Genomic DNA, 72,089 nt, shown 5'->3' with positions numbered 1-72,089 from the left:
AGGTTATTAGAGAAGAGTGGAGATTGGGGCATTTACAATGGGTGTTGTTGATGGTTTGTGTGGCTAGTATGAGGTTAATGCTATCAAAAATTGATGTCGTTTTATGTTTCCACTCATGGTCCTTTGTTGCGTGATGCCACTATGTCATATTGGGGCACCTTGTGGTCGCATTTCCCTTATGTTACTCTGCACATGCTGGCAGTGGGTGCACTGGGGTCGTCTTGTTGCGGTGGCCTTCTGGTAATGCCTTGGTTGGTTGATCTTGTTTGTACATCTGCGTTGTGTGTGCGTGCTTGGGTGTATTTACCTCTATGATGGCGGGTGTGCATATGTGCATGTCCATTCATGAGTGCTAGTGTGTGTGTGTCTCATAGGCTAGCTATGAGCAAATGTGTGTGTTTGTGATGTATGTGGGTGAGTGTGTAAATAACGAGAAAGAGAAATGAAATGAAATGAAATGTTATATTAACATCTTCAAACGGCCAAAGTGACCTATGAGACCAGAAAGTTACAATGTGGTGGATCTGATACAAAGTTGGAGTAACAAAAAATGACAAAATAAAATACTATGGAATCCAAAACCGCTAGGTGTGAGCTAAGCAGCTATGTGGGATGGCTAAATCACAAAAGATTCAGCATTGTTCGCTGGTGGATCTCATCAATCTCCTCCATGGTTAATAGCCTCACTGGGCGTTGTGCATGCCGGGCCAAAGTGATGCAAATCCTCTAATGTGGCCTCCATCGATGTTGTGTAGTCCTCCATAGTCGTGGGTGTCTCGATCTCCCTAGCTCGGTCGCTCGGTTGATCAATGTGCCTCTAGTGCGAGATGCCCCACTACTGACCTGTATAATGCCATGACTCCCCAAATGAGCTATGTGGGTACTCCCATCTCTTGTAATCGCTGCACATCAATCTAGCTCTAGGTACTATGTCAAATGCTTTGCAAAATTCCACAAAGCTACAATAGGTCCGTCTCTAATGTGATTGCCCTCCTCAATGATAGCTTTGAGTGTCAAGATATGGTCAAGAGTAGAAAAACCTCTTCTGAACCTTGCCTGCCCGGTTGCACGTATCCTCTCTCTCTCTCTCTCTCTCTCTCTCTCTCTCTCTCTCTCTCTCTCTCTCTCTCTCTCTCTCTCTCTCTCTCTCTCTCTCTCTCTCTCTCTCTCTCTCTCTCTCTCTCTCTCTCTCTTTGCCCATCTGTTGCTCAAGAATGGATGCATACAACCATGCCAATGTGTGTCCGATCATGATAGTGCAATAATTTCCAAGCTCCATAGGGTCTCCTGACTTGAAGATAGGTACAATAATAGATAGGATCTAAGTATCAGGCAAGCCCTCACACATGGCATGGTTAAACATAATTGCAAGAATCTCTACTAGTAGATCTCTGGCATGCATGAAGTGATCAACCACTAAGCCATCATGATCATATGCTCTCCCAGTCCTGCAGATCCTGTCAATGGCCTTCCTCACCATCTCAACGGTGAAAAAAGCACACATGTGGGGGCATAGATTGGGGGGCTTCGGAAGGGGCAGTTGTCCAGGAACTGTGTATAGAGATGACGCGTACTAGCCCCAGGCCTCTGTAGAGGTAATGGCAGGGGGAGGGGAGTGCTCATGAGAGAGCTGCCATGCCTCCCGTGAGTCTTGACTCAAGAATAGCTGGTATAGGTCCTGCTCTAAGCGAGCCAAAAATGCCCTCTTCTTTCGCCACACTAGGTGCTTAAAGTCAATCTTTGACTGTTTGTGAGTGATGTCCCCCAAAAGCACCTCCCTCTGAAGTCTAGCTCTAGTCTCACGGCACTCCTCATCATACCAGTTGTTCTGGGGTATGCTCCCAAAACGGCATCTTTGCTCGCGTTGGGTGTGTGGGTATGCCTCTTCTGTTGCATCATGTAATGTCTCTATCAGTACTAAGTAGTCAGCTCCTCCAGAGGTCACCCTGGCTGTTTTGTACATAGGTTTTTGTAGATCCCATCTATGTTTACACAGTTTGTCTCCGACGTGAAAGTGTAGAGAGTAGGGGCTGTTGGATGTGGCCTCTGTGCTACACTGAACTGAAAAGAGATGGTCAACGACACAAGATCATGATCCATTGCCACACCAATAGGTCTGGGTCCAACCGTGAGATCCTGAATACTAGAGATGAGACTCAGATGTGCCATGACATAATCCACAGTGCTGGCTCCATGTCTGTGTGGAGAGCATGTAAAACCCCTCTGTAGGCCATTCAAGATGACCAATCCATGTGTAGTCCCAATGTCTATCAAATTTTTTCCATACTCAATATGTTCCCCATCCTGTGATAGTCTGGATAGGCCCGTCTCTGCAACATCCAGCTCTCTCACCAACTCCTTTGAGGTATCATAAAAAATTGTCTGATGATGGGAAGTCCTAGCATTTAAGTCCCCTAAAATGATGATGTCACCATCTCTAGAGAACTCCCAGATATCCTCATCCAAAATAGAATGGGGGGATTTTCCTCTGGGTGGTGCATACATTGACGTACTCGGGGGAAAGTAGCAAATAGCAATGTAGAGATATCTATCTATCTTTGCTCTCAGTCTCACCCACATGTACCTAGCTTGCTCATCCCTGCGAGCTATATGTATCAATGGTTGCAACTCCTCCCTGAATAACACTGCCACTCCTCTTGAGCCCCACCTCTATGCTCTGATCGTGTCTCCTGTCTACAGGCGGTTTTCCATATGTATCCACCACTAATGTGAGGCATAGTCTGCCCAGGGGCCTAATGTGTCTCAAAGTAGAAGATGATGTCTCCCCCCACTAAAACTTTCCTCAAACTCACCCACATCAAGACACATAGATCCATTACAATTTCAGGTAGCAACTTTGTGTGTGGTCCCATACGTCTTACACCGTCATGTGGAGCGTGACTCCAATATCACCACTCTTCCATCTCGATAAAAAGCAACCTTACGGTTTTTCCTTGCCGCTCTAATCTTTGGCATTACCTCCTGCATATGAGCAATCTGTAAGAGGGTAAGATCATCCCCGAGAAAGATGCCTGTTTTCTTCAGAGTTGGTCTCTTCTTCAAAAAGTCCTTCTTCGCTTCCATGAAGGAAAAATGAAGGATGAGTGCCCTTTCTTTAGAGGTTTCCCCCTTGCTCCTATTTTTCTTGTTGCCCACTCTCCATGCTCTTGAGTGCATTGGCTCATGAACCCCCATCAAATCCATGAGTTCTTTTACCTCTTAATCCACATTTTCTTTGTCTTTAGGGCCGCAAATTCTCACATGTAGAGAGCGCACACACCTTCTTTGCTCCTCCTCTAGTGTCAGGTTAATTATGTTGGGTGTGGAATTTTTTTCCTTGATTTTCGCTTTCTTAGCAACCTCTATTTCTCGGTCTCATCGGTCTTCTGTTGAGTCTTTGTAATAACGTCTACCCAAGGGGTCATCATTTCTTTGTGCTGCTCTTCCTCCTCTTTGATGGCTCATACTTGCTCTTTGATCGTGTTGAGCTCTTCTATTAGTGAAGGTTGCAATTCTCCTTCTTCTAATGTATTTCGTGATCGTGCCTCAGTGAGATCCCTTTTGAGTGACGCAATCTCTTTGTCTTGAGCCATCACACGATTTCCTAGTGCAATGATCTTGCTTTCTTGGGCCAGAATGTGATCTGCGTGTAAGGTCTCTGACCCCGATCAAAAAGAGCACCATTGTACCTTGAAATGAACATAATGGAAAAAGTTACTTTTTTTAGCAGTTTTCCAAATCCTGTCATCAGTGCCATGATGTTTAGAATGTTTTAAAGCTTCGAAATGTGAATTAAAATAATTCTTGTAAAAAATTTCCAAAAATAGTAAGTTTTTGGTCACCCGACCCATCCAGTTTTGACCGTCTCGAAAAACTGCACCCGTACCCCGAATTTGGAAAAATGCATTTTCGGACCCTGAGGGGCTACTAAATATGGCAGGTACTCGGTCCAGTACGCCTTAGTTAGAGCTCAGTATAGCAATTTACGGCATTAAAATCCGACTCGTATGACCCGTTTTAGCCTAAAATTAATTTTTCCAAAAATTGAGCGGGGAGGCACCGGAGCCCGAGGCTGTGTGGGAACAGGCTCCAGGACACTCCAGGTCAGTTTTAGCAGCTAGGGGGCGCCTTTTGTCCTTGTGGGAGTCTTGGGAGAGTTTCCAAGTTTGCAACTAAGTGTGAGAGCCAGTTAACCAAGCCAACTGGACACTTGGTGGGTAGGAGACTGGACTTGCCAATGCATGAACTGAGTGCTCCTTCAGATGCAAATAGCAATGCAGATCAATTTTCATCTTGTAGGAGCCTATTTAAAGGTGTGCTCACACACACATATGCTCATACACACACCCAGTACACACACACACACACACCTACACACACCTTGGGGAGGTGCTTCCGGCACACACACAGTTTTTGAAGGAGAAGCAAGGAGGGAGGTGCTGCCGAAATTCTCATCTTGAGGATTAATTGGATCAGAAAAATTAGAGGATTCTCACCCCCTAATCATGATAATTATGGTTTAATTCTGGTTCTTCTTAATTCTCATCATTATTCTCCCAAATTCTTCGTCTACTATGACTACTTTTAGCTATAATTCCCAATAGCTTCTCTCTAAGTTTACATAGCTATACTCCATTACATAATCATCATCCAATTAGTTAAATTATGCAGCCATTCATCATTCTTAATCAAGGATTAATACATGATTAGGAAAGATTCTCTCTCTAGGCAGCATAGTTAATAAATTGTCAGCCAGTAATATTGTAGATTTGATGGAATTCATTCTTTTACCACTCAATAGTATTATAACTAAATTAGATTCAATCTTCTCCCACATTAAAATGTGATTAAGGCTGAAAATTAAAAACCGTCATTAGGCCATTAAGAAGAGAATTTTCTATCACACATGACTGCGGTAATTCTGCATCTTCAAATTACTTTAGGAAAGTGATTGAACTTGCTTACTTCATCTCTTTTGTAAATCAATTAGTAAAATTATGAATTTCTTAATCATCTAAGCCAAGTGATTAACCTTAGAGCCAGTTCCCATAGAGCAAGTAAAGAATTACCCATAAAATTGCTAGGTCTCGAAGGAAAAATCTAATCTCTTGCATAAGGAGGATTCTTTAATGATTCTAATCTGCCAATTGGGTTGTTATGATGCTCTCGGACCTTAGCTTTTTTCTTCAAGTTTATCATTTAAAGTAGTGAGTGTAAAATGGCCCCGGTTAAGAGAACTCGCTTCGGTGGTGCCCACGACCGCGAGGCGGGAACGAGCAATGTGAATGGAAAGGGAAAAGATCCCATGGACGAACATGCACCGGCCATCTCACGAGCCATTGACGAAGAAATGAAAGAGGTAGGTCACAATTTTATTCAGTTGTTTAATTAACATTGCACACATTTAGCTAGGAAAGAACATATCCCCAAACATGTTGGAGAAATCCGACGGAAATCTCGGCATTTGAATTCATTGTCCATTTAAGTCTAAGGTAGGAAAGAAATGATTGATGGATATACTGTTTGCAATAGGAAAGAATGTTTGCTAGGGAAAATTTAGCTCGACATGTTCATTCTATTTCCAATGTTGAATTAGTCCTGACCCCCCTACTGATCTCACAGGGGGCAGAGTTCCTCGTTAAGGGCTCTTGAATCCACGACTTGATTTCTATGTTGTGGATACCCACGACTTGCTTTCTATGCGGTGGGAACCCACGTATTGCTTTCTATGCGGTGGGAGTGTCCATGTCGTGCTTTCTATGCGGTGGACATACCTAGTTGTATGGGCAGCTAGGTGACAACGGGAAGAGTAAACTCTCGCTGGAGGGGGGATGTTGTACCTCTAGAACATTGGAATTTTAATGAATAAGTTTGAGTAGAATTTTTACTAGAATACTGTCTTGGTGCCGTTTGCAATATTGGTTGAAGGGCTGTCTTAAGGAACATTGTGATTCGAAATTTAATCAAGGAATGTTTATGTTGAACAATCATTGTGGTAGTAAATTAGGACACACAAGGAAGTGTGAGTGTGGGGGTGGAAAGTGGGGGCTTGGCTCAGGTTGCCAATGCCTATGAGAAGGGTGGTCCCGATTGGTCGGGAACTCTCTGTCTCCATAGTGTTAAAATCGATACTAGCAATACTCATTACCCCTAGAGCGGCGAAGTCTCAAGTGTACATGCCTCTGAAACATGGGAAAAAGGCTCTCCTCTTGGAAGGTGGGTCTTAGGATCGCTAGATAGTTTAAGTACGCTTCCCCTGTGAGGTGGAGCTAGATCTCACTACTAGTAGGCTCGAACTCGACTCACTTTGTGATGAGAGATCGTCCGCTAGCTAAACCCTAAACCACTTTGTTTGCTTCCGCTATATATCTAGTGGCCACCAGGTTCACCATGAGATCCACCGTTTGATACAGCGGGGTGGGGACCTCACACTGCGAGAAGATTTATTGTACCTCAAAGGTGGCGGTTAATCTTGTTCATGGTCTCGACCATTCCTTCTTTGCACTTTTGGACTGCGTCTTCTAGGGGGTTGAGCTTGTCATTCTGCTTCCTCATGGTTGGTCGTTACTAACAGACGAGACGAGATGAAATGTTGCGGAAATCTACAAGAACTCGGGATTCCACATTATGCATACATGTTCTCGCATTAAGCATGCATGGCATATTCCATTTTTGAAATTTCCTGCAATTTTTGAGTTTTGCTGTATCTGAAATCTGCTATTTACTCCTATTTTCTAAGAAACTACAGCAATTGGAAAATTGGAAATCTGCTCTAATATTTAAAAGAAACTTCCTACTGTACTTTGACACTTTTTTGACTGCTGTATTTGAATGACTGCAGAATTTTAAACTTTGAAAAATCTGCAGCGAGGGGGGTGGGGGGGTGGGGAGTGCGGGAGTGCAGGTTAGCTGACTGGACGAGGGGGGGGGATGGGCTAGCAGGGTGGCCGTTGGCGCGACAGTGTTGTAGCATACCTATAGGGGGTGGGACCAACATGTTGAAAAAGGGGGGGGGGGGGGGGGGGGGGGGGGGGGGGGGGGGGGGCACTCTGAGACTCAGGAATGCCACGCTCTCTTGTAGAAACCTGTAGGGGGCGGGACCAGCACGTTGAAAAGGAGGGCACGCTAGGGATGGGGAGTGATGTGCCCTGGGGCTGAATGCAACTCATGTAGCTTCAGCAGGTGCAACAAGTCAATCCAACATGCTGCAGGCAGGTCACATGAGCAGGTCATGCCAGCAAGCTAGAGCATGTCACACAAGAGAGAGAGAGAGAGAGAGAGAGAGAGAGAGAGAGAGAGAGAGAGAGAGAGAGAGAGAGAGAGAGAGAGAGAGAGAGAGAGAGAGAGAGAGAGAGAGAGAGAGAGAGAGAGAGAGAGAGAGAGAGAGACTTTTGATGATTCTATACAGAGAACGAGAGAGGGAGGTAGAGGGTGAGATGAACGAGAGGGAGAGATGGAGGGTGAGAAATTGAGAGTGTGTGTCCATGTGTATGGGGTGTGTGTGAGAGTGTGTGGGTGTGTGTGTAAATAACGAGAGAGCGAGCGAGAGAGAGAGAGAGAGAGAGAGAGAGAGAGAGAGAGAGAGAGAGAGAGAGAGAGAGAGAGAGAGAGAGAGAGAGAGAGAGAGAGAGAGAGACTTCTGATGTTGCTATACAGAGAATGAGAGAAGGAGGGAGAGGGTGAGATGAATGAGAGGGAGAGAGGGAGGGTGAGAGAGCAAGAATGTGTGTGCATGTGTATGGGGTGTGTGTGAGAGTGTGTGGGGTGTGTGTGAGAGTGTGTGGGTGTGTGTGTAAATAACAAGAGAGAGAGAGAGAGAGAGAGGTTGATCGAGGGAGAGCGTGAGGGGATGGGCTGAGAGAGCGAGTGAGGGAGTGTGTGTGTGTGTGGGTTTGGGAGAGAGAGAGAGAGAGAGAGAGAGAGAGAGAGAGAGAGAGAGAGAGAGAGAGAGAGAGAGAGAGAGAGAGAGAGAGAGAGAGAGAGATTATTGCCATGTTGGGTTGTTGCCGACACAGGAAAGAAGAGAGAGGGAGAGCTTGAGTTGGGTTGGTGGAGCCAAGCGAGAGAGAGAGAGAGAGAGAGAGAGAGAGAGAGAGAGAGAGAGAGAGAGAGAGAGAGAGAGAGAGAGAGAGAGAGAGAGAGAGAGAGAGCTTGTCGTTTGGTGATAATGGAGGAGAGTTGGAGAGGGTGGTGCCAAGGTGGGGGGGCGGCCCACTGTGGGTGCAAGGTCAAAGGGAAGGCAGGGTGGCAGTAGCAACATGCAAGAAAAGAAAGAATTTTTTTTTTGTTTTGTTTATTTTATGCTCCCCAAATGGGCTCGGTTCCCGCGGCCTTGGCTCCGAAGGTCGGCCATGATCATCAGCCCTCCCCCTGAAGGTTAGGACATTTATGCCTCTAACTCATTTGTTTAATCGTTGTCATCGGAGGTAAAGGTTGATGGTGCATCCTCATCTAGAATGTTGATAGGTGGAGCTTGATCAAATAGTAGAAAATAGGGTTTAAGCTGCCATCCATTGACTCTGGTCTTATGAAGCTTACCATCCACTTTCATGAGTTGGTAGCTTCCATTGGCATATTTCTTCCTGATGATGAAAGGAGCTTCCCATCAAAGTAGGGAATTCTTATCCTTGAGTGTGTCAAAGCAATTGTCATAGCAGAGCACTAACATGCCCTTCTTTAAATCTTTGTGCCAAAGTTGTTGATTGAAACTAAGCCGTTTGTGATTTACCTGTGCCGCATAATGATTGATTGCTTCTCCTCTGTCCAGAGATAATTTCTAATGGTGTGCCAAACCTGCAACAGATGTGCTCATAGAAAAACTTGGCTACCTCTACAGTTGTGATCCTAGTTGTGGCTATAGCTTCCACCCATCTAGTCATATAATCGACTCCCATGATGATGTAGAACTTCCCTACGTTGGCCCTAGGCAATGATCCTATGGCATCTATACTGTTAAGTATGGAGCCTGATTTACCCTTGTAATTTTCTCTGGTAAAAGCGCACATTTGTAAGGCCCCCATTATGAGGAGAAGCCATCGTGCGTGAAGGAAAATCACTCACCGGAAACCAAAATTTTCACGGACAAGAATCAGGGGCAACTTGACTTTTTTTTTTCACTGGAATATTCTTTTTCGCCGGAATATTATGGCCGGACGGCGGCCGGAAAGTGGTCGGAAAACAACCGTTCGGTTGGCCGGTGGCCGGTAGTCGGAAGTCAATGGCCGGTGGCCGGTGGCCGAATTCAATGGCCGGTGGCCGAATTCAAAAGCGGACTTGTCTTCTCAAGGGCGGCCACACATGGGTGGATTGGAGGGTCCGATTTGGACTTATTCGCACAAGGGCGGCTACACATGGCTGTCTCTCATAAGAGAGGGCAACCCTTTTGGCCTATAAAAGGAGGACATTTTTACACACATTTCATAGTGTGAAGTTGATGCAACAAGGTGAGTGTGAGGTGGTGAGAGTGAAGCAAGGTGGGAGCTCCATTAAGGGTATAATCCCTTTGTGAACTACTTCTTGTTTTGAAGTACTAAAGCCATTGAGTGGCTGCTTTCCCGTGGACGTAGCCCACATTGGGTGAACCACGTATATCGTGTGTACTCTCTCTCTCTCTCTCTCTCTCTACTCTATAATCTCGTGTATATAAATCTGTCTCTCTCCATTAAGTAATCTACTCAATTATCTATTTAGCTACGTCTTATTTCCTAACAACTGGTATCAGAGCAAGGTTTGCTCGTAGCTAAATTATCTCAAGGAAAGGATTCCTTCAATTGAGTGGGAGTTATGGCGGAGGAAGGGAAGCTCAAGATTGAGAAGTTCAACGGCAAAAACTACCAACATTGGAAGATGCAGATTGAAGACTATCTCTACCAGAAGGACCTCTATTTGCCACTAGGCGGTCTTGCGAAGAAGCCCGCAACAATGGCAGATGAAGCATGGATTGTCCTTGATCGAAAGGCACTGGGAACAATCCGGTTAAGCTTGGCGTCAACGGTGGCCTTCAATGTTTCGGAGATGAAGACCACGGAGGACTTGATGAAGGCACTTGACGACTTCTACGAGAAACCATCGGCATCCAATAAGGTATTTCTTATGAAGCGCTTGTTCAATCTAAAGATGACAGAGAATGGTTCAGTTGCAGAACACCTAAATGACTTTAACACAAACATAAGTCAACTTCGATCAGTGAAAATCAATTTCGATGACGAAGTGCGAGCTCTCCTTATACTATCATCTCTACCGGATAGTTGGGACAGCCTTGTGATGGCTGTAAGTAATTCTATCTCTGGCACAAATACTCTTAAGTTTGATGATGTTGTGGGTGTTCTCCTAAGCGAGGAAATGCGAAGGAGAAGCACAGGAGAATCATCAAGTGTTGCACTATCAGTGGAAACAAGAGGAAGGCTTAAGGAGAGGTTCAAAAACCAAAAGGGTCGTGATCGCTCAAGGCGGAGCAAGTCACGCACAAAGTCAGTTCTTGAATGTTGGAACTGCGGCAAGAAGGGCCACGTCAAGAAGGATTGCTGGTCCAAGAAGAAGAAGGAGACAGAGTCTCAAGACAACAAGCCAACATCGGAGGACAATGTGGCAGGTAAAGTAGAGCAAGATGCTCTAATTCTCTCATTAGACAATGTGTCTAATTCCTGGATAGTAGATTCCGAGGCTTCATTCCATGCGACACCACACAAGCAACATTTCCAAGACTACACCAAAGGTAATTTTGGGTATGTATACTTGGGAGATGATGAAGCTTGTGAGATTGTTGGCAAAGGTACAGTTTCTGTCAAAACTGCTAACGGAAATGAATGGAAGCTTAAAGATGTTAGGCATGTTCCTTCTCTTCGCAAAAATTTGATCTCTACAGGACAATTGGACGATGAAGGTCACAACATTGCATTCGGAAACAAACGGTGGAAGATCTCAAAGGGATCTTTGGTGGTTGCCAAGGGTGAAAAAGTCGGTACACTTTACTTGTGTACATTTAGCACGCAACCTTCAGCTTGTGCAGCAACTACAGAAGTTGACAGTGCGGTGTGGCACTACCGACTTGGGCATATGAGTGCCAAAGGAATGCAAATCCTTCAAACAAAGAAGCTTCTACCAGGTTTGAAAGAAGTGGACTTAGAGTTCTGTGAAGATTGTGTTTATGGTAAACAAAAGAGGGTAAAATTTCAAAAATCAGGAAATGAAAGAAAAAATAAAAAACTTGAGTTGGTTCATTCTGATGTTTGGGGTCATGCAAGTACACCATCACTTGGTGGCTCATTGTACTATGTAACATTCATAGACGATGCGACTAGAAAAACATGGGTTTATGTCCTGAAGAATAAATCCGATGTATTTTCCATATTTCAAAGGTGGAAAGCCTTTGTGGAGAATGAAACAGGTACCAAGGTTAAATGCCTCAGATCCGACAATGGAGGCGAATATTGCAGCCAAGCTTTTGAAAGCTTTTGTGCTAGCAATGGCATTCGGAGGCAAAGGACAACTCCAAGGACACCTCAACAAAATGGGATTTCGGAAAGGATGAACAGGACAATCATGGAACGAGCACGAAGCATGCGGCTACATGCAGGCCTACCGCTTGAACTTTGGGCGGAAGCTGTAAGTACGTCTGTGTACTTAATCAATCGGTCACCCTCAACGGCATTGGATGGGGGAGTTCCAGAAGAGGCATGGACAGGTAAACCGGTGAATTATGCATTTCTCAAAGTGTTTGGGTGTGAGGCTTTCATGCACATAGATAGAAGCCTAAGATCAAAGTTAGATGCAAAGTCCAAAAAGTGTTTCTTCATTGGCTATGGAGAAGGAGACTTTGGGTATCGCCTATGGAATCCTGAAGATGGTAAAATCTTAAGGAGTAGGGATGTAATTTTTAACGAACAAAATATGTACAAAGATTACTTGGAAAGAAAACAAACAAAAGAAACAGGTGATGAGTACATGGAGCTTGAGGACGGTGAAGACTCAAGGACTGCAAACGGTGACAATGTGCAACAACGTCAACCAAATGAGGAGCCTCAACCTATTCCCCGAAGATCTACAAGAGCAAGTAGACCTCCAGAAAGGTTTGTTCCTTCCTTCAACCATCTCTTGATCTCAGATTCTGGAGAGCCGGAATCATATGAAGAAGCTATGCAACATGAATCCAAAGAAGAATGGACGAAGAGCATGCAAGTGGAGATGGACTCACTACATCGCAACCAAACATGGGAGTTGGTTGAGTTGCCTAAAGGTAAGCGGGCACTTCAAAACAAATGGGTGTACAAGCTAAAGGAAGAAGAAGGTGGGAAGAAAAGGTACAAGTCTAGGCTTGTGGTAAAAGGTTTTTCTCAAAAGAAAGGTATTGACTTCAATGAAATATTTTCTCCTGTTGTAAAAATGAACTCAATTAGGCTGGTCTTAAGCCTTGTGGCTGCTCATGATCTAAATCTCGAGCAAATGGATGTAAATACGGCATTTCCTCACGGTGACTTAGAGGAGGAAATCTACATGCTTAAACCAAAGGGGTATGAAGTAAAAGGTAAGGAGAAAATGGTTTGCATATTAAAGAAGAGCTTGTATGGTTTAAAGCAAGCATCAAGACAATGGTACTTGAAGTTTGATCGATGGATGTTGGATCATGGATTCACAAGATGCAACTCGGATCACTGCGTCTACACAAAGAATTTGGGAGATGGGAAATTCATCATCCTAATGTTGTATGTTGATGACATGTTGATTGCAAGTGCTAACATGCAGGACATCAAAGACCTAAAAGAGGAGCTGTCCAAATCTTTTTCAATGAAAGATTTAGGTGCTGCAAAGAGGATACTTGGTATGAAAATATCAAGGGACAGGACGAAGAAGACAATAAAGCTATCTCAAGAAGATTACATCAAGAAGGTACTAGAAAGGTTTGCAATGCAAAATGCAAAACCAGTTTCTACACCTTTGGCTGGTCATTTTAAACTAACGAAGGATATGTGTCCAAAGACACAAGAGGAGATAGCCTATATGTCTAAAGTTCCATATGCTGCAGCGGTAGGTTCTCTAATGTATGCTATGGTTTGGACAAGGCCAGACATTGCACATGCAGTGGGAGTTGTGAGTAGGTTCATGGACAACCCAGGTAAAGAGCATTGGCAAGCTGTGAAGTGGATACTTAGGTATCTAAAAGGGACAACAACAAATGCTTTGTATTTTGGAGGAATTGATATTTTTCTAGAAGGGTATGCTGATGCAGATATGGCAGGTGACAAAGATACTCGAAGGAGCACTACTGGCTATGTGTTCACGGTTGGAGGCACAGCAGTAAGCTGGGCTTCAAAGCTGCAGAAGGTGGTTTCACTTTCTACCACGGAAGCAGAGTATGTAGCAATGACGGAGGCAAGCAAAGAAATTCTGTGGCTTCACAGATTCTTAGAAGAGCTTGGATTCAAACAAGACAATTGTGTCTTGTACAGTGATAGCCTTTCATTCAAGGACAAAGCACATTGAGGTGAGATATCACTTCATACGCACTCTTTTGGAAGAGGGACAACTAAAGCTAGGAAAGGTGCATACAAGTGAAAATCCTGCAGACATGTTTACAAAGGTGGTCAACAAGGAGAAGTTGAGCTTTTGCTCATCTTCAATCGGCATTCAAGGATAAGAATCCAGAATGGAAAGCAGTCACAGGTTTGGTTTGGAGATCAGTCTCCAAGTGGGAGATTGTTAAGTATGGAGCCTGATTTACCCTTGTAATTTTCTCTGGTAAAAGCGCACATTTGTAAGGCCCCCATTATGAGGAGAAGCCATCGTGCGTGAAGGAAAATCACTCACCGGAAACCAAAATTTTCACGGACAAGAATCAGGGGCAACTTGACTTTTTTTTTCGCCGGAATATTCTTTTTCGTCGGAATATTATGGCCGGACGGCGGCCGGAAAGTGGTCGGAAAACAACCGGTCGGTTGGCCGGTGGCCAGTAGTCAATGGCCGATGGCCGGTGGTCGGAAGTCAATGGCCGGTGGCCGGTGGTCGAAAGTCAATGGCCGGTGGCCGGTGGCCGAATTCAATGGCCGGTGGCCGAATTCAAAAGCGGACTTGTCTTCTCAAGGGCGGCCACACATGGGCGGATTGGAGGGTCCGATTTGGACTTATTCGCACAAGGGCGGCTACACATGGCTGTCTCTCATAAGAGAGGGCAACCCTTTTGGCCTATAAAAGGAGGCCATTTTTACACACATTTCATAGTGTGAAGTTGATGCAACAAGGTGAGTGTGAGGTGGTGAGAGTGAAGCAAGGCGGGAGCTCCATTAAGGGTATAATCCCTTTGTGAACTACTTCTTGTTTTGAAGTACTAAAGCCATTGAGTGGCTGCTTTCCCGTGGACGTAGCCCACATTGGGTGAACCACGTATATCGTGTGTACTCTCTCTCTCTCTCTCTCTCTATACTCTATAATCTCGTGTATATAAATCTGTCTCTCTCCATTAAGTAATCTACTCAATTATCTATTTAGCTACGTCTTATTTCCTAACATATACCCCATTTTTCAAATGGCCCATATGAAAGGATATGTTTTTGGGATTCAGGCATGAGTGACCTAATGCTGGCCCATTGACACAACTTACATGTCTTACACTAGTGGTGTGCATCACAATTGAGGCTACGCCATACAAAACTAGCCTGCAAGATTTTCTTGCTTGTTATATCTAGGGCAAAGTGACCGCCACAAACACCATCATGACAACTGGTAATTATCCCAATAATTTTATTAGAGAGAGGGACCTTCCTGAGTACTTGGTCCTTACCCTTACAATATAGACCTTCATTGATAAGTTGATACCTTGTGGCCTTGTTGGTGAGCCATTTCTTTTGCCCTTTTTGTCAGATCTAGTGGACATTCCCCTGTTTTCAAGAAATACATTATGTCGTGTAAGGCATCACTACCTTGAAATAGAGGGAGATTTAGCTTTATAGCCCCAACTACCATTTCCATCAGTCTTTCACTTGCTAAGGTGTTGGCTTCATGGTTTTGAGCCCTTGGGATGTGGTGTAGTTGAACTGCTTCAAACTTACCCAATAAAGTTTCTACACAGCTTAAGTGAGTCCTCAGGCTAGGATTCTTACATGTCCGTGCTCCATTTACTTGCCTTATCAAAAGTAGAGCATCCCCAAGTACATTAAGGTGCTTTACCCCTTGTGATATGCACCATTGTAACCCCTTTGTCAGTGATGCATACTTAGCTTCATTGTTAGAATGTGATTCTAACAAATCGCCAAGCAAAAATACCTTGATACCTTCGTCATCAAAGACGAAGGTATCAAAGACCACTATGCCTACAGCTTCTTTGTTGAATACTCGCTTGTAGGCCCCATTAAAGTAGAGAAAGTGTGCTCTTTCTATCATTGGCGGCTCTGGAAGTGGTTGAATTCCCTCCCCTCTAGATTGATTTACCTTTTTCTAAAAGTGTTGGTAGGTCATGAGTCCCCCCAAGCTTTCCCTTATCGTGCTTTCCACATGTACCATGTAGTCAAACTCTTGCAGACGATCCATGCATTGTACCACATAGGGGAACATGTAATCAATGGTTAAGATTACAAATTGCCTAGGCAGCAAATATGATCGAAACTTTGTAGTTGCAAATCTAAGAGCTAGGACTAGGTGTTCCACATGGGTGAAACCTTTCTCTACCTCTATCATCATGCGACTGGAGAAGTAGATTGGCCTCATGAAAGATGTCGTTGCATCCTTCTGGAGTAGCACTACCCCCAAGGAGTCATCACCCACACTTGAGGTGACATAGAACTTTTCGTCCCACTTAAGCGGTGAGATAATTGGTAGGGTGGATAAGACCTCCTTTACCTTGTTGTAGTGATGCTTGCTCTCCTCGTCCCATGTGAAAGTCGATCATTGTGTGAGCTGTTGCAGTGGTAGAGAAAGTTGTGATAGTAGATGTATGAATCTACTCAAGTACCTCACCTTTTTTAGAAAAGAGACTATTTGATGTGTGGTTGTTGGTGAAGGTAGTGCAATGAGTGTGGACACCCTACTTGGATCGGCATTAATACCTTTAGCTGAAATTTCATGGCCTAAGAGAATAACTCTACTTTCCCCAATGTGGCACTTGCCTACATTTAACTACCCTCCTAGGCCCTTAGTCACTTTGTCTAAGTGTGAGATGAAAGGGCTATATATACAAAAATCATCAGTGAACACTCTTATGGATGTTCCAAAGAACGGTTGAAAGACATAAGTGACATATCTGTGGAATGTAGCAGGTGCATTTGTGAGACCAAATGGCATAACGCTATAAGCAAAACGACCCCATGGTGTAATGAAAGTTGTTTTTAGTGATCTTCAAAGTCTATGCTTATTTGAAAATAGCTGGAATACCCATCACACACTGTGTAGCGTTCAAAACCACTTCATTCATAATTTCATCCAAGAAAGGGAGAGGGAAATGGTCCCTCTTTGTGACTCCATTTAGTGGTTTGTAGTCGACACAGACCCTTCACTTACCATTATTCTTAGGCGTCACCACTACGGGTGAGACCCACTCTGAGTTTTCCACAGGGTAAATGAACTCTGCTTCCAATAGATTTCTTACTTTAGCAAGGAGTGCCTTTTCTTGTATGACCCTCAGCCATTGTAGTTTTTGCACAATCGGCTTTACCCCTTCCTTCGACTTAATGTGATGCTCCACCACTGTAATACCTGTGATTCTTTCATAGGTGTCAATGAAAAGGTCAGCGAATCCCATCAACATTTGCAAAAAATTATCCTTTTCTTCACTTGCCAATTCCATATCGAGCATACTTTTCAACCTACCCTCCCCGTTGCTTTGACCTTCTGGTGACAGGTCGCCAATCATGCTTTCCCTTTGTAGATCCTTCATGATAATGCCCATCACATCAATGGAACTGTCACTCTCACTGGTGGAAGTGGTATCCTCCTCAAAAGTGGAAGACTCACTAGTGGTTTCATTTGCTGATGTCTCTAGGTCCATTTGTTTCTGCTTGCCGGTCCTCATGTCGTAGTAGATTGTTTCCCCCTTCTTAACAGTCATGCATAGAAGATCAATGCCCCAGTCCTGCTTTGCCTTCATGGCCATCAACCATGGCCTTCCCAAGATTAATGGGTAGCCCTCCCCCTTAGTTGGCATCACAAAGATATCTACTTCTACTTCAGTGTTGAAGGCTTTTACCTTCACGGCACTTACTATGCCCGCACATTTCACCTTTGTGTTGTTTGCGATCTTTGCCTTGCATGGAGAAGGCCGGTAAACCTTGAGCCCTAGCCAAAGCATCATAGCTTCACTCATCACACACACTTGTGCACCACCATCAATGTAGGTGTTTCCAACCCTCTTATCCTTTATGTTGACACCGATGATTGGAAGGATGCCAGCCATGTTGCAACCCAAAATTTCTTCGGCGCCTTGTACTTACCATTTTAGACCATTTCCGTCTTACCTTTGGTGGGAGATGTAGCAGTTGTGGCCATGTAATCTTTGGTCCTTGCTCTACCACATCCAATGTTAATCATAGGGCCTAGAACTCTCTCCTAACTAAAAGTCGTTGATGCCTAATTTTTGTCGTTGCCTTGACGGCCTTTTGCTAGTCTCTCCCTTGATGCTTCTATCATCATTAGCTTGTGTAGTTTTCTCCCTCCTAGCTCTTTTTACATTCATGGTTTCAAATGGTTCTACAAAGTTTGCCTTCACCTTACCCTTGTCTTTCTCCTTCACTCTAAGTGGATCCACTACTACAACCTTTCCTTTCTCCTTTAAGCTTATGAATGTTTACAATGCGATCAAGTGGTGGTGCCGATGGAAGAGGTGGAATGGGTGCTTGTGGTGGTGCCTGGGGTGGACGTAGAATTTGTGTTGGTGGGGCTGGTGCTTGGGGTGGAGGTTCTCTCTCTCTAGGGGTGACAGTTGGTTTCTCCTACCTCCTCTATTATAGGGTTGTCGCGATTGAGGGTAGTAATACATACCATGACCATCTTCTCCACATTTGTAGCAGTGATACTCCCTGTTTTTTTGCCGTGCTCTTCTCGGGTCTTGATCTCTCTCCTGATTCCTCCCTTGCTGTATTAAGTGGACATACAAATTTTGCAGTTAATCAGTAATGTGGGCCAACATATCTTGTTGGTCATTTCTTACTTGAGGAGCTGGTGATGGTGGAGGTGGAGTGGTGGTTGTCGTGGTTGGGGGATGATGCGATGTTCCTACTTTTGTTGACTTGGTTTCTTTGGCTTTCATTCGAGCAATCTCCACGGCTAGCTCCTACGTAGCCGGGAATCTACCCTTCACCTTCTCCTTGAGTGGCGGCCATAAGCCATGCATAAACCGGTCCTTTTTGTAGGAAATCGGGTGCAGCTTCTCCTCTTGCCAGTGGCTCAACCCACCGTTCCCACAAATCCACAAACTTGGACTCATAGGTGGCATACTCTAAAAGACCCTCTTGTTGCAGGTCTCTCAACTTGTCCCACAGCTTCTCTGAAGTGGTACCTCCCCTAAAATGCCTCTTAAAAGCAGTTTTTAGGAGCTCCCAGTTATCCTTAGTTTCTTGTGGGAGTGCGTTGTACCAGGACCTAGCTTCTAGCTTCATGAGATGATTAAAATTCTAATCCAGGTTTCATATGTGTCTTTGTTGCCTACTACACATGCTACTTCAAAGTCATCTAAGAAATTTGTTACCAAATCATCTTCCTTCTTACCTTTAAATGTTGGAAATGCTACACTTGCCATAATTACAGAGAGAGAGAGAGAGAGAGAGAGAGAGAGAGAGCTAGAAAGATACACTGCTTAGCTTACAACCAAAATATTTTTTAATTTTTTATTTTCTTTACAAGAAGGCATGCATACCCTTTCTATACTAGAACATAGATTAAAATCTCAAATGGTACACTGACTTGTACCAAAGGTAGGACCAATGGTTGATCTGATGCCAGAACCTCAAAGAAGCGCTCCCCCCCTAGCATAGTGTTGATGATGTGTTGGTAGTGAGCCTTCCAATCTAGTATTACCTTGATTGAACGTACTCATATTGAAATCTGTGATCTGCCTTGAGGTAGTTTGTACTGACTCATGTGAATCTCAGAGGTACTTATTCACTGTCAAAACTTGTGGGAGAGAGAGAGGTGTCCTTTACTGAAATAGACTTAGCAGATCCCTAGTCTCTCTATTAAGAGCATGATCATGTGCCTCCGTTATCTGTGTTGTAGCATTAGGTGCGACTTGGAAACTGACTGTGATAATTACCTCGGTGACTTGAGCTACCCAATTCTCACAGTAGAATAGTGTTGACTCTCTACTGTGTTGAGCTCCCTCCATCTTGTTGTTGCGGGTTGGCCGTAGGTTGCGGACATGGTCTCGACCTCCTCCTTCTTCTCCTTGACATACGGGCTATGTATATCCATTGAGTCTGACGTATTGGTTGTCTTTCCTACTACAAATCTATCACTGTTACACCTGGCACTCGAGCCTCGATGGAGATGCAAAGTTTGTCCAACTGTGGGGAGCTCTTCTTCTTCTGTCATCTAGTTAGCAAACCCTGGTAACCACTCATCCATCCACAAAAGGTTAGGGTTTTCAGTCTTGTAAACTGAAGGGTTTGTGAAAGGATCCTCAGTGTGGGGCACCAAGAAAATGATAGTCGTATGTGACTCGCCAGGTGTGGTGGCCTCTACACCACACAGCTTGAAATCCCCCAGCATCATCTTAGGGGGGGGGTAGCACCTAGGTGTGCTATTCTATAATTCTAAGGGGCATCACCTAGTGTGTGTGCGTCTAAGACGTAGACATAGATGACCTAGAGTGGTAGGAGTGATATGCCATCTAGGTAGCCAACATAAAATGATGAGATAGCTACTTTCGATAGAGAGAATGCCTAGTCAACAGTCAAGAGTGTGTGTACGAGGGAGGTATGTGACAAAGGTCTCAATGGAGCATGACTAACTGGTGATGGTGCACTTGAAGAAATACAAACAGAGTGATATACAAGGGAGTAATCATCCCATGGATTTGGGGAGAACAAAGCTAAGGAGAAGAGAGAATGGACTCAAAGATCATGATAGAAATGCACACTTTATTGATGATGATGATACTTACAAACCGTGACCTTGGCTGATACCAACCTTGCTCTTGACACTAGGGATGCATGATGGAATGCGAGCGGCATATGGTGCATGGCAAACTTTGGAGCTAGTTGTGTTAGCACATTAGCAGGAGGTTAGTTGAGGGAAACACCAAGATGATGTAGCTGCCAGCAACGTTGATCACTAGCATCGAGAGTGGCCCCGGGTATCATGGTGTCGATACACTCAATCCTAGTGTGGTCATGCTGCCTTGTGGGGTAATAATGAGTGCCTTATGTGCATGGGGTGGCCATGACTAGTAAGTCAACCATGGTGTGGGTGGAGACTGGTGGTTGTGGTGATGTTGCCAATGCTAGAACACCCATGCTTGCAACCAGCATGACACCATGAGCTCCCTAGCTTGTGAGGTGCATTATGTGCTTAGTGGTGTATGGAATGTAGAGTGCATGGAGCCTAGGTGGTGCCTCTAGTGTGTTATTTCTCTGTACCCCTTGTGCTTAGTGGAGCCCTCTTTATATAGGCCTGAGAGGTGGTCCTTACCAATGGTCCTTACAAATACCCACTCGTCACTACAGAGAGTCTAGATGCCTCTCTAGTTAGAGAGCTTAGAGAGGGAGAGAAGGTAGAGATAGAGAGAAGGGAGGTAAGAGTGGGGTGAGGAGATGTTTAAAATTCACTAGCCGTTCTCTAGGTTATAAGAGAAGAGTGGAGATTGAGGCATTTACAATGGGTGTTGTTAATGGTTTGGGTGGCTGGTGTGAGGTTAATGCTTCCAAAAACTGGTGTTGTTTTATGCTTTCCCTCCTGGTCCTTTGTTGCATGATGCCACCGTGTCGTATTGGGGCACCTTCTGGTCACATTTCCTTTATGTTAGTCTGCACATGCTGGCGATGGTGGGTGCAACGTTGTGGGTGCACTATGGTCGTTCTTGTTTCGGTGGCCTTCTAGTAATGCCTTGGTTGGTTAATCTTGTTTGTACATGTGCATTGTGTGTGCGTGCTTGGGTGTATTTACCTCTGAGTTCATGTCCATTCATAAGTGCTTGGGTGTATTTACCTCTGTGACGGCGGGTGTGCATATGTTCATGTCCATTCATGAGTGCTAGTGTGTGTGTCTCATAGGCTGGCTATGAGAAAATGTGTGTGTGTGTGTGTGTGTGTGTGTGTGTGTGTGTGTGTGTGTGAGAGAGAGAGAGAGAGAGAGAGAGAGAGAGAGACATCTGATGCTGCTATATAGAGAACAAGAGAGGTAGGGAGAGGGTGAGATAAACGAGATGGAGAGAGGGAGGGTGAGAGAGTAAGAGTGTGTGTTCGTGTGTATGGGGTGTGTGTGAGAGAGTATGGGTGTGTGTAAATAACGAGAGAGAGAAAGAGAGAGAGAGAGAGAGAGAGAGAGAGAGAGAGAGAGAGAGAGAGAGAGAGAGTTCTGATGTTATCACTTACATAGGAGAGAGAGAGAGAGAGAGAGAGAGAGAGAGAGAGAGAGAGAGAGAGAGAGAGAGAGAGAGAGAGAGACTGATTGAGGGAGAGCGTGAAGGGACGGGCTGAGAGAGTGGGTGAGGGTGTGTGTGTGTGGGGGGGGGGGGTAAGAGAGAGAGATATTATTGCCATGTTGTGTTGTTGCCAACATAGGAAAGGAGAGAGGGCGAGCATGAGTTGGGTTGGTAGAGCCAAGTACGGGGGGGAGAGAGAGAGAGAGAGAGAGAGAGAGAGAGAGAGAGAGAGAGAGAGAGAGAGAGAGAGAGAGAGAGAGAGAGAGAGAGAGAGAGAGAGAGAGCTTGTCCTTTGGTGATAATGGAGGAGAGATGGAGAAGGTGGTGCCAAGGCGGGAGGCGGCCCACTGTTGGTGCAAGGTCAAAGGGAAGGCAGGGTGGCGACAGCGATAGGCAAGAAACAAAAGAAAAATATTTTTTTACTTTATTTATTTTATGCTTCTCGAATGGGTTCGGTTCCCGCGGCCTTCGCTCTGAAGGCCAGCCATGATCATCAGCCTCCGGGTGAGCTAGAGTGCGGTGCGGCTAAACCCGTGTCACCACCTCCTAACCCTATGGTTAAGGCAACAAAATTTAGAGGTAAGTCTAGTGAGGATGCAGATTGTCATGCGGCTCATTTTGAGACCAAATGGCAAGCAAGTGGATATCAGGCCATGCGTGGTGATCCTATAAAGCTTCAACAGTTTGCAACAACATTGGAAGGTACAACCATGAGCTGGTTTATCCAGTATGGCATGGCACATTTTGCAACTTATGATGTACTCAAAATGGATTCCTAGAGAGGTTTCAAAAGTAAAAAACGCCAACAGACATATTGAAGAAAATCAGAGACAGTAGGCAAGGCAATATGTTGGTGGAAGATTATGATCAAAAATTCAAAAGTTTGGTGGACAGATTACATGGTAATGAAAGGTCCACAGAGGAAATGTTAGTAGGATATTTCTTGAAAGGTTTGAGAAAGGGATTAAAGAATGTTGTATCCAACATTGACATTACAGGTGGTTTTAATAATTCGGTTACAGTTGCAACGAGAGTTGAAAAAAGGCTTGGTATGACCAAGACAAAAGTCAAAAGTAAGAGTATCTCAACTTCAAAAGATGAGTCAGATGCTGACTCTGAATCTGATGAAGATTGTGACTCTAATGTATCATCAAATAGTGAGGCTGAAAGTACCAAAGGGAAGAAGAAGAAGAAGAATAGTGCTAAGAAGAAGAAGGATAAGAAGAATAAGGAAGAGGATTTGATTACCCGGTTAAAGAAGAATGGTTAGGTTGTGATACCTCCAAAGGAGAAGCAGTATTGTCACATTTGTGAAAGAGAAGGTCATAATACAACACAATGTTGGTATAATCCGATTAACAGGGGTAGACCTAGTACTAATGAAGGTAGAGGTAGAAATGATGATGAAACTAATCAAGCGGCTCCATTTAGAGGTAGACCACCATCTCATAGACCTCCGGGACCTCCAAGACCTTGGAGAAACCAAGACAATAATTAGAGAAGACCACCAGGGGTGATTCCATGTGTGTATTGTGGTGCACCAGATCATTGGGTTGGTCTGAATTATGCTGTATGGGTAAAGCATAGAGAAGAAAGAGGTATGCCTATAGTGCCTTATAATGAGGATAATCAGCAAGCAATGTCACCTCAGCAACAATAGAATCAAGCACAAGCTCAAACAAATGTGATCATTATTGATGTCCTTGATCACCAAGAACCACAGGTGCAAATCCAAGAAAGTCAAGAGCAACTAATGAGGGAGCATTGTGATGAGTGGGCAGGTGAGTGTATTAAGTGTGTTGATAATCAGGATGCTGATGTAATGACAATTACTAGGTCCAAAGCAAAGGGACCAATTGATTGGAAGGAGAAAAAGGTACTAGGGATCAGGTTCAAAGGGAGCAAAAGCATCAGATTCTAGAGGATCTAAATTCAGACATTCAAGTGGAGCAACAAAAGCACAATCTGGAAAGACCTACAATAACAAAAGATGATAAGGATTGGTTTGAGGTAAAAATTAACTCCCCATTACAATTGTCATCAGATCAGTTGTTATGCATGGTTCCAGCTTTTAAGGAGAGGTTGCTGAATAGATTGTTACCAAAAGAAAACCCAATTCATACATACCAAATTGTTGAGCCATTAGTTCACACCATTGATCTAGCAGATGTGGATTTTGTAGTCTTTGTTATAAAGGTGGTGTTTCAGGACACTTTGTTTGAGGAGGTGTTGTTGAATGGTGGATATGTAGTAAATATTCTAGTTGAGTCAGTATATCAAAAAATGCAGTTAGGTAAGTTGGAACCAAAAGCATTTCAAGTCAAGATGGCAGATCAAAGAAGTGTTCAACCCTTAGGAATCTTGAGGCAACAGACTACTCAAATTGTAGGCATAAATTTTCAGATGAACTTTGTGGTGCTCAAAATGGAGCAAAGGAAGTGCTTCATATGAGATGTTATTGGGGAGACCTTGGTTCAGAGTAGCTAAACTTAAACAGGATTGGGGTGATAACCAGGTTGTTTTGAGGAAAGGTAAAGAGTTAATAGCCCTTCCTATGAAGGGAAGGAAAAATATATATGTCAAAGAGAGACCATTGTATGCTCAGACCATTTGCTTGGCTGAGGAGATTGAAGATGATGAAGAAGAAGAATTTTTGCAGGCTAATCCAGCCATTGTACCTATATTTGAAGTAGATATTGAAGAAGTTTTGTTGAAGGAGGATGACTTGGAGGAACCAAATTCAGATTTGGTTCCAGGGCAGCAAATATAGGGATCCGAGTTGGTACAGATGGTGGATCAAAATATGGCCTCAATCTCTAAGGAAGTTTTGCAGCAACAAGAAAAGAAGGCAAGAGATTTGAATGAAAAGATATAAAACAAAAGGTTTGGAGATCAACTAGAGTTAAGAAAGATGATCTTAAAGATTTGAATTTGGGCATTGAGAAGACGCTAAGATGGTGAAAGTTAGCATTCATGCTGATGGATAGTTTTTACGGGATCCATTTCAGCTATTGAGAGAATATAAAGATGTGTTTTCTTGGGATTACTTTGAGGTAAAAGGGATAGATCGTGGATTACACCAGCATCATATCAACCTTAAAGAGGATGCTATTCTGATTGTGCAGCAAAGGTAGAGAATGAATCCTAATTTTTCACAATAGGTCAAGCAAGAAGTTCACAAATTTTTGGATGTGGGTTTCATTAAACCAATTCATGAGGTTACATGGTTATCACCTATTATTGTGGCTCCAAAGAAGAATGGAAAAGTTCGAGTATGTGAAGATTATAGGAAGTTGAATGCAACCACTACAGCTGATCCATTTCCAATGCCATATTGTGATGCAATTCTAGATGCATTAGTAGGACAGAAGATGTACATCTTTTTGGATGATTGTTTAGGATACAATCAGATTAAGGTTGCTGAGGAGGGTCAGCACAAAACAACATTTATCACTAAATGGGGAGCATATATTTCCACAGTTATGAATTTTGGTCTCAAAAGTGGACCACCATCATTCAATTTTATAGCTTATCAAACATTTGAGCCTTATTTGCAAGATTTTATGAGAGTTTTTGTGGATGACTTCTTAGTGTTTGTTAAAGAGATTTGCATCTCTATCATCTTAAAATGTGTTTTGAAAGGTGTCAGATGTTCAGAATGTGTTTGTATCCTTGCAAGAGTGTTATTGCTGCTAAAAGTGGAGTTCTTTTGGGCCATGTGGTTTCCCAAGAGGGGATTTCCATTGATGAGAAGAAAATTGAAATTATTGAAGTAGCTAAATCTCCATAAAATGTGAAGAAGGTCAGTAGGTTTGTTGGACAGGTTAAATGGCATGCTAGATACATCAGGTATTTAGCAAATGTATGTATGCCTCTTACACACTTGACAAAAAGAAGCATGTTCCTTTTTTTTTGGGATGAACCACAAGATAAATCATTCCAGATGTTGAAGAAAATGTTGTCAGTAGCACCTATATTACAACCACTAGATTGGACATTACCTTTTGATGTTTTTGTGGATGCATTGAATATTGCTATTGGTTCTATTCTTATGCAAGAGAAAGTATGAGGATGGTTCATAAGTGTCTATTATGCCAGTAGAGTATTAAGACCAATTGAGAGGAATTACGATGTTACTGAAAGAGAATCTTTTGGGATGGTGTATGCATTAAACAAGTTCAGGCACTACTTGTTAAGCAATAGAGTGGTCTTTCATGTAGATCAACAAGCTCTATTGTATTTGATCAAGAATCCATTGCTAGCTGGGAGATTAGCCAAACGGATGATGTTGTTGCAAGAGTTTGATTTTGTGATTGTGTACACACCAAGTAACTATTTAAGTAGGTTGGAAAATGGAGAAGCACCAATGGTTATAGATAATGATCTCCTTGATGCTCAATTGTTTCAGGTTCAAAATGAAATTTTTGAGTCATGGTATGATCAAATGTTGATTTACTTGATAGATGGTAATATGCCAGCAAGCTTTACAACTGAACAAAGGAGGAAGTTTGCTCTAAAGAGTAGACCATTTTTTGTGATAATAGGTGCTTTATACAAGAAAAGGGATTAATCAGGTAATCAAAAGATATGTGCCTGACTTTGAACAAAAGGCTGTCTTGCAGGAAGCTCATTCAGGAGCAGCAGGAGGGCATTTCTCAGGTGATATCATAGGGTAAAAGGTGTTGCATGTTGGATTATGGTGGTCTACAATGCTGAAAGATTCTCATCAACATGCCAAGAGCTATGTTATGTTTTACCTATGGAGCCTTTTCAAAAGTGGGGTATGGATTATGTAGGACTTGTAAAGCCTACCACCAGCAAGGGCGGAAAGTACATTTTTAGTTGCTACTGACTATTGTACCAAGGGGGTGGAGGTAGTGGCCCTGAAACATAATAAAGATTAGAGTGTAGCTAGATTTCTTTACCATGATATTATGACCATATTTGGGTGTCCTATGGAGTTGGTAAGTGATAGAGGGAGTCAGTTTCTGAATAGGTGATTTCCAAGATAACTAAAACCCACATGATTATGCACAAGAAGTCTACGTCTTATCATCCACCACAGGCCAATGGATAAGCTGAAAGCATCAAGAAGACATTGGTCAGAATCGTTAAAAAGATTGTTCAAGATAACCACAAGGACTGGAATCAAAAATTGGTTCCAGCTCTATGGTCTTTCAAGACAACTTTTAAGGTTACAATAGGTATGACTCCATTTAAACTGATGTATGGTCTTGAGGCTGTGGTGCCAATGGAATTTGTAGTTCCAAGTCTTAGTGTTAGTGCTGAGAAAATGAGTGATAGTATGTTAGTTCAACATAGAAGCAAATATTTAATGCAGCTAGAGGAAGACAGGTTGGTGAGCTCTCATATCACTGAGCTAATTCAAAGGAGGAAAGCTTGGGTAAGCATGAATGTCAAATTTAAAGTGTTTCAAGTTGGGGACTGGGTGATGCTTTACAATTCCAGATTAGGACCACACCCAGGAAAGCTTACTCTGAGGTATAAAGGTCCCTATAAGATTGTACAAGATCTGGGCCAAGGAACATTCATTTTGGCTGATGTCTTTGGGACTAGAGTTGAAAAGCCAGTCAATGAGTTCAAATTAAAGAAGTTTCAGGGGAGACCACCTCATTTGGATTGGCCTCAAGCAGGGTTGATTGAGCCAGAAGGAATTCCAAAGAATATAATCATTGGAAGTGGTGCTTCTCAGCACGCTATGGTACAGCCTATTGGCAAGAAACAAATTTTCTTTTATGGTCAAAACCAAGAGCAGCATTTTGCAAGTATACAGGATTTTGGACCAAGTACATGGAGACATCAGAGTTTGATTCAAAGGTACCAAGAGCTTGTAGCTCCGTATTGGCCAGTCGGATTCTGCTTTGTCACAGATGTGCAGGTCAAATTTAGCTGGGTCAAAATTTTTAAGGAGGGAATTTGACAAAATGATTTAATTTGTGGGACAAATGTCCACTAAGTAGAATCATCGCAGCGTGGCGGAGATTATATGCTTGTGTAAGTGGGGGTGCGCCATTCGAAGTTCTACTCTATCACATCATTTATTCTAGTCCTTCACTCATGTTTTCCCTTGAGCCTCTGCCGTCTAAACCCGCCTTCCACTTGGCCTTAGCGATGGTGAAGGGTAAGACTCCACATGCCATGCAGTCTACTGATGAGGTTGATAATGAGCCTCCAAGGAGATTACATGAAAAAGGGGTTGTGTTAGTGTGGACATCAGTAGTCCTAAGTAGGATGAAGCTTCTGTGGTAGAGGTGGAGACCCCGCTGAGTGCTGTAAAGCTCAGGCAATCCCTTATGGACCCTTTTATGGATTTCAAGGTCGGCATCGACTGCACAATCGAGAAGAATGCTGCTTGGCTACACAAAGTGGGATTGCATGAATTGAAAACTTACCCTGGATTCATTGGAAGGAAAAATACTATGCTAAGTCCCAATTGGAGATTTAAGAAAGTCCAAAGGTGTAATTTCCAGCACTGTATTTTTCGCCCCTGAATTGGTGTCAAAAGTTTTTAAATTACCTCTGAAGAGTACAACAGTTGTCCCAAAGTGTTCTGAGGTGATGCTTAAAAAAGAGTTTGGTAATACTGAAGGGGACATAAAATATTACATTTTGCAGAATGCAGGTTATAGGAGAAGAGAGCAGTTGAAATGGTATTTGGAGAGGCTTTGCTTCTTAAAGAGAGATTTGATTACATATACAAGGAGAACTATGCTCCTTTATGCTTTGCAAAACAGGGGGGTGTTGTGAATTGGGTCCATTGGCTCTATGAAAAGCTGTCAGTGAAGTGTTTTTGTTGGACAAAAGGTAGTCTCATAATGGTAGCAGGTTGTCTGCCTACCTTCCTGCCATGTTTACTCATGACCAATGGTTGCCAAATGAAATTTCTTACAGGGATGATCAAGCTTTGCCTGAATCATCTAACAAGGCAGTGGTTCCAAAGAATGATCAGAGCTCTGTTTAGAAAAGGGAGAAGCTAAGTTAGGGGGTGATCAGTATAAGTTGGAGTCTTGCAGATTCCTTGTACAAGCAGGATATAATGAGGAGGAAGCCTTTAGGTGCTTGCAGACTCCAGAAATGGTTGATTCCATGAGAAATCTGGACATTTTTGTGCCTAACTCACCAGCAAATCTTGGCAAAGTGTTTACACTGTCAACCAAAAGAAGATTGGATACTAAGACAAAGGACAATGCAAAAAAACTACAATTTGCAGCTCCAAGCAGCAAAATGGTGGAATCAAGTCTACTAGTTGAAGATTCAGGGATGGCTGTGAAAATGTTTTGGCTGAAGTTCATAATTTTCTGAAAAAGAAGCAAAGCCACACGGAGCATCACCTGTAGTCAGTGGGCAGAAACAGGGGTAGAAAAGGTCATGTTGTAGGAACACGGTGAGCTAGTGCAGGTTTGAAATTAGAGCTAGAGGAGTTGAAGTGTGAGCATGAAGATGAAGTTCAGAATTTGCTGGTGCAGCACCAAAGTGTGGTTGCTAGAGTCAAAATGTCACTGGGGATGTTCAAAGAGTGGACCCAAGCCTTAGAGGGTAGAGTTAACGGTGAGCTTGAGCAATTGGTTGCTAGAAATGTGGAATTGTAGGTGCAAAACCAAATATTGGATTAGAGGTTGAAGCCTTTTTTGGATTTAGAAAAGCAGGTGATGTGTCAGGAAGAAGTGGATGTCAATGGGGTGATCATGTCTGAAGGGGATGTGCAAGGGCTTGAACAACAAACGCTGGATGGTATTCAGAAGGCTTGGAAAGCCATGAGAGAGAGGTTGAGTACTATGCTGAAGCATCCCTTTGAACTGGTAAAAAATGGTTTTGTCAATGTATATGAGGCAAGTCTGTTGGTTGAAGTTGACCAGCTAAAAAAGTAAAGGCAGTATTGGGTTGGTCAGGTGCAAGATGAAGGAGAAATTGGTTCTTGAAGATGTAAAGCAAGGGGAAAAGCAGGTTCAGCTGTTGCTAGAGCCTGTAGAAGATTCAAGCCAGCCACTGAAGGAGCAAGACAAGCAGGATGTGGAGAAGAGCAATGATGATGAAGAAGTGCAGGTAGATGGGACAGTTGCAGCTGAGCATTCAATGCCAGAAGGAGATGGTTTTGATCATATTGATGTTCTCATACGTGATGTTGAAGTTGAAGTTGCTGCTAGAAATTTGTGGAACATGAAGTCTAGCCCTAGTTACAGTCAAACTGAGCAGTAATGTATCTTTTTTACCATTTTGGAGTTGCTATGTATTTTTATCAAGGGATGTGTGGACCCGGGGTCGGACTTCTACGAAATCCAGCACCGGGACGTGCCATGTGTTGACTGGATAATGCTTTGGATATTGTTGATTCTGTTATGTTGCTTAGCTGGATATTATTTAGTCACCTGTTTCTTAGTCGGATTTTGTTGAATCGCATAATTACAGTTAGCATGTGTACCAAGACTTGTGAGGATATAATAATATTCGGGTAGGTAAGTTAGAGAGGGAGAACTTGACGCTTTGGATGGCTCTGTGAGAGAGTCGAAGATGTAACTCTGTTTTGGTGAGGAATAGAAAACTCTGAGTTGCCCAAATGCTTCTCTCTCTACTATCAAATATTTCTCATCTGTGTCTTTGCTTGCTCTGATTTTGTTCCTGAGTTTTACATGAGAGTTAGAGTGTTTCTATGCTAAGTCTGATCATGAGATGGTTAGTTATTTGCTGCCGGATAGCATGTTTGAGTGTGTGTTGCATGGGTTGATGAACCCCACCTCTCTCTCTCTCTCTCTCTCTCTCTCTCTCTCTCTCTCTCTCTCTCTCTCTCTCTCTCTCTCTCTCTCTCTCTCTCTCTCTCTCTCTCTCTCTCTCTCTCTCTCTCTCTCTCTCTCTCTCGTTTCAGTATTCCTTCAATGCTTGCAAGAAGTTGGCACTTTCATCCTACATGTTTGTGTTCCCTCGCTTGGGATTGACTCTGGCATCTTCGTGTAGGTAGCTGGCTTCTTATACCTCTCCATCCCCCACTCTTTGCATGCCACAACTACTCTACATGATCCACATGCCACATGTTTGATTGGAGGTACATTGTGCTCCTACGATGGACTATGACATTGGGGAAGGTAAAGAGAGCGAGGCCGTGTGTGTATAGTGCTAGCCGAACCTCACTGCAGTATTAGAAAGAGAAAGAGAGAGCCATCCCCACAGTGGAAGGAGGTCGATGAGAAGTTGGGGCAAATGCGGCGGTGTTGGATTAGTTTGTTCCATTGTGCATATTTGGGGTAGTGAGGATGTGGATGCTAGTATATCAAGGCACAGGGGGCCGAAGTCGTGGCCATTGATAGGCTGCATGGTGGAGTAGGTGCACAACTTTGATCTACTGTATAGCTCTCTATTGTATTACTTTAGACAACTACTATGAGTTGTATTACATACGGCAGGTTGCCACATTCTAGAAGAGATGCGGTCACAACCCTCATTTGCCAACGAAAGACTCTCTCTCTCTCTCTCTCTCTCTCTCTCTCTCTCTCTCTCTCTCTCTCTCTCTCTCATTTCAGTATTCCTTCAATGCTTGCGAGAAGTTGGCACTTGCATCCTGCTTGTTTCCCCCTCATTTATCGGCTATGTCCTTTGCACTGGGTCTTCTTTTTCCATGTGGAGAGAGTCCGCTTCCTCATTTACCAACTAAGTGGTTCTTGTTTTTCCATGTGGAGAGCATTTGCTTCCTCCTTTCTAGTAGTTCTTCTTTTTCCACGTGAAAGGAATGAATCCTTGTCCACTTATAAGGTAGTATAATATAGGATTTTCTCATATGTAAATATAGGTGTGAATTTAGTATCATATGTGATTTTAAATTGAGAAAAGCTCCTTAAAGTGAATGTCTAGATGTCTTCTTGGAATATCCACATTTGCTGGAGTTCATCAAACCATGAAAGCCCGCTTATCATTGCTCAAAAAAATTCTAGGTTTAATGTAATCGCACCTAAATTTTGAGATTTACCTCTACATTTTAAATTTGAAGGTGAGAAAACCTACAAAATTTAGAGAAATTTAGTGTAAATTGGTATAAAAACCTTCAAATTTAGCCAATTTACCTTTGAAATTTATCATTGGAAAGTTATTGGGGAAATTTTTTTGAGCATTGCCACTTATGATTGCGCCACCTCTATCCACTCACCCGCCTACTATTGTGCCTTGTGCGGGTCGTATATCAGCGGCCCTTCACCGATTCTCATTTGTCGCAACTCACGGACCAAGGCTCAGATGCAGTAGCCGTTTACAATCTTGGTGCAACCTCCTTGCTAGACAACTCCTATGCTCTGCAAGTTTATGCTTTGTATGGCAAAGGTTGCTCATGCGTTCTAACCTCAGTAGCTACTTTTGTAGAAACATAAAGGCGTACTAGCCTCTTTTCCCTATGCCGGACAAACTTAATAAGACAGCCACCAATTTCTCTCTCTCTCTCTCTCTCTCTCTCTCTCTCTCTCTCAAAATTTCCTCTCTCAGCTTCAGGTTTCAACACAGAAGTCATGGATAATACCAAATATACATACCATTAGTTGGTTGATCTAAACCGTTTTAAAGAAGACGTTCAAAGTATGCGAGCGGGGTCAGCGACTACTACTCTTTATCGAGACAACTTTATTAACACATGCTTATTAGTAGCTTTTCACACGCAGCCAGGATGTTTTCAGTTGCTTTTGATGTAGACTTCTGACATTGGCACGGCTTAGTGGAGGCTGCAATGATGAACAAGGTGAAGACTTCACGATGGCCTCAAGAAGGCATCATTTTTTTCTCTAATAAATGATTATTAGAACACATTTGACATGTTAATGGACCTTGTGTTCATGAAAAATGTGTCTCAGCTTAATATTGTACTCTTTTTACTTTCAAAAATGTCAATTGAGAGTAAGGGGAAAAGGAGAAATTTTGCCCCAAAATAGAGAAAAGTAATATAAAAACCCGAAAAATAAATCTAATTTTTTTAAAATTCGTCTTAGTAAATTCAAGAAAAGGAGTTTTATATGTCTGAGAAATGATATTTCTCGAACACTTTAACGGAGAGAGATTAGAGAGAGAGAGAGAGAGAGAGAGAGAGAGAGAGAGAGAGAGATGCACGTGTGCACACACACATGCTCATTTTCATAATGAAAAATATTCAAATGAATATAGTAAGGCATGAAATGACTTGAAATGTCACCTAAAAAAGTTAATGTTAGGGTCACCATTTGATGGTGAAAGAATTGTAAGGGGAAAAGGAGAAATTTTGCCCCAAAATAGAGAAAAATAATATAAAAACCCAAAAAATAAATCTAATTTTTAAAAAATTCCTCTTAGTAAATTCAAGAAAAGGAGTTTCACTTTCATATGTCTGAAAAAATGATATTTCTCGAACACTTTAATGGAGAGAGATTAGAGAGAGAGAGAGAGAGAGAGAGAGAGAGAGAGAGAGAGATGCACGTGTACACACACATGCTCATTTTCATAATGAAATATTCAAATGAATATAGTAAGGCATTAAATGACTTGAAATGTCACCTAGAAAAGTTAATGTGAGGGTGACCATTTGATGGTGAAAGAATTGCATGTTTTTCTCTACCACTTTTCTATGGCCTTCGTGGTCAAAAAATGTTGAAAAGTCAACTCGTGCACATCTCTCTCTCTCTCTCTCTCTCTCTCTCTCTCTCTCTCTCTGAGCGCTGAGCACTGTTCAAGTCGCTTGTGTCACTGGCCACAAGTCACACTGACTGGACGAAAGAGGTTGCACAACGTGGCCAACGGAGGGGCGAGAATCCCTTTCCTCATAATATATATAGTATAGTATAAATAAATCTCATTCCCTCCTACTAAGGAGGCCTTTTGTGTCTCCTCACCTTGTTTTTGGACTACATAAGGAGTCCTTAGTGAAGGGTGGATTTTTGGGTGCAAATATGGACCATTGAAGAAAGCTTGTCAATTAATACCACACGACAAGCTAATGATAATTTTAATTAGTTTTTATAAGATCTTGTGAGAGGGTGTTGATATTTGTGTACTTATTGTCTTCAAAGAGAGGGGCATTGAGTTTTTGTGTCAAACATTATTTTTTATGCCTTTGAAATTTATTGTAATGTAAATAGTTCATTGTTACACATTTTTCCAAATAAACATAATATTGTATTGTGACACTACATGTTTAAAAATAATAGTCACTTTTAATTTTTCTCAAAAAAAGCTTTTTATTAGGAATTCTTGTCAATAACCTTGTGTAGGCTATAGTGAATTTTCTTTAGATTTTCTTTGCAATATGCAGGGAGTGAATTTATTTGTTTTCAAACCATTAAGAAATGCATAAAAACAGGAAAAAAGAAACGTTTGAATCTATCGTTGGCTTCAGACTTATCCATCGTCCTTTTGCGACCTTAAAGTAAATTGTCCACGTGTACAAATTATAGTACTCCCACATGTCAAAAGTCTTTTGGGCTGCAATTATAGTACTCCCACATGTCAAAAGTCTTTGGTCGTCCACGTGTACAAATTTTAGGAAAAGTGAAGTATGGAGCACACAATGAACATACAAAAGTAATAGTGCATACTTTAACAGGTAGGAGTCACTTAAACAGATTTTGCATTTATTGGCGCTTGCATGGCTATCATAGCACCCATCATGAAAGTATTGATGAATCCTTCAAAGTTCAAACCCTCGTGTTATGTGAAAACTCTTGCTCCTAACCATATATAATTACTCTCCATGATTTGTAGAAGACAAAATTCTAAAGACTTTATCTTTTTTTTTTTTTGGCTTCTCCATAGGGCAAAGGCTATAGTGATGCTTTCTCTTTTTGCTCACTAAAATAGAAAAAAGATTGAGTTGTATTCTCAAACATTTTTTGATAGGTCAAAAATATTGATTGGTTGAAATAAGATAGTGGGTACTCCTTTAAATGAAGAGTGTGTAAATCTAATGATGGAAATGTCTTCAGTTTTGAAATGTGAAATGAATTCTCATTTACCAAGAAAGGATTTTGGACTTCCATGCTATCGTATGATCAACCTAAGTTAACATGAAGTTTCAATGTTGGGTGGTACATGAGCCATGAAACTTGCAATGCTTGAACGTTGAAGAGACATTTGGCACAATCCTTGAGGAGATGAGGGTTGGCACGAGGCAGTGATGTCATAGACTTGACGAAGCTGCCCCAGGGACTTGCCGCACATCGTTGTTGCATCTTTATTCGATGAGGTATTGCAGTTAAGCCTTGAGGGCAAGTTAGGGTTGCCAGGGCTTCATGAATGAGTGCTCATGACTCTCTCGATCCTTTTGTTCAACTAGTGGTGGCCTATCGCATGGGGTTTCTTCTTTCTCTGTCGATGCGCTTGCAGCCCTACGCTTGCTTGATGTCTTGCTCATAGCGTTGGTGGTTCCAGAGGGCTGCTTGTTTGCGCTCACCTCATGGAGTTCATTTCCAGATTCATGCATGGTGAGACTCCTTCAAACTTTTTTGATTTTTTAGTTTGATTCATCCCAGTTTAGGTTTTTCTCTTCGTTTGCAGATTTGCAGGGTTGGGAGTCAAGTGCCTGTCTCAGTGTGTTTTTGAATGCTTTAGTAATCTATCCTATTTAAGTTTTTGCTTTTCGGTTGCAGAGTTTCATGCTTAAGAGTCAAGCGCTTGTATTATGAATGCTCTTCCTAGTTTCTTAGGGTGTCGGTTTGTGCACAGATCTGAGTTTCCTTATTTCTGGCAAATTGAACATGCCAATAATAATTACTCTGTTATGATTAAGCATGTTTCCCTATGACATGTAATGAAACATCGGCAACACTTTCTTCCGCTCAAGTGGTTAAATATTTGAAATGATAAATTGTTTACTAGATACATATCAAAGATCTGTGATGATGGGAAATGAAGGGGCTCTCCAGTCAATGATGTGTCATAATGAGAGGGGAAGGATGGATGCTACTAACCTGTTTCCTTCCTTGAAGTTCCATCCAGGACCAGGACCGTCACCCGTGTATCTTAAGTCTGGACTCTGAATCTGACTATGGAGCAAGCCATAATTAATGTGTGGTAATGCGGTTGCAATGCTTGACTAGCTTGTTTTGTACGATCTGCAACTTGCAACCCGTTCGCAAGAAGGGCCTATAGGGGTCGAGGGCCTTCCAATTTCTTCAATAGTGGAGGACCAATCAGCACAGTAAAAAATGATACAATCCATAGGATCATGACTCTTGAGCTGGTGTCCCCTTGCAAGACCTTGCAATATATTGTAGGGCTTAGCATGTAGGCTATAGTGTTTGCCTGCTGTAGTTCTAGCTCCTGTGATTCATCACCTATTCTTAAGCGTGCAAGTCATTGCTTAATCGTAAGCCTGCACTTCATAACCTGCTTCTTGTTCATCCATTGTTTTCGGGTCTTGTAAATCTACAATTCATCATATGCTGCTTGTTCAACCGCATGTTTTGGTGCTTGTGCCACAGAAATCTGCTAGTTAGCTAGTCATCCACCCTCACCAAATATTAATCATGCGTGGATTCCATGATGCCACTGTTGCCAGATGCAATGTCAAGCACATTGACTATCATCTTCTTCCAAGCATTCGAAAGGATGACAATTTTCTATCACATAGTACTATTGCACAGATGACATTCTTAGGAAAGCTGAATGGCAAGCTGATCAGCTCCTACTCCAACCTCCTGGACGTCACCCACCATAGCCAGCCTCCTGGCCTCTATTTCCCCTTCCGCTTCTCCCATGCTGCTTGCACCTGTAACCTTGTCCTACTGCTTCTCTTTGAGGAGTATGTCTCAATCTTCAAAATGACCCATGCGTGAATTTTGCGCTTTCGTCTCTCTAACGCTCCTTAGCAACGTATCCTATGCATGTTTTTCAAGCTCACTCCCTAGTACCTAGGAGTTGAAGCCGCACTACTGCAAGCTTAATCTTGATAAGTGGCATGCAAAATGGAAGTAATTTGAAGAGGAACAACCCAACTGAGCTCGCAATGACTTGGCGGAACAACGCAAGGCTTTGAAATGCTCTCTTCTCATAGTAGACTTGACCCACTACATTGAGAGAATTTGCTTAACCATTTGCGATAACATGCCACCTCTAGAGAGGCATGATTTCTCTGGCTCATAAGGCATGCTTTGCGTGTCTCAAGTGTAGTACTTGTGTCGTTAATGCTTGCATTTTAATCCTTTGTGTTGTTTGTGCTCTCAAATATTCTAGGCTAGAGCTACACCAGATCTTCATTAGCATGATGAAAACTCATTCTGCAACAAGTATCCGAACTAGCTCTGGTGCTTAGAATCATGTGTTCATTCTTTCAATGATTTGTTGATGCACTTACTCTGTCCGTCCTCACTACTGTGTAGCTTGTACTCGACAAGATCAAAGGGCCTTGTAAACATAATTATGAGACTTCTAGGCAATGGAAAGTATACCCTTTGTTGTAGACACCTGTGCCAGGATCGATTTAGAAGTTTCAAGGGTAAGACGCCTCACCTAGAGTTACCTAATGATCCTGTTGATGAAGAATTTTGATTAGAAAATTGATTCTTTAAATGCTCATCGCTACATTCTTTTCACATATGTAACTAGTATAGGGCCTAGGCCCTAATCGTTGACTCAATTGTCAACTAACACAGCCATAATACCATAATATGTGAACAAAGGGTTTCCTTGCCCTCGTTACTTGGTGCAATCTCTTCATCATTGGCAGGCCTTGTGATTGTATCACTTGTTTTTCCATAAAAGGCGTTGGGAGATTATATTAGTAAAACAAACAAGGTTGCATCCTTGTTGTGAGATAGAAGCAGATTATAAAGCGGGAGTTACATATAGGGGGGTATTGTTTCTTACTTTACCGCAGTTCACCAAAATTACAAAGGATTTTTGAGGCATATTACAGCAGCTTAGCACCCTTAAATGATGCTTCATACAAAACATAGTCTGTAGTCACCAACGACTACTATTCGACAGTGAGCTGAGGACATCTTGGAGGTGCACGATGAGTCGAAGACCGTTGACGTGTTGCCTTCTTAGTTTTTCCTCTTCAGATCTGCAGCCGTCAATCATTCGCTATAGGTGCATGTACGAGCCATCTAGCAAGACCTCCTATTGCTTGTTTATGTTCGCATTGTTGTAAAAGCCCATACAATCAGTTAGGACTTTCAGATTTTCCTCAAATATCATGCATTGGTCAAGCTTGAGCTGGTTAACCTGCAAGGAAAAATGAGCAAAGAGTATCCTCAAACTTTTAGTCTGGTAAGCCTTGTTAAAGATGCTTTCGTTCCTTTCAAGCCAGATTAACCAGAAAAAGTCTCCTCTGATCCTGTTCCAAATAACCGAAAAAACTGAAACTGAATCACCTAGAAGAAATTGTTTCCATTTGGGGGTGGATCCTAGAGCACTAATTAAAGGGTACAAAATAGTAGAATTAGTTAGACAGTTCATGAAGAGGTGGGGGCTATCTTCTTCAGTTTGCTGGCACCTGTTTTGCAGGTTCCAGTGCCCATTCCAACATCCCTCATTTTGCAGCCTGTACAAACTGCTTTGTGAAGGATGAGCCAAAGAAGAACTGAGTGTTTTGCCAGGATTCCTTTATTCCATATGTTATGGAACTTGAAGATCCATTGCTTCCTTGTCATATCAACATTCGATTTCTTATTGAGAGTGGTGTGCATGGGTACCTGAAGGTTAGGTGGCAAGTTCAGGGGATGATGAAGAGCGCTACCATTAGCCAAGAATAGGGCCTTGGAGGAGGGGTCATGTGTGGATGATAGGGACCATTCCAGGCCTTTCGGAAAAAAAGGACTTTCTAGCAAAGTTAGTTCCCAAGGTTGCAGTTGGTGGTTTCCAAGGAGTTTGGAGTGGGTGAGCCATATGGCTTCTGTTGAGGGCCACAGGTCCTTCCAAGTAGTTATTCCTTTATTGTGAATGTGTCTTGCAGTCCAAGCTTGGTCTTGGGAGGGACGGGGGATGGGAGGGAAAGACCACCATATTGATTCTTGGGCTCTAATGTAGAGGCTGAACTTGGATTCCCAGTTGATCCTAAGAATGGGTCTATACGTGTTCCAGGCTTTCCACATCAATTTGAGGAAATCCGATCCCTTTGAAGATGATTCGAGAGGGCCAAAGAAAAGGGTGAACCATGGGATATTGTGTACTCCTTGGACTCCTTTTAGTTGGAACTTTCCCAGGTTCCGAAACAGAAGGGAGGCCCATTCTTCCTCTGGTTGATCTAGCCTAGTCCTCCTTGCTCCTTAGGGAGACAACAGAATTCCCACTTGACTTTGGCTATCCCTTTCTTGAGGGGGTCCCTAGTCCAAAGAAAGTTCCTGCAAACCCTAACGAAGTCCTTTTATGATCATCGGGGGGTCTCCAGCAGGAGAGGAAGTATAGAACATAGCTCGTGATGAAGTGTTTGATGACTAGCACCCTTCCTGCTAGATTAGCTTGGAACCCCAACCATCGATTCAGTTTGGCTAAGAACTTTTCCATAACCCAACTCCATCTCTACTTCATGGTAACTGTGAATCCAAATGGTATTCCTAGTAATCGAAAAATAACTATGTCTTGTAGGTTGGAGCATCCTTGCTCAGTAATATAGCTAGAAAGTGGGGAGTGAGAAGCCTTGATACCTATTTTAGTGTGGTTGATTTTGAAGCCTGATGCCGTGTAAAATATCTTTAAGCAGTCCCGAAATTGGCAGAGAGATTGTTCATCGTTGTGCAAGAAGCCGTTGCCCTTAATAGAGCCTTTGGCTTGGCAGGTTGGAATGGTCCTTTCTACTTTATCTATTTTCTCACATTTTTTATTATTTCTCAAATTTAATGCTAATTAATTCATGTTCCTCTTGCTACTAAGTGGCACTAGTACGGCCGATGACCTCCGATCGCCCTCTCTCTCTCTCTCTCTCTCTCTCTCTCTCTTCATGCAGACTGTCTTTATCTCTCTCTTTCTAAGCGCACATATGCATGCTACATTGTCGGACATGGTCGAATGAAGGAAGAGTTGACACGTGCAAGGGGGAGCCAAAATACCTCCCCCTTTTATAATATATAGATTACTAAACACTCAAGCGGTACAATTGTAAGTTGTGATATACTTTTTCCAAAAGTTGCCTTCATGTCATGTGAAATGAATGCATTGTGGAATAAAAACTAAATTGTCCATGACTCACGAGAAAGGGAGAGAGAGAGAGAGAGAGGGGATATGGTGCATATGGATCCCAAATTGTTGTTGTTGTTGTTGGACTTGCAAATGGTTCAATAATCGTGGTTGGCCTTGCAAATGAGCATTAATGCCAAGTGCATTTGTTAATGGTTCACTAGTTTTCAAGGGTTAATAATGCACATCTATATGCATAGTGTGAATCAATAAACGACAAATTCAACCACGTGAATACTATGTAACAAATGGAATCAACATTGTCGAAATCATATGAACCAGGGAAAGGAAAAAAAAAAGTTCATTTCCATCTATAGTATATATGAAGCAACTTAAATTTTTCAAGGAAAGAGAGACCCTTCTTGTGAAATAAAGGGCAACATTCTAAGAGGTGCCAGGCGTTCCATAATGTAAAGTCAATAGACATTTTACTTTACATAGAATAAATGTTTCAATTTAAATCTACATAACAAAAAAATAATAATTTTAGTGAAGATTTTATTATTTAATAATAATGTAATTTTTAATATATATATATATATAGTTTTATTTTTTAAAAAGTTTTTTTAAGATCAATATTGATATTTTTAAAAGATTTTTAAAAGTTTATTTTTTTTAAAAAGATCGAGGAAAAAAAAAGCTCGCCTCATGTCGACATGGTGATGTCCTGTTTTGAAAAAATGCATGCAAATAAAGATATCGATCCACGTTAGTGGCTATGTGTGTGTGTGTGTGTGTGTGTGTGTGAGTGAGTGAGAGAGAGAGAGAGAGAGGTGTTTGTATGTGTATGCACACATGTACATGCATGAGAGAGAGAGAGAGAGAGAGAGAGAGAAAAGATTTTATCGTTTAGGTCAGAGGTAACTCTATCTCATCAAGGGCATCCTTCAAGCCCTTCCAATTTTCAAGATATTATGGTTTTTTTCGCATTAGAGTGTAATTTTAAAAGGATAGCTAATGTTTTTCACCGATAGAAAATGGATAAAATGCATGATATAAACCAATCCCACATTGGCACCCAGTGTTCAGGAAAGTCCTTTGTCATAGACAGCTAGGTTCCCTCCTTGTCAAGATGCAAACGGGAAACACTAGTAGAATTTTTCAAAATTTTACATGATTTTTGATTTATTTTCTCATCAATCTTATCAGTTTTTCTTCCCTTTATCATGGTTACAATCGGTTACTCTTGATTTTCAACCGGCTCAAGGCTAAGCTGAGGCAAACCTTTCTCAAACACTGTTGGCACCCCAAATGAGGAGAGAGATTCCCCAGTTGATGGACCTTTTACCAGTTCTTGGATATTTTTTCCTTTTAATTTTTAAGAGTTAAAATGTGGGCCATGCTTAAAAACCTATAAATTCTCTAAATTTTAACACGCAAGGGTGTCTATTAAAAATCAACCACAGAGAGAGAGAGAGAGAGAGAGAGAGAGAGAGAGAGAGAGAGAGAGAATAATTTTTGAGCACCCAATGAATGATGCGACAAGGATAAGTAGGGAGAGAGAAAGACATAGCAAAATGTTCGAGGGTGTAGGAACAATTTAAAAAGACGGTAAAAGTGGCACGAGTCTTCAACAAAAGTGAATATCTATGTGTGTGTGCGTGTGTGTCTGTGTGTGTGTGTGTGTGTGTGTGTGTGTGTGTGTGTGTGTGTGAGAGAGAGAGAGAGAGAGAGAGAGAGAGAGAGAGAGAGAGAGAGACCAATCATAGTCCATGCAAACTACTATCCACCCAACATGTGTGTGTGTGTGTGTGTGTGTGTGTGTGTGTGTGTGAGAGAGAGAGAGAGAGAGAGAGAGAGAGAGAGAGAGAGGTTTTGTTGGGGGGGGGGGGGGGGAAGGGGGAGCATATAGATTTTGAATGTCATAATTATTGTACTAGAACAATAGCAGGAGGCCTCAAGACCTATGTGGAAAATATATGACTCAAGCATAATAGACACAAACATACACACATATATCTATTTATTTATTCATTCATTCATTTATTTACACACACAGATACATACATTCATACATACACACGCACACATCTGTACTCTTTATAATGCAGCTTAAAATTTTTTAGGAAGGAGAGAGCATCCACGTGTCAACACTACTTCACTTCAAAGAAAACATTTTAATTTGAAATGCAAAAGTGGAAGGAAAGTACTAAACTAAAAAATGAAAGGGCTCTGCTTTTTAGTTCTGACAGACTGGCAATGTAAAGTCCTGCGCTCCCACCCTGCGTCTTCAAATTCTAGATTTTCATGCAATGCATAAATGATAAATGCATCTCCTGAGTCCTCGCTTAGGCATTCAATCAGTCCTCAACTTCTGATTGATGCAATTCTTGCACGACCTATGAGAGAGAGAGAGAGAGAGAGAGAGAGAGAGAGAGAGAGAGAGAGAGAGAGAGAGCGAGAGAGAGAGAGAGAAACTGGCATATGTGGAAACTTAGGACTCTGGTGACCAAGAAAGGCTGAAAGCTTCTGGCGTTTGGGCTGCCAGCACAGAGAGAGAGAGAGAGAGAGAGAGAGAGAGAGAGAGAGAGAGAGAGAGAGAGAGAGAGGCCTTTGGGTGGGGGGGGGGGGGGGGGGGGGTTTGATAGGAATCAGAATCAAGATATCTCAAAGATGATGACGTCTCTCTCTCTCTCTCCTCTCTCTCTCTCTCTCTCTCTCTCTCTCTCTCTCTCTCTCTCTCTCTCTCTCTCTCTCTCCTTCCTTTGCAGGTGACCCGGTCATCGCGATGCTACTTGCCACAATGCGAGTGAAGAGAAATTGAGTCTACACAGATGGTGACTTATTGGTTAGCGTCTGTGCGCATGATCATATCGATTTGAGGATATTGGGAGAACTTCTTGAATAGATTGTAGACGTGGGTAAAGGGAGATTCACATAGGTAGGGGTTCTACCCTTGCCACTCATTTGCTAATCCGTTGTCTTTTTCTAACTGCCACTAGCGTGAAATGCTCCACTCTTCAGTAAGGCGGGGGTAACGAACTGAGTTTTTCAACTCTGTCAAAATCGACAGAGTTAAGAATAGCGGGCATAGTTAGCTTGCGTAAGCATGTGGGGGTTAAACGACGCCCGTGCGGATGCGCCCTAAGTTTGGCGTACTTTCTCTACCAATGACAAATGTGGGTCGCATTGCAATGTAAGGAAGCACAATGACAAATGTGAAAATAGAAAAAAGGCAAGGATGAGGGGAGCCAGATTGTGATGGTCACTGCTCAGCTAGCTTGGTGCCATCAGAAGGTCATCCTAGAGAGGAATAACAAGGTTGCTGACCCCTCTATGCGTCTCTCTCGAACATTGTATTTAGTTGTAAGACCTGGAGAAGTGTTTGAATGATGACCCTAATTGATCTTCCCTCTCTCTCAATTCTCTAAAGTGGATTGATATGCATAGTAGTACTATGCGTGCGCGCGCGCGCGTGCGTGCGCGCGTGTGTGTGTGTGTGTGTGTGTGTGTGTGTGTGTGTGTGTGTGTGTGTGTGTGTGTGTGTGTGTGAGAGAGAGAGAGAGAGAGAGAGAGAGAGAGAGAGAGAGAGAGAGAGAGAGAGAGATGAATCAGTCCACGCTGTGGATGTCCATAAGTGCAATGCAAGTACATAAGCAATGAGTGAGGATGTGTAGTGACCAAATGTGAGATGAACAACTCGGTGCTTTGCTTGCAACGCTGCGACACTCATAAAAACACTACATAATAGTGTCGTAGGCAAGAACAACCCATACGTGCAGCCAGTTTTTGCGAGGTAAGTTTTGCAAAGGCGAGAGTGGCTGTAAGAGCGTTACATGGTGTATATGTTCATTAGCATTAACAACGCCAAGATTCAACGATGTTAATGATCAAAGGAGTGTTGTCATGGTACTTTTGATGAGTGTAAATTAAATCGCCACCATTCTGTTCTAGGCGAGATCTTGCCACTCTCCTCCTCCACCATCCACCGATGTTGCCTTTGCTTTCAGCTGTCTACTTTCTCCCATCTCCTTTCTTTTTTTCTCCTCTCTACCTTCCATGTTCTCCTATCATAGAGAGTAGTTAATCCTAGTATTCTTTGCAAGGGGTAGAGTATGCCAGTTTCATTCTAGATAATTGGAGGTTTGAGCTTTGGTCTACATTCAGTTTAGCTGCAGAACTTTGGTTGTGCTTGGCCGGTACACTTACCACATGAGGGTGCAAACAAGCACCTAGATTAGCATGATGACAACAGGATTCTTATTGCATACATGCAAGAGTGTCAGAGCAGTTAAGGAAAAGATGCAAGTAGAGTAGTGGGGTGACCAAAGGATCTTGGACTGGATCAGAATACATTAAGCTACAGTTGATCAGCTGAGGTGAAACTTTGATCCTAGCAATTTTTGGCCATTATGCAAACGCTTCAACAGTGATGTGGATCACAATGGGGCTTTCCATGGAGGTGTATTTTATTTGGAGCATTGCTAAGGATGCCATGAAACTTTGCTTTGCCCAAAGGACAAAAGCACGGCATTTTGCAATTCTACATGTAGTGTTTCCCTCTATTGGAGGCCAAATTCTTTACATAAAGAGATTGAGAGTCAAGGGATCTTTGGGGAAAGCAGCTCTTGGTTGTTTTTTCTCATTCAAAGTGGGCTCCTCTTGAACTGTGACCACCTATAGGCTCTTGGTAGTTTTATATAAGATGCCTCACAATGGTTAACATATTCACATTGAGACTAAAGATCAAAGGCTCGTGGCAAGAAAAATTTCATTTCTCTATGTTTGGTTGGGATCTTGCTCTAATGTGTATGTGTGTGTGTGTGTGTGCACACGCATGCACACACAAAGTGCTAGCTTTTGGAAAAAGCCCATTACTACCAATTTTGCTACTTATGTCTCACGAAAGCACTGTGATGCATGGTTTTTAGGACCCCTTCTGAAGATGCAATAAAGTCACAGTCAGTTGTTGGAGAGATGAGGATACTCTAGTCCAAGGGATCTCGAAAGAGATACTTCACAAGCACCAAAGAGTAAAAAGTGCCATGGACAGAAGATACGTGGGAACGAGCTCTTATGCATGCCTACAACCTATATCTTACAGAATAGCCCATTCTAGGTGTGAATTTCTAGTGAAATTTACACGAGGATGTTCGTGTGGACTCACAGCACAGCATACTCCGTTTTCACTTTTTTACCGACAGTAAATTTTTTTACCTACAGTAAATATTTTTCACTTACATGGTAAATACAAATCACTTTTTACCTACAGTAACTTTTTTAACCATGGTAAATATTTTTTACTGCACCATAAGTATTTGGTAGGTAACAGTTCACTGTTACTAGAAGCAGTGATTGGGCATCAACAATGCAGTTACAGGAGGAGAAAAGGGGAAAATCTTATGGTAAAGGTGAGTCAACAGGGATAAAGACTTTTGAGTTGAAAAGAGACATGCTGATTTTTTCAAAGAACACATGTCAAAAGAAGCCATGGTTGAGGATTTTTTGAGAATTTGATATTCCGGAGGACCCAGCTGCCACCTCCCCCCCGCAGGTCCCCCCCTTACATGTGCAGAACCTCCAGTTTCAACAGCCACCTTACCTGCTCTTAAATGCTGGTCAAGGCCTTATCCCCATGTGTCACAATCAGAAAAATCAGCATTTACCCTCCCCTCTCACATCACTCTAGAGAATATCTTGATGGTGACATATCAGGTGACCTCAATCTGTTGACCACCCTAAGCAAAAAGTAACCCCAATCAGCGGATTTAAGCATGTTTATCCCTAATCCTAAACCCTCTCAGAAACCTATATAAGGAGGCCCTCTCTCACTCAAAACCAACACTTCACCCACTTCACCAAGCAACGAAGCTATGACGACATTGCTCACAACGAGGAGCTATGGATGGAGCTCTACTCTCTCTCCCTCTCTCTCTCTCCCTCTAGTATGCTACATTACTAGCCCTAAAACCTAAATAAGGAGTCTTCTCTCATGCTCCATGGCCACCATCCTCGCCATCATTCTCTAAGGTATTGATGTGTTGCTAGTAGGATCATACCTACTTGCTGGGTTGATTGTTTTTGACAAGGGATTATGCCATCCTTGGCTTGCTTCTCTATATCCTTGTTATGTATGATCAGATGCCGTTGTATTGTTAAGCTGATGTCTTGTGTATATATATGCTACATAAGGTCCCTAAGCTTCGTTTCTACGTGTTTTGCCATATGTTTTGATGCCATCATAATGCCAGAAGTCTCACTTGCCTATGTGCACTATGTGTGAGGTCCCTAAACCTCTTAATTTAGGGTGGTGCCCCCTTTGTTTTGTTCTTTGATTGTTTGCATGAGGCGAGGTTTGTGGAGTGTGCACGAGTACAGAGGCCACCCGATTGCACTTCTCTTTTTCCCGCTATCATTTTGGTGCCCCCACTGAGGAGGGCTACACAGACCTTCAGTCCACAAGCAATGAAGATGTGCAATCTACAACATGGACGAATGGCGTGAGGAGTTTGCAAATTGGAGAACAGAAGAGGAGGAGGCTTTAGAGGCCTTAAAATCTTTCATCGAGGTCTTGTTACCAGGTTGCAGTGTCATTGAAATTCAAGAAGTAAGTTCTTCTACATGCCTTGTTCGTGATCGTCGCCAACGAAGGAGAGTGAGAAGAAGAGCTTGATATACCTCTCCTCTCAACCTATGAGTGCTCCAGAAACCTCCAACGCACACGAGCTTGAAATATTCTACATCAACATACACGAAGGTACTGTGACACACATTAAGGGAAGAGAAAGCATCACCAGACCTCTCTTTCCTGAGGAGCCGACTAAGAGGAGGAAGATCACCTCTACACCTAAGTGGCCCAAGGCCGCAGCGCGTGCTCAAGCGTAAGGTAACATTTGGCTTAATCTCATTAATAAGGGATTACATGACCACTACAGGCAAGAAAAAGGCTAGTGAGCAAGCAACTTCAACCTCCAACTTGCAACCACGACTCTCACCCCTAAATCCTCCTGAAGCAAAGAGGCGAAGGCTTGCCTACAAGATTGCCGCCCGTCTGCGAGTGCTCCTAGTGCACTTTGTGAATCCAGACACCACCAATCCCAAGCCAACCTCCTGTCCGCGTGAAGATCACTTTGGATATTGTCCAAAGTGCTTTGGAGACCGGGTGAAAAGCCTCCCTGCCCTACCTTTGCTGCTAATTTTCAAGAAGTTATCTCAATCTAAGGAAACTATCTTAGTTGATGATGTGCTGCACATTAATGGTGTCACTTTCATTCCTCATGCTGATTATGGTAATAGCATCCAATTGTTGCTTGCTAAAAGGCTCAACATTGTACAAAGTGTTGCCATCACGCCTTACGTCTTCACAGATGCATCAGGAAGAGTCGAAGTGATCCGAGGTGCTGACCTTCTGTGGCTGATCAGGCTCATTGGTCCCAAGGTGGTGCAACTAAGCTAGGATCTTGTGTGTAAGTGTAACATTTAATGGCCTAGAATCTTATTTGTAGTGGAAATTAGCATGAACATAGTGGGCATTTCATTAGAATAGATTCCTAATGATAATTACAAGAGTGCTTGGGTGGAGAGAGCAACAAAAAGCATAACACCTAGTTAGATAGCATCGACAATACTTTCAAAAGAGAGAGCAATTAAACTATTGACAACAGTTGAGGACCGGATTTGCATGGAGCCGGTCCCCCCTCCAAAAGGCTTTGTATTATGGTTTCTCCCATCAAGAGAGACATTGTACAATACAATTCTTTGTGTTCCTTCAAGACTAGCTAGTGCAATGAAGATGGAAGCTTCATACACCAAGCAAAACACTTAATCAAACACAACTTGAATTATCCCCGTTCTCAGACCCAAGACCTCACACACCTTCGAAGATGGTGAGAGCTAGCAGGGTATGAGAGTAGATTGAGAGGAAAAAGAAGTATCTTACGAGAAAGAAGTACATCTCCTCACATAATCACTCATATTAGCATAGCTTAGCTTAGTAATTAGCTTGGTAGAGAAGATGAGCATGCATTGAAGCTTGGCTCTTGGTTGGATTTGCATCCACATGCCAAGAGAGTGTTGATGTAGGCTTCTATCTCACAAGCTTGGAGTAGGTGATGAGCTCTCCATTAAAGCTTGGGAGGAGATAGAGTGTTTTTCCTTCACACATGGTCAAGTGTGAGAGTGTGTGTGTCAATGCCAAGCAAAAATCAGCCCCCTCTCTCTCTTGGGCGAGCCCTAGCTGCTAAGTTAGGCTGGCTTTTGCCTCATTGGACCTCCCCAGGTCAAGCCAATAGGGATTAAGCAGCATAAGTGATAGCCTTCTGACATGTGTCCCCCTTTCCCCTTTTGTGAGAGCTTTAGGTAATTAAATAATTAAACTAAACTCTCATTGGACCCCTTTGCCTCCTGGCCAATAGGAATCAGGCAAGCCATGGGGCTCCTGAATGCTCATTGGACCCCTTGGGAGACTGCCCAATAGTCTTCTAGGACACTTAATTCTTATTGGTTTCTTTTATTAAATGTTTTTAAATTAATTAAACTAGATTTACTCTAGCTTAATTCTCATTGGTCCACTTTAAGGGTCTTCCAATAGGAATTGGGCACACCTTGTGGGCATCTGGCCTAGGGAGCTGACATGTGTCCCTCATTCCCTTTGTGTAAAGGGAGCCTGTGTGTGTGTGTGTGGTTTTCTCTCTCATACCCTAGCTTTGGGGCTCGCCCCCTCCCATGTAGGGATGCAGAAAGACTTTTTGGGCACACACACTAAGCATCCAATTTTCCCTAAGGTTGACCTTTGGACACAACCTTTGAATTTTGGAACCTTAGCATTTTGGAAGTCTTAATGGGCTGAACCTTAGGGTCTTTTTAGCCCGTTGTTTCACATGGCTCTTTTGCAGATGGCCCCCCTTTGGATCCCTATTTTCCCTCCTTCGGATCCCTACTGTGGCCGGTCTGCTAACTTAACCAATATTCTAGCTTTTTCTCCCTTGGCACTTCCCCACATTAAATGATCAGTTTAATATGAGAAAATCATTTAGGAGAATTAGATATTGATTATTATGACATTACCTCTCTCTTGAAATCATAGTCGTCCTCGACTATGGTGTAGAGAAGATAAAGCATATGCATGAGTCCTTTTCTTAGCGGGTAGAGGATCCCTATGTTACCCTACGACATCATTCCATAATGGATGACTAGTCCATTTGGCGCTTGAGAGCCTGAGGCTGCCGCAAGCATGTCTGCACATTAGTCCTATCAGTCTTCCATAGTAGAGTGACAAGCTCTACTTGGTGTTTGGGAGACGGCGTCTCCACAAACTTGATCTAAGCATGCATACTACTTCATTTTTGTGCACAAATCAAGAAAAAGAGAGTCTTATAAGACAAAAAATTTTGTTCATTTTTAACATTTTGTACATTTGCTTACTCTTGGGAAGCATTGTAAGCATTGACAAGGTTTAGGTTATCCTTTAATTGTATGCCTTGCATCCATCTAGCATCTTCAAAAGGATAATTCTTAAACTTAATAAGATATCGTCTGATAGTCTTACCGCCTCTTAATACCTTGTCTTCATGTCGGAGAATGGACTCGGGCTGCAGCACCTCCTCGTGGTCCTCGATCTCCGGTGGGTCTTCAATAGTTGGTTCTTGAGGTGGCTCTCCTTTGTAAGGCTTTAAAAGGCTCACATGAAAAGCATTGTGTATGAGCCAATGATTGGGCAACTTAAGTTGATAGGCCATCTCATTGATTGGCCTAAGAATCTGGAAGGGACCATAGTACCTTTTTGCTAGTTTAGCATAGTACTTTTGGTGGCCCGTAGGATTCTTGCCCGTCGTGTGCCTTAATCGAGCCTTGGGAAACTTTAACAAGACCCAATCGTTTTCTTTAAAGGCTTGGGCTCTTCTGTGCTTGTCAGCAGCAGCCTTTTGCCTTTGCTGTGAGATAGAGATAGCATCCTTAATCTTTTGGAAAGATTCTTGTAGGTCTCGGCTATACTCATCTGCAGCGAAGATCTTCCCATGTACCTTAAGTAGCAAGGGACTTTTTGATCTTCCCTCAATTACCTCGAAAGGTGCTTTTCCTGTAGAAGTATGTACAGTGTTATTGTAAGCATACTCTACTAAGGGTAAGTACTTCTCCCATTGGGATCTTTGATCTACTTCCGTTACATAGGCTTTTAGTAGATCGAGAATAGTTAGGTTAGCTATTTCACTTTGGCCATCAGTTTGTGGATGATAGGCCGAAGAGAAGTTTAGCCTTGTTCCTAAATTCTCAAAGAGACCCTTCCAGAAATTACTGGTCATTCTAGGATCTCTATCCGACACTATGGACATTGGCAAGCCATGGTACTTAAAAATTTGTGAAATGAAGAGGGTTGCCATTTGATGGGCTTTGATAGTCTTTTTGACAGGTATAAAATGAGCTTGTTTACTAAACCTGTCTACTATCGTCCATATTCCCGTATTCCCATGGATAGACTTAGGCAATCCAAAGATAAAATCCATGGATATGCTCTCCCACGGTGAATTAGGGATTGGCAAGGGTTGAAGCAATCCAAGTTGCTTCCCTCTATCAAATTTTGTCTTTTGGCATACCACACATTTGGAAACATACTCATGTATGTTCACTTTCATGGTAGGCCAATAGAAATATGTTTCAATTCCCTTTAGGGTAGACTGAATCCCTCTATGCCCCGCATATGGGGGAGCATGAGATTCATACATTACTTTCTCACGTAGTGAGTTAGTAACGCATAGTCTATTGCCATAGAGAAGATAACCATCTTGTAAAGTAAATGGTTCTTCTTTCTTCCCTAATGCAAGGGCTGAAATCACATCTCTAAAATCGGGATCAATAGCATACTCATCTATCATTGAAGATAGATCATTGTGAGTTGCTATGGAAACCGCATTCACTCTCGGTCGTCTTGAGAGTGCATCGGCTACTTGATTATGCTTGCCAGCAATGTGAGCAATATGAAAATGAAATTGCGAAAGGAAATTTGCCCACCTCATTTGTTTGTCGGAGAGCTTGGTCTGCGTCATGAAGTACTTAAGACTTTGGTGATCCGTTCGCAGAATGAAAGGAGTCCCCAATAAATAGTGCTTCCATGAGTCTAAGGCATGTAGAACTGCAAGGAGTTCTTTTTCGTATATGCCTAGAGCTTGCTCAACAGGGTCGAGCCTTCGACTCTCATAGCCTATGGCGTGCCCTTCTTGGAGCAAAACAGCCCCAAGGCAATCACCACAAGCATCACATTGGACCTCAAATGGTTTTGAGAGATCCGGTAGTGTAAGCACAGGTTGAGAGATAAGCTTTTCTTTAAGCTTTTCGAAAGCATTGTTCTCCTTAGCAGACCACGTATACCTAACATTTTTCTTTGTTAGGTCATGTAATGGTCCCGCAATTTGTGAGAACTTTTCTATGAAGCGTCTATAGTATGCACACATACCTATAAAGCTTCTTAGTTCATGAAGATTCCTTGGTTTAGGCCATCCTTTTATTACCTCTAACTTGGATGGATCCATTTGGATTCCATCTTGAGAGATAATGTGACCTAAATATTGAATCTCTTGCAAGAAAAATTCACTTTTCTTTCGATTAACATAAAGTTTATTCTCTCTTAAAACTTGAAATATTACCTGGAGGTGTTGCTTGTGTTCCTCTAATGAATTAGAGTAGATGATAATATCATCAAAGAACACTCCAGTGAAGGTTCGATGAGGTCTGAACAGCTTCTCCATCAAGCGGTTAAATGTGGCTGGTGCATTAGTCAAGCCAAAAGGCATGACAATGTATTCGTAAAGACCAAATGTAGTACGAAATGCGGTCTTTACAATGTCTTGATCAACTATCCTTATTTGATGATAGCCACTTTTTAGGTCAATCCTACTGAAGTAGGTCGATCCTTGTAGCTTATCAAATAGGTCTTCTACCCGTGGAACGGGAAACCTATTCTTGATAGTGATCCTATTTAGTGCTCTATAGTCGACACACATACGATATGTGCCGTCTTTCTTTTGCACTAATAGCACAGGTGAGCAAAATGGAGATGAGCTAGGCCTAACCATGCCCTTCTCAATTAACTCATGCACTTGCCGCATAATCTCCTCTTGTTGAGCTTGAGAAACTCTATAAGGAGGTTTGTTAGGCGGTGAACTTCCTGGAAGAAGTTCAATTGCATGGTCGTCATTACCTCGTTTAGGAGGTAGCTCACAAGGGATGTCGTCAATAAAGACATCTTGAAACCCTTTGAGAAAATTGGATAACTCTAATTCCTTTTGGTTGCTTTTATTTTCTTTTGCTAAAGCATTAGGTTCATTTTGAGAATCTTTAACAAAAATCATGTACACGGAAATAGAGCTCTTTATTGACTTGTTGAAAGCTGGTGTATGTACAATGGGGATGGTGTTACCCATCTCCCTAGCATCTATATACATGTCCTTTTCCCTGAACTTAAAGGAGATTCTCCTTTCAGGAAATTTAACATGGGCAGCCAGACGGTCAAACCATGGTGCCCCTAGGATTACATCCTCATGCTTGAGAGGAGAGATAAAGAAATCCTCTTTGTCCACATAGCCTTGGACATGAAGCCTCAATTTCCCGATTAAGGGAGTGACTGAAGCTTCTTGCCCCTTGAAGGCACTGTCTGCGGGTAGGATATCTCCCATCTCGTAGGATTGTATGCCTAGCTTGGTGGCTAACTCCATAGATATGAAATTGTGAGTAGAACCAGGGTCAAAGAGAATAAAAGCATCATGTTCTCTTACCTTTCCCCAAGCATGGCATAGAGGAGATCCTTTGTGGTGAGTTTGATGAATCTCCTCCTCTTGGATTTCAACCAAAGAAGCTCTAGGAGGATCTTGGCGGTTGTTCTTTTGGGGACAAGCGCGGTACGCATGCCCTTGTTCGCCGCACTTGAAACACCGGTTATCTTTACGATAACGCTCAAGCTCTTCAGGAGAGAGTTTATTCTTTCCTTTGTAAACTCCCTTCTCTTTAGCTTTGTTGGAATTGCCCTTAGGAGACTTTTGGACATTGTCCTTCCCCTTAGGCTCATTGGAACCTTTGTTTTCCGGGGGCTTATTATTTCTTTTACCCCCGTTTGGAAATTGATTCGCGAGGCCACCATAGTATGGTGTATTACCGCCGATATGGTACGTGGCCTTTGGGAGTTGACATACTCCGCCATTTCTTCGGTTAAGCCCGCACAAAATTGTTGCTTTTGCTCTCCAAAATCCAACCTTTTGAAGACAGTGGCTTTGAGTTGTAGGTCCCAAAACTTGTCTACATATTTGTGGATGGATTCATTGGGAGAGAGCTTTAAGCTTCGCCATTCGGTGAGTACTTTGTCTTTGGCATCGGTGGCCAAAAACTGCTTCATAATGGAAGCTCTTAAAGCCTTCCATGTTCGTGGAGCTTCACCGTTGGCTCGTAGGCTAGACCACCATTGTCTGGCGGACTTTTGAAAGTGCATAGCTACATGGCGTAGCTTAGAGGACTCCGTGAAGCCCTCATCTCCAAACGCCGCATCGAATTGCTGGATAAAGGCCAAAACTTTGTCTGTAGCACCAAAGGTACCATCATAGGTAAGGAAAGAGATGCTCTTCCCTCCCTCTTTGAATTTCTTCAGCTTGGACGACCTCTTCCATGCGGCATAGGATTTCCTATGGCCTCTTCTTTTTGATGGTTCAAAAGTTGCACCATCACTTTCTTCAGAAGATGAAGAATTTGAAGAAGGTGGAGAAGAGGGTGACCTCTTTCTCGCCTTTTTCTTGTCTTGATCTTTGTCGTCTTCACCATAGCTTTCATAAGAGGAAGAGGATAAAGAAGATGGAGAAGAGGGTGTCCTCTTTCTCGCCTTTTTCTTCTCTTGCTTTTTATCATCCCTCTTTGAATTATGGCGTGGAGAAGAGTGTGATGGTCTTCTCCGCTTTGGTGGTGATGGAGAGCGTTTAGCCCGCCGTCTTCGTGGAGCCATCTCCGCCGAGGTGGCGGGAGACTCGCTTCTTTCTCGTTCCTTCGGTGGAGGCTCTTGAGTTCTCCTTTGGGAAGGAGATGCATCATCAAGAAGTAAGTTCTTGAGCCCTTCATATGGATTCTCTTCTTCTTCCCGAATCGGAGAGAGACCTCTTTTGGTAGTCTCACAAGGAGGCTTCCTAGGTGTTCTCTCGTCATGGTGATGAGCTTGGAGAATCCCGTGAGCACGGAGCTGCCGTTGCACTTCACTTTGGAGAGATGGATTGCCCATGGCTTGTTGAAGCCTAGAAACAAGATAATTAACAAGCATTGAAGCATCATTAGTAGCTTGCTCATGAGCAAAATCAAAGTTATCAACATTAACTTCACTCTCTTTAATATTGTCAGCCATTCTAACAATTTTTAGGTGTAAACTTTTTAGGTGTACTTTGGCACTTCAAGCCCTAGTTGCTACTCCTCTTTACCCCTTTAGAAAAAGCACTCAAGCTACTGTACCCGCGGCTCGAATACCATTAATTGCAAGGAATAGAAGAGAGGGTCTTTCGACACCAAAACAGCACCGGCTCCTGTCAAGCTTCTAATAGCTCAATAGTGGTTAAGCCGTAGGCAAGCCCCGTAGGACTCCACTATTAAGACCATAGCTCTCGACGGTGATGCCCCGTTAACTGCACAAAGGCAGGCGCACTGCAAGGCTGAAAAATCCCTATTCTACTTACTCACAGGCAATTAATAATACCAACCATTTGTAGCTAGCTTGAGGACCTCCCTTCTTGAGCAAGAAAAGAGAAACCTTGAGCTCTGATACCAATGTAACATTTAATGGCCTAAAATCTTATTTGTAGCGGAAATTAGCATGAACATAGTGGGCATTTCATTAGAATAGATTCCTAATGAGAATTACAAGAGTGCTTGGGTGGAGAGAGCAACAAAAAGCATAACACCTAGTTAGATAGCATCGACAATACTTTCAAAAGAGAGAGCAATTAAACTATTGACAACAGTTGAGGACCGGATTTGCATGGAGCCGGTCCCCCCTCCAAAAGGCTTTGTATTATGGTTTCTCCCATCAAGAGAGACATTGTACAATACAATTCTTTGTGTTCCTTCAAGACTAGCTAGTGCAATGAAGATGGAAGCTTCATACACCAAGCAAAACACTTAATCAAACACAACTTGAATTATCCCCGTTCTCAGACCCAAGACCTCACACACCTTCGAAGATGGTGAGAGCTAGCAGGGTATGAGAGTAGATTGAGAGGAAAAAGAAGTATCTTACGAGAAAGAAGTACATCTCCTCACATAATCACTCATATTAGCATAGCTTAGCTTAGTAATTAGCTTGGTAGAGAAGATGAGCATGCATTGAAGCTTGGCTCTTGGTTGGATTTACATCCACATGCCAAGAGAGTGTTGATGTAGGCTTCTATCTCACAAGCTTGGAGTAGGTGATGAGCTCTCCATTAAAGCTTGGGAGGAGATAGAGTGTTTTTCCTTCACACATGGTCAAGTGTGAGAGTGTGTGTGTCAATGCCAAGCAAAAATCAGCCCCCTCTCTCTCTTGGGCGAGCCCTAGCTGCTAAGTTAGGCTGGCTTTTGCCTCATTGGACCTCCCCAGGTCAAGCCAATAGGGATTAAGCAGCATAAGTGATAGCCTTCTGACATGTGTCCCCCTTTCCCCTTTTGTGAGAGCTTTAGGTAATTAAATAATTAAACTAAACTCTCATTGGACCCCTTTGCCTCCTGGCCAATAGGAATCAGGCAAGCCATGGGGCTCCTGAATGCTCATTGGACCCCTTGGGAGACTGCCCAATAGTCTTCTAGGACACTTAATTCTTATTGGTTTCTTTTATTAAATGTTTTTAAATTAATTAAACTAGATTTACTCTAGCTTAATTCTCATTGGTCCACTTCAAGGGTCTTCCAATAGGAATTGGGCACACCTTGTGGGCATCTGGCCTAGGGAGCTGACATGTGTCCCTCATTCCCTTTGTGTAAAGGGAGCCTGTGTGTGTGTGTGTGGTTTTCTCTCTCATCCCCTAGCTTTGGGGCTCGCCCCCTCCCATGTAGGGATGCAGAAAGACTTTTTGGGCACACACACTAAGCATCCAATTTTCCCTAAGGTTGACCTTTGGACACAACCTTTGAATTTTGGAACCTTAGCATTTTGGAAGTCTTAATGGGCTGAACCTTAGGGTCTTTTTAGCCCGTTGTTTCACATGGCTCTTTTGCAGATGGCCCCCCCTTTGGATCCCTATTTTCCCTCCTTCGGATCCCTACTGTGGCCGGTCTGCTAACTTAACCAATATTCTAGCTTTTTCTCCCTTGGCACTTCCCCACATTAAATGATCAGTTTAATATGAGAAAATCATTTAGGAGAATTAGATATTGATTATTATGACAGTAAGTATGGATGCCAATAATGAGAATGATGATCCTCGCATGTTTCCTTTCCATTTTGTGCGTCATATCCGTGTGAATATTTGTATTGATAGAAAAATCTTTTATCAGCAAAGAATAGCCCTGTTGTTTGGAGCCGAGAGACTTGGGGAAATCTTGCGCTCTCCTCATCCTGTCATTCTACCCTTACTAGACTATTACCATTCCTTTGATGTGTCGATCTTCATCCCATTTTGAGCTAAGTTGTGCTAAAGCTCCAAATTGTAATTACCATACTCTATTTTAAAATAAATTGGAGTTGTTTGTGTAATTGTTTACTCTCTCACTTATGGCCTTCCCTAATTTTTATGGTAAGCCTGGGGAGGTTGCTCCAGACTTTTTGGATAATTTGGAAATGGCCTTTCTGGTATCGGGAAGGGATGACGAAGCTACTAAGTTAAGGGCCTTTCCTTTGGTCTTGAGGGAAGGTGCAAAATTATGGTATCAAACTTTGGCACCTGAAGAAAGAAGAGACTGGGAGTCCTTAAAGATGGCCTTCATCGAAGAATTTCGCCGCCATGAGCCTCCAGAGGAGATATGGAGACAGCTCTTAGAGCTACGCCAAACATCACCCAATGACTATAGAAGCTATGAAGGAAATTTTTCCAACCTGTGGGAGAAATGGTGTGCATCACTAGGTGAAGGAGAAAGGGTGCCAGAATACCTAAAGAAGGACTGTTTCCTGGCAGGGCTTTACCCCATCCTTCGAGAAAAGGTAAAAGGTAAATTCCCAGATACCTTTGATAAAGCTATGACTTATGCAAGGGAGAAGGATAGGAAGTTAAAATTCCAAGCTCAACTACAAGGGGGAATGGAGCCTCCACCTCTAGCTCAACCTACGGCAAGGGTAGTAGCAGGGACAGGAGCAACAGACCAAGAGTCCTCTCAACAAGAATTACTTCAACAAATCACCAATCAACTAGAGAGACTGTCCATCAATCTGGTTCAAGGTGTAAGGGCTTCCCAACCAGGAAATGAACGAAATAGACAAGAAGGACAAAGGCAAGCACGTGAGTACATTTGCTACAGCTGTGGAGAGGTAGGTCACGGCATGTATTATTGCCCCCATCCATGACGCTATCAAGGAAATGGTAATCAAAGACAGCCTCCTCGCCAGCAAGTCACTCCTCCTCGAGCTAGGCCACTAAATGGACAAAATGCACACGTGGCTCCACCAATCCAAATATTGAGACCCCCTCCTCCACCACCACAAGCACCAGCAGAGATCCCTCCACTACCATCGGGAGGGGAGGACAGGGATGTCTCTGTCATAAGTCTTGACAATGGTAAGGATAAAGGGAAAGAAAAAATGGAGGAAGCTGTTGCCATGCCAATAAAGAGAGTTAGGAGACAAAGAACTGATGAAATGGAAGCTTTAGAGCCGGATAAAGGGAATGAGGGTTCCTCCCAAGTGATAGGAGACAAGAAAAGGAAGAGTAGGTCAAGGAGGCACATAGGAGTAGAAGACTTTCCACTTGGGGTAGGATCCATACCTTACGACCTGGTAGCAGATGTGAGTAAGCAAGGACCAAAGATTTCATGGCAGCAACTCCTCCACCTTTCCCCAAAGATGCGTAGAACCTGGTCTAAGATGGTCAGCACCAGGAGGGCTAAGGCAAAGCCAGTTGGGTCTATTAGTGCAAGAGGCATGAAGGATATCGTGCCAGTCATTGATGTAGAGATTAAGAGTCAGCGAGTCTCCAATGTGTACATAGATGGTGGAGCCGAGATTTGTGTTATGACAGAGAAATTAATGCACAGGTTGGGTTTGGAAGTAAACGAGCAAACTTCCTTACAAGCTAAGATGGAAAATAATGTAAGGGTGGCTTGTGTGGGAAAGGTTAATGGAGTGAAGGTTTCAGCTTTTGGTGTGGCGATCTCAATTGATGCTTATGTGATCCCAACTAAGGGGGAGGGCTATCCGCTAATCCTTGGAAGACCTTGGCTTATGGCTATGAAAGCTAGGCAAGATTGGGAGACAGGTTCCCTTGAGTTGCGACCAAATCATAAGGTAGGTGGCAAGCAACAAAAAATTGTGTATGACATGAAGCAGGGTAGACAACAAGACCTAGAGATGGAGACTTCTATGGATGAATGGAGCACAAGCAGCTGCTCTTCATCTGAGGATGAGTCATCTGAGGAGGATGCTAGCTCTTTGGAAGTCATGGGTATAATACTGCGAAACCCAGAAGGAGAAGGTGGTCAAGACTCTCTAAACAAGGAAGAAGCCACAGGCTTAGAGGAGATGCTAGCTAAGGACCTACTAGAAGAAGAGAGAGAACCCTATTTGCAGGTACTAAAGAAGCATGCTGGCCTCTTTATAACTGATTACGAGCACATTAAAGGAGTGACGGTAACCCAACACCATATCCAATTAAAGGAAGGTGCCAAACCAGTGGTGCAAAGGCTAAGGAGATTAGGGCTAGTGCAACAAGATGCACTCTTAAAAGAAGTAAAAAGATTACTCAAGGCAGGATTTATCTACCCAGTGGAAGATTCTGAGTGGGTGTCTCCAGTTGTGGTAGCACCAAAGAAAAATGGGAAGTGGAGGGTATGTGTGGATTACAAGCCTCTAAACGTAGCCACAAAAAGGGACCATTTTTCTTTGCCTTTTCAAGATGAAATACTAAATGAAGTGGCTGGTCATGAAAGGTACACAGTGTGTGATGGGTACTCAGGCTACTTCCAAATCAGAATTGCAGATGAAGACCAAAGAAAGACTACCTTCATAACACCTTGGGGGTGTTTTGCTTATAGAGTTATGCCTTTTGGTTTAACTAATGCCCCAGCTACTTTCCAGAGGTTTATGAACTTGGTGTTTCAACCTTACTTTGGTAAGTCCATACGAGTCTTCATTGATGATTTTTGCATTTACAGCTCTAGGGAAGTACATCTGTCCAAGGTTGATGAAGGTTTCACCCGTCTGGCCCAATTGGGTGGGCAATTGAATATAGACAAGTGCCACATAGGTGAGAGCAAGGTCACTCTACTAGGCCATGTTGTGTCTCAAGATGGTATTGAGGCTGACCCTGAAAAGGTAAAGACATTGTTAGCTTTACCTACTCCTTCAAACGTGAAGCAACTAGTCTCCTTCATTCAAAAGGTTCGCTACATGGGACGATTCATACATCTCCTTTCTCAGGCAATCTATCCTTTGCAGCAACTCACTAAACACACTACATTGACATGGAGTGAGGAGGGTGAAAGGTGCTTTCAAGAAGTTAAAACCATTTTGAGCTCATTGCCTATCGTCCTACAACCCACATGGGGTGAATTATTCTATGTAAATCCTAGTGTAGGTCCAGAAGCTCTAGGAGCTGTCTTGATGCAAAAAGACCCAAAGACATCTCTCATGAGACCAGTCTACTTCTCTACTAGAGTGATGACAGCTGCTGAAAAGGGTTTCAGCGCAACTGAGCAGTTGGTGCTAGCTCTTAAGTTTGCAGTGGAGAAGTTTCGGGCTTACTTACTTCCAAGACAATTTGTGGTGATCACAACTGAGGAGGTTTTTCCATATGCCCTACAACACATGGAATTGTCTCAAAGAATAGCAAAGTGGGTGGTGCAGCTTCAAGAGTTTGACTACACACTACAAGTAGAGGATTCCACCCGTGCTTGTTTGGCAGATGTCCTCACACAAAGGTGTTATGAGAAGGCCAAGAAAGAGGCACCTAGTAAGGTACCACCTATCCCGGAGCCTGAAGTTCTACTGGGAGCACACAGTCTGTATTTTGATGGGGCTTACAAGAGGACCAAAGACAAGGCATCAACAGGCATAGTAATATTAGGTCCAGAGAAGGAGAAGATCTTTGCAAAAGGGTTTCATCTAAAAGAGGTTCATTCTAACAATGAAGTAGAGTACCATGCCCTTGTTTTAGGGTTGCAATGTTGTCTTTCTCAGGGCATCACAAAGCTAAATGTTTTTGGTGACTCCATGTTGATTGTTAAGCAAATGGTTGGTGTATGGGCCTGTAAAAATGACAAATTGTCTGTTAAGATGAGGGAAGCAAAGGCCTTGTTGAAGGGTTTTAAAGAAGTTCGAGTGCACTTTGTACCTAGAGATCAAAATCGAGAAGCAGATGCCTTAGCAGGTGAAGAACTACAAACTCTCATAGTAGGTGCTATCCTTGTGAAAAGTCCTTTATACCAGGGAAAGGAGGAGCTGCATGATTTACTTTACTTTCTTGAGCATTGTGAAGCACCCTCTGGTATGAGTAAAAGTGAACGTAGGTGGTTGGAAAAAAAGGCTACCAGCTATAGCTTAGTGAATGAGGACTTGTATTGTAGAGGGAAAGATGTTGTCTTAAGGAGAGTTCCTGCATCCCAAGAGATAAAGGATATTTTTTTTAGTTGTCATGAAGTTGTGTGTGGTGGCCACTTTGCACAAGAGATTACTAGCAGAAAGATTTTACAAGCACGGTTCACGTGGCCAAGCCTCCATCGAGATGTACAACATTGGTGCCGCACATGTGAGGTTTGCCAAAAAGCTGGACCAAGGCGTCTTACCCATGAAAATCAGCATCCAATCAAAACCTATGGGCCATTTGAAAGATGGGGGATAGATGCAATAGGGCCACTACCTTGCACTCAATCAGGGAAGGAATACATCATTATGGGGGTGGAGTACATGACCAGATGGGCAGAAGCTCGTCCCACAAAGCGCATCACAGCCAAGGACGTGAGTGATTTCATTTTTGAATGCCTTTGTTGCCGTTTTGGCACACCTTTGGAGATTCTCTCAGATAGGGGACCCGTATTTCGAGCTGATTTAGTCGGGCAATTGATGAGCAAGTTAAAAATCAAGCGCAGGCACTCTACACCATACTACCCTCAGTGCAATGGTCTTGTGGAAAAGGTAAATGGTCTTATATGTAAAATCATCACTAAGCAAGTGCATTTACATCCGAAGGCATGGGACAAACACCTAGATGCAGCACTTTGGGCCTACAGAACATCCTTTAAAACATCCTTGGGGTATACACCTTTTCACTTGGTTTACGGGCAAGAGGCACTATTGCCTATAGAAGTGGAGCTAGCGAGCCTCCGAGTTCTAAAAGCACATGCAGAGGATAGTCAAGAGAAGCAGGTGGAAGGAAGAATCATCGATTTGGAGAGGTTAGGGCTAGATCGAGAGTCAGCAGTGAAGTACTATGCAGCCCAGGCAGAGAAGAAACGAAAGAAGTTCAATCGCAACCTTGTGAAGAAAGGTATCAAGGAAGGTTCTTTAGTGCTCAGATACGACAATCGCTTTGATCGCAGGAAGGATGGTAAGTTCTTGCTTAAGTGGGAAGGCCCTTTTGTAGTGATACAGAGGTTCTCAAATGGTAGTTACCAACTAGGTGACCTAGATGGTAAGGTACATCAGACCCCGGTAAATGGTTGGCGATTGACGGCCTACCAATGTCGTCTTTCACAGCCATATGCTGGTGAAATCAATGCTAAGGATGGTTCAGAGGAGAGCTCATCATATTCGAGCTCCAACTAAGGTAGCAATCATGTACATAGTCGTTTCAAAAAAAAAAAAAAAAAAAGAGAAGACAAAAAAAAAGGAAAAAAAGAGAATGCTACCAGTGAAAGCGGATATTGACAATGGATGGGGTATGGCTTTCAAGGGTCTAGGAGACCAGTTGTTAGTCATGGATGGATACAATTATTCATCAGAAAGGACTAAACAGGGTGCATCAACCAAGAAAGCAGTAACATGGCAAATTCAATTGGTACCAGGTGGGTAAGTATTCAAAAGAACCCTATTGTAGCACAACCTACAGCTAGAGGCATCAAATACCTCTAGCTTAATGGGGAGGGCTATATGATGCATGGTTTTTAGGACCCCTTCTGAAGATGCAATAAAGGCACAGTCAGTTCTTGGGGAGATGAGGATACTCTAGTCCAAGGGATCTCGAAAGAGAAGAAAAAACTACTTCACAAGCACCAAAGAGTAAAAAGTGCCATGGACAGAAGATACGTGGGAACGAGCTCTTATGCATGCCTACAACCTATATCTTACAGAATAGCCCATTCTAGGTGTGAATTTCTAGTGAAATTTACACGAGGATGTTCGTGTGGACTCACAACACAACATACTCCGTTTTCACTTTTTTATCGACAGTAAATTTTTTTACCACAGTAAATATTTTTCACCTACATGGTAAATACAAATCACTTTTTACCTACAGTAACTTTTTTAACCATGGTAAATATTTTTTACTGCACCATAAGTATTTGGTAGGTAACAGTTCACTGTTACTAGAAGCAGTGATTGGGCATCAACAATGCAGTTAGAGGAGGAGAAAAGGGGAAAATCTTATGGTAAAGGTGAGTCAACAGGGATAAAGACTTTTGAGTTGAAAAGAGACATGCTGATTTTTTCAAAGAACACATGTCAAAAGAAGCCATGGTTGAGGATTTTTTGAGAATTTGATATTCCGGAGGACCCAGCTGCCACCTCCCCCCCGCAGGTCCCCCCCTTACATGTGCAGAACCTCCAGTTTCAACAGCCACCTTACCTGCTCTTAAATGCTGGTCAAGGCCTTATCCCCATGTGTCACAATCAGAAAAATCAGCATTTACCCTCCCCTCTCACATCACTCTAGAGAATATCTTGATGGTGACATATCAGGTGACCTCAATCTGTTGACCACCCTAAGCAAAAAGTAACCCCAATCAGCGGATTTAAGCATGTTTATCCCTAATCCTAAACCCTCTCAGAAACCTATATAAGGAGGCCTTCTCTCACTCAAAACCAACACTTCACCCACTTCACCAAGCAACGAAGCTATGACGACATTGCTCACAATGAGGAGCTATGGATGGAGCTCTACTCTCTCTCCCTCTCTCTCTCTCCCTCTAGTATGCTACATTACTAGCCCTAAAACCTAAATAAGGAGTCTTCTCTCATGCTCCATGGCCACCATCCTCGCCATCATTCTCTAAGGTATTGATGTGTTGCTAGTAGGATCATACCTACTTGCTGGGTTGATTGTTTTTGACAAGGGATTATGCCATCCTTGGCTTGCTTCTCTATATCCTTGTTATGTATGATCACATGTCGTTGTATTGTTAAGCTGATGTCTTGTGTATATATATGCTACATAAGGTCCCTAAGCTTCGTTTCTATGTGTTTTGCCATATGTTTTGATGCCATCATAATGCCAGAAGTCTCACTTGCCTATGTGCACTATGTGTGAGGTCCCTAAACCTCTTAATTTAGGGTGGTGCCCCCTTTGTTTTGTTCTTTGATTGTTTGCATGAGGCGAGGTTTGTGGAGTGTGCACGAGTACAGAGGCCACCCGATTGCACTGCTCTTTTTCCCGCTATCACATTGGTTGGGTGACAATGCCAACAGGGCTTTCATTCGTTGGAGGAGCTTTGGAGGGGGGGAGAGAGAAGTTTTTCCTAGAACACCTTATTGTAAGAATATGATTAATGGTGTGTGCATATGCAGAGAAACAGGGAGAAGATCGTGCATTTGGATCAACCCTTGAACACCTTAGTGATGGTGTAACATTAATGGTGTTGCACACCCGCCAAGAACCATCTTCTCCCCTATTCTAGGGTTATATGGTTTATCCAATTGCATGAACTTCTCCCTCATTGTGTGCACTATTGAGACACTCTTTGCCTTCTTAAGACGTACCTTTTCTCTTCATTCATATGTTGGTGCAGGATGTACTCTCAAAATATTCATCCCCTTCTTTTGTGAAGCTGCCTTTCTTTTTTATTTTTATAACCAATGCAATTATCTATGCCCACATCTTGACAAGATGTGTAATTATGAAAGATATTGATAGAAGCAAACAATTTCATATAGATGAGATTATTGGTCAGCAGCAATGCTTTGGCCCACATGTATGTCGATGTTTCTTGGCTTCCTTATCCGCAATGTGGTCTCCTCAAATGCAATGTTTGCATGACTTGCCCGATAAGGTCAAGGCCAAGTAGCATTATGTGAATATGGAGTCATGCTTAGAGAACACATTGTTCGGTATGTATGCAAATTGAAGTGTATTTTGGATTCATTTCATTGATGATGTGCTTTATTGGACAACACAACACGTTTTCTATTGTAACCACAATAAAATCCATGTGTGGTGCACCTTAGAGAGTAGAACATGTGGTTGAGGAGATTTTTATTGAGGTAGTTTATTATGGGATTGTACTTATCGCAAGTTATGTCTATAACATGGATATGAAAAATAAACTCTTGGTCAATATTATTGATTGCAAAGTGAGGACCTGTCAGAAAATGTGATTAACTATGCTTGCATCTGAAATACATGTGGCATTATGCAAGAATAAAAAAAAGGTTAATTGTCCTTAGCATTGTTGTGCTCAACCTGTATGCCATTGATGCATCGAAATTTGGTCAATGCTATGAGGACCGTAATGTCAGATTGTGTGTGCTCTCAAGGGTATGTCAAAGTTGTAAGGCAACTCTGAAGATCAAGAGCATGCAAGGGGTAGTGGATATGTATGATTTATGTGGCTTTTAGGGCCAAAGTGTTGTGCCATGGTACCTATCAAATGTGGCTAGTCAAAGTGTGCAAAGTAGATGAATGGAAGTGCCAAAGGTAGCCTTCAATGTGTCTACAGGCCGGTCCATACGGCTCCTCAATCAGAGCTATGGAGTGAAAGAAATGGCTGTTTGAAGCTCAAAGTGGTTTGCAGATCCTTGCCGGATTGGCAAGTTGCAGACGAAAGGCTAGAGCTAAAGCAGATACGTAGACTTAAAGAGATCGTCTTATGGTGCATGTCGGTCTTTTTGGATCGAAGATCAAAGTTCAAATGGCCAAGATATGAGTAGTTGAAGTTTCATCGTGGGCCAATTATGTGCCAATTTAACTTCCTCAATAGATGTGCCATTGGGAGTTTTTCTGAGATCGCTAGGGTTTTGCACGAATATTATATAACACAAGAAGGCCGTAGGAAGTTACAGGGAATCAATTAGAGTTTGGAGCAAGGAGTTATAGCGGATGGAAAAGTGATGACAGTTGCTGACATGGTGGTACCAAATGAATGAGAGCAATTTTTGGTTACACCACCCAAGGTCTCAATGGTGTCAAGGTGCCATGCAACTTTTGTTTGGCCTATTGTGCCAAGTGTGTGTAGGTAAAATTATGTTGTTTTGCAGGTGTTTCTGAGAAGAGTGCGGTGTTGAGAGTACCTTGGTCTATAGAGAGACATTCTAGTGTGTTTTTGGGTGTGTTCCCATTTCCCCTCTCCGCCATCAAGACTGTTATCAAGTAAGGGTCCATTTTGTAAAGCACTAGCCTATTTTGACAAATAGGAATTGAGGTTTTCTTCTCCATATACAATCATCTATGCTTCATTGTGGAGGCATGTGGCATTATGCAAGAAGTTGACATGGGAACAATATCATGATGAGGCTGGAATAGTAATCATCTTGGAATTCTTTATTTGTACCAATACAGTAGGATACTTCCAAATATTTGTGATAGTAGGTTACTTTACAAGGACACGTGTACATTGGTCAGTACGTATGCCAAGTGCTGTGTTTCTTGGATTGCTTCCAATGTAGGATGTTATTTCTTGAGTGCACTTATTGTAGGGTATGTCAAGCATGTGTAGGATAGGGAAGATATTAGTTGACTCAAAGTGAGGGCTCCTCCTATGCTTGCATCTTGATGAACATATGCACGGCCACATTATTAGTGAGGGGCAATTCTTTGGTCCACACATTTTCCGATGTAATGTACTTTTTAAATACTAAAAGTTTTCTATGAGCTCCATGTTTCTAGCGTAGTCTCTTGAAATGCAAAGGTCATACAACATAGTCAATAAGGGAAGGGCCAAAGAGCATTCACTAAGAGTGCATGCTTAGGGAACATAGTGGTCAGTATGCATACAAATTGTACTATATCTTGGACTACTTTCTCAAACTTTTATGTCTTGGATGGCACAACAAGGGAACATAGTGGTCAGTATGCATACAAATTGAACTATATCTTGGACTACTTTCTCAAATTTTTATGTCTTGGATGGCACAACAAGATTTATTTTGAGAGCACAACATCTCATTGGAGAGCTACCTATTAAGGATGTTCTCCCTTTCATGAAGCTTATTCTAGGTTGTGCCAAACATGGCTAAAGAAGCTCTTGGTCATTTTTGTTGAGTGCAAAGTGTGAGCCTTTTAACAAATATGATTAGCTATGCTTGCATCTTACTGACATGTGGCATTATGCAAGGATTGGGAGAAGAGTGTTGTGTTGATGAACATGCAATGAAAACATTGTTCTACACTATTACCATCATGTCAATGAGAATTACATTGAATACTACTGAGCTTTTGGCTAAGATTAATGGGCTTTTCCTTGAGAGAGAGAGAGAGAGAGAGAGAGAGAGAGAGAGAGAGAGAGAGAGAGAGAGAGAGAGAGAGAGAGAGAGAGAGAGAGAGAGAGAGAGAGAGAGAGAGATTATTATCATCCTCGGAGGTCAAATATGACCTATGAGACCAAAGTTACATGTGATGTAGTATGTGTATGGCTGATGAGTGACTCTTGATGCTCCAAATGTGGTGATGAGAGTCACAATGGAGATCCCACACTTTGGCTGGGAGAGGAAAGTGTGTAGGTCTAAGTTATGGATGAAAATGTGAGATAAGCAAGTTCGGATGTGACCAAAAGATGAGCACTCTAGTAGTGTGTGGTACTCAGAATCTTGAACTTGTAGTGAGCATAATGTGCACAGTCAATTTGACTCTTCTCCATTGCCCCAACACCCTATCTCGCATTGAAGGAAATGGGAGCTAAGACGAATGGCTGCGATAGTGCGTATCGCCGACAAGGGGGTAGGCTCAAGCATGTAACTGTGAGTACGGTTTCCTCTTCCAGCGAAGAACATGGTTTTGTAGTTCGGCGCAATATGGGTGGTGTAATGTATGAAGCGTGACCCACTAGATTTCTCCCAAGCCATAATAGATTGGCGTTGTAGAAAAGCTTCATTCACTTGGGAGCCAATTGAAGCATCATGTACCAAGTGTAATGCATCCCATCTCCCAACCACTTCTTTATGTCTTGCATCCATCCCGTGCTCAAGATATTGCTTTTATGCGTCTTTTGAACTTTTTTTCTTGCTTCCCATGCAATTGTAGGAAGTCGATGAGGGGTTTTGACGCATCTTTATCATGTACTCCACAACCCTTTCCATGCCCATAACCTCAATTGAAAGACATCCCGACTCGAGAAGTAGGAGCATATATGGTGTTTGTGTCTTCACTTGGAGAAATTTTGTGAGAAAATGATTTTGGACATTATCAAATTCTTTCCAAGTAGACTTTGAGATGCTCCCGCCCCACACTTCAACTCCATAAAGAAGAACCAGTGTCACCAATGCATCAAAAAGATACTTCTTGAGAACCCAATACTTGATGTTTCCCGCATTACACATGTTCTTAAATGCATAATATGTTCTCTTTCCCGCTTCCAAATGACGCATAGCACATTCATGCCACTTGTGATTGGATGGAACCTCAAGGCCACTTAAAGCTCTCAACAACTCCAAGTGTCTCATTGTTGTACACAATGCATGGCTTCTCCTTATGGTTAGTTTTCACAAGCATAACCTTTGTCTTGGATTCGTTCACAATCAGCCCACTATGCAAGCAGAAGTTCTCAAGTACAACCATATGCTTTTGTGCATCTTCTAAAGTGTGAGCTAGAAGAACTACATCATCCGCATACAACAAAAGAGTGATTACTGCATTGCAAATAGTGACCTCTTCAATGCCTTCTTCTTGCATAAAGTCTATTCCAATTGATTGATGCATAAACCAAAGAGAGTTGGTGACAATGGACATCCTTGTTTAACCCCAATAGTGCTTACAAAAATTTCTGAAATTTCTCTTCCCATGCGCAATTGACAAATCACCTTCTCACAGCTTCGAGAAACCGCAAGCATAAACTCACTTGGCACTTGGAGTTCTTCCATCCTTCTCCACAAATTGTTACGTGAAATCATATCAAAGGCTTTCTTAAAGTCCACAAAACAACAATACAATCGTTTTCCTTTCAACAGATTTTTTTCCATGAGAACATGAAGAGTGACAAGATGATCAATGGTGCTATGGCATCAACGAAAACCCGCTTTTCCCTTTGCACGCTTGTCATTATCTTAAGCCCAATCACCCAATTTCATCTCTATTATGCACCCAAACAACTTTCCCATAAGAGACTCAATCATTATAGTCCGGTAGTTGTTTACATTCTTTACATCCCCTCCTTTATGCAAAGGCTTAACCCAATTAATACTCCAATCATAAGGCATACCATGTTGAAGTGCAAGGTTGAACATATCACACATCCACTCATGGGTAAAATCTCCCGTGCATTTGATCATCTCCGGCTTAATACCCTGAAGATCTCCCGCTTTGCGAGTGGCCAACTTTTCAAGCCCACCGCATACATCCTCAATACTAAAAAAAGAAGGCATACATGGGAGTGAACCATAAAATGGCATTTTTCAAGCATTTGCTTGCTCATAAAATTTCCTACAATGTGTACATATCCAGAAGACTCAAGTTACCAAAATTCTCAACCCGCTTGCCCCTCAAGTTTCTCCAAAATCTTCCACATGCATGTGCCTTTTCTTGGACTTGAAAAAGTTGTTGCTTTACTTCCCATCTTCTTCTCTTCTTTTCAATCAATGCCTTGTATGTATGCAAATGACTTTGATAGCTGTCTTTGTCCATAGTTGCATCAAGATTTATCAAGGACTTTTGAGCATCTTGACATTCTTTATCAAACCACCTCTTGCGTTATCTATCTTTGTTGATACCATGGAGATGCTTTATAGCAAATCATTCTTCAGCACAAGAACAAATAACTTTCTTGAAAGTTTCTCATTTAGTTTCCAATGGTGCATCATATTGAAGCTTCTTCATCCATAAATTTTTCTCAACCATTTCAATGTACATTGGTGCCTGTTTGAAATCCATACATAGTGATAATTTCTCTTTCCTTTGGCTGAGATTATCATGCTTAGTTGCTTGTCCACATAAAAGGTCAATACATAAGGTGCGATGGTCGGATTCCGGGGTCCATTGGCCAAACATAAAACTCTTTATGCGATACATGATGGATTCGGAGAGTAGCATATATTCAATCACACTATCCCCATTATGTCTCCTACATGTTAATCCATAGGTTCCACTCCACGAAGATACACCATTGGCAATGAGCATACTTGTGCTATTACACATGTGTAAAAGTAACTTTCTATAGTGATCCGGCTCTTTCTCATCCATTGAAGAATGATCATACAAGTGAACTTCCTCCAACTTCCTTGAAATTTCTGGCATATCAAATTGTTGAGTATCATGTTGCAATGTTTCTGTGGGAGCATTCGTATCCCCAAATACAATAACATCACATTCACCTTTGAAATAAGCAATGTCCTCTTCTAAATCAAAAAATGGATGATCACTATCCATGCAAGCATAAAAGGGAGAATCATGATGAGGAATGTAGCAACTGGCTACAAAAATGGGTGCTCTTTTTGGTGTCATAATTTTCAGTCATTTTTGTAGCCAAGTGAGTTAGGGAGAGAAAATTACTTTTTTAGTTCAAAAAAAGTATATCCCGCAGGGAAAGAGAGAGGTGAAGAGTGTTTCCATGATGTAGAATAGACCCCTACAATGAACTCATTTGTGGCATTAGATATGTCCACTACCTAGCCCAGCATATATTTATTTGGCAGAGGAAAGGTTTAGTTAGTGGGCATCTTTATGATCAATTACTTAAAAAGGTTGCTAATTTTTTCTTTCGACAACACTTTGTAGACTAATCTCTTTGTTTTTTAAGAAACAAGTAATGTTTGAGCATCCCATTTTGTTTGAGAGAGAAAGAAGATTTTTTATGACACAAAAGGCCATTTTATAGCTACTTCAAGGGTAGATTCTTGGAAACGCAATCAAAATCCTACATGCCAAGAAAATTTTCAACTCATTATAGCTTATACATCAAGTTTACTGTAGTTATACACCCTATCTACAGATCTTAAAAGCATTGGGTCATGCAAAGAGTGTCGAGTTGTAGCTTCATCTTCAAAAAAATGATATAACAATGAGTTAAACACACGGTGTCCTTCATGGGGTTGCCTTTTGAGAGTTACTAGATGGCTTCTACTCTCTTTTACATAAGATGCCATTGTTAATAGTTAGATGGAGCACCTTATTGGTGCTTTGGAGGATGATGTAATTGATAATGAAGCCAAGAAAATTTTCAACTCATTATAGCTTATACATCAAGTTTATTGTAGTTATACACCCTATCTACAGATCTTAAAAGCATTGGGTCATGCAAAGAGTATCGAGTTGTAGCTTCATCTTCAAAAAAATGATATAACAATGAGTTAAACACACGGTGTCCTTCATGGGGTTGCCTTTTGAGAGTTACTAGATGGCTTCTACTCTCTTTTACATAAGATGCCATTGTTAATAGTTAGATGGAGCACCTTATTGGTGCTTTGGAGGATGATGTAATTTGATAATGAAGCATTAAATCTAATATAGTCGGCACTACATTATGGATGCATAAAGAGTGTTTTCAGTTTGGAGCGAGGAGAGGGAGAAGAGGGTTAGCAAAATTGGGCCTTGCCTCCTTTTCACCGCAACAACGCGCTGCGGGTCACATACTAGTTCTAAAACAATACAATGAAAATGAAGTGAACTTATCTAAGGCTGTGAAATGAAAGAATTTCTTGACAAACTTAAAACAAAAACAAAAAATCAATGCTTCACATGAAAAGGCACGTTCGGTCTTAAAAGGCACGTCCGGTCCTGTTAAAGAAACATGGTGAAATCTGAATGTTCATGTTGGCAATGTTAAAACACCTAAAATAATGTCCAAAGGATGTTTTCCTAGTGGTTAAGGTGAGGGCCTTCAGCACACCCACTATGGTTCAACCCTTGTGGACATGAGGTGTGGGTGAGTGCATGCAATTTAAAGTAGCACCAAAAATAATGTCCAAAGGGTGTTCTCCTAGTGGTTAAGGTGAAGGCCTTTAGGCACACCCACTATGGTTCAACCCTTGTGGACATGAGGTGTGGGTGAGTGCATGAAAACTCATAAAACTAGTTCGCGCAAGCGAGATGACAAAAAAAAACCTAAAATAACAAGGTGAGGAGTCACTAAGATCTACTCAAGCTAAGGGGAGATGAGATTTATAGGGAGTAGGTTTGGATGAGTGCCGACAATCATGTCATTTTTGTTGTCTTTTAATATAAATTTATATTATCCATTATACACACACTAGTCTGATCCGCGGCCTCTCTCTCTCTCTCTCTCTCTCTCTCGCTCGTTGTGTAGCCGGGAGGCACAGGGCACATAGACCGGTTCATACTGCTTCTACCACGTGTCGAGGGGGGGGGGGGGGATCCCTCCCCCTTTTATTATAGTATAGATAATCACAAATGTTTTATATGCTACAAAAGGCTCAACTTAAACAACAAGGTGAAAGGCTCATATTGGCATTCTAAATTAAATTAAAATGAAAAGAAAGTAAATAATAATAATAATTAGAAAAAGATCCACTGACAAACTAAAACAAAAGAATATCTTAATAGGGTCTCCCTTCCCCTTACCTAAGGGGCCCTTTAACTAATTTTTTTCTTGCATTTTTAAATATATTTTCTATTCTTTTCAGGAAAAAAAGAATATCTTAATTCTTTCATAATAAAAAGATTGGTCTCCCAAGAGGAGCTGGCCTAGTGGTAAAGGTGAAGGACTTCAAGAGGCCCGCTATGATTCAACCCTTACGACCAATGTCCGAGAAAGTCTTTTTCCATGGATGACTAGGTTTCCTCCTTGCCAAGATGAAAATTGGAGACACTAGTATACTTTTTTAAATTTGCAAGATTTTTGAGCTATTTTATTGTATATTTTATTGGTTTTTCTTCCCTTTGCTTTGGTTTGCAACTAGCTAATCTTGATTTTCAAACATTGCTTGTGACATGTGTCACGATGATGTGTGCAAGGACTCTTCAAAAATGAAAAGACCCATTGACAAACTAAAATCTTTTCTTTTTTC

At 42.3% G+C, this 72,089-nt stretch overlaps 1 protein-coding gene and 1 long non-coding RNA gene across 2 annotated transcripts; both read left to right on the top strand.

Moving 5' to 3' along the window:
• Positions 1–24,347: 24,347 nt before the first annotated feature.
• LOC147422374 (uncharacterized) lies at positions 24,348–27,500 on the top strand. The gene is made up of 7 exons (XM_086503053.1): positions 24,348–24,407; positions 24,547–24,612; positions 24,721–25,280; positions 25,658–25,993; positions 26,104–26,133; positions 26,182–26,218; positions 26,754–27,500. Exons 1-7 carry the CDS (start codon positions 24,348–24,350, stop codon positions 27,498–27,500), a joined length of 1,836 nt encoding a protein of 611 aa, XP_086359179.1.
• Positions 27,501–34,566: 7,066 nt separating this feature from the next.
• On the top strand, positions 34,567–35,399 carry LOC147422373 (uncharacterized). The gene is made up of 3 exons (XR_015186862.1): positions 34,567–34,760; positions 34,851–34,998; positions 35,072–35,399. It is a non-coding gene; the product is annotated as an uncharacterized LOC147422373 (long non-coding RNA).
• The last annotated feature ends 36,690 nt before the right edge of the window (positions 35,400–72,089 follow it).

This window comes from Adiantum capillus-veneris, chromosome 27 (assembly GCF_014529385.1).
Source record: "Adiantum capillus-veneris isolate H3 chromosome 27, ASM1452938v2, whole genome shotgun sequence".
NCBI classification, from domain to species: domain Eukaryota; kingdom Viridiplantae; phylum Streptophyta; class Polypodiopsida; order Polypodiales; family Pteridaceae; genus Adiantum; species Adiantum capillus-veneris.
Note: the sequence above shows the minus strand (reverse complement) of the source record. Positions and strands in the feature narration are given on the sequence as shown.

Excerpts from the sequence above, each read along its gene's own strand:
- LOC147422374 (XM_086503053.1), top strand. The coding sequence starts at position 24,348 with ATGGTGGATCAAAATATGGCCTCAATCTCTAAGGAAGTTTTGCAGCAA. Across the intron at positions 25,994-26,103 it reads AATGAAATTTTTGAGTCATG|GTGCTTTATACAAGAAAAGG; the intron begins GTATGATCAAAT and ends TTGTGATAATAG. Across the intron at positions 26,134-26,181 it reads CAAGAAAAGGGATTAATCAG|GAAGCTCATTCAGGAGCAGC; the intron begins GTAATCAAAAGA and ends GCTGTCTTGCAG.